Raw genomic sequence first — 71,426 nt, forward strand, 5'->3', positions numbered from 1 at the left:
AGGCTGCGGACACAGTCCCGCAAAACTGGTCCTCGCCCCGTGCCGGACGTCAGTTGTGACCCCTGGCTGTGCCCTGTGCTCCAGGTCTGCCTCTAGGTTGGGTCTCATGATCCACTCTCCCAGACCTACCCTGGTTTTGATGAATTTGGTAAAATGGCTGCAGAACTCAAGAGACGTTTTACTTCCTGGAGTCCAGGTTTATTGTAAAAGGATAAAACTCGGGGACAGACAGATGGGAGAGATGCCCAGAGCCTGGCCTCGGGAAGGACACAGAACTTCCATGCTCCTCCGGGGGCTGCCTCTCCGAACCTGCACCCCACTCCTTCACCCTTTGGGGGTTTGTGGTTTTCTTATTTTTCTGTTGCTTCTGTTTCTTGAAATAACACTCTACTCAAAGTAACTTGCAAAAACCCCTCCTCACCGTCATAAATAGACGTGTTTTAACACTTACCTTAATGCGTCACGGAATGTCAGATGCATCTCTTTGCATAAAAAAATACTGTTTACTTCCTACTAAGTGGGGGGTACTTTTCAAATATTGTTATTCCAAGTGTTTATAAACACTTTTCCAAATGCATTACAGATGATCTATCACATCCATTCCCCGAGAGAACACTCTTTGGAGTTTTCATGGAGGCTTCATTATGTAGATAGAACTGATCAAATCATTGGCCGGGATTAGGTCAACCTCCAGCCCCTCTCCCTTCCCCAGGGCTGAAAGTCCCAACCCTCCAGCCACAAGGCTGTCCCCCCACTGCCACCCCCTGCCACCAGTGCCCACCCTTCTGTGCTTCCTAAAAGTCACCATATTAACACAAACTCAGGGATGGTTGAAAGGGATTTGATATGGATAGCAAGACACCTTTACTGCTCTTACCATTTAGAAATTTCCAAGGGTTTTAGCAGCTCTCTGCCTGGAATGGGGGCAAGGACCAAACCTTGTCACAACCACAAAGGCTCTCTTCCTGGGGTGACTTGTGAAGTGGCTCTTCCAGAGATGGAACTTTGCCTCACCGGCTCTCTGGTAGGACCTTCTTTATCAGAAACCATGCTGCCCTCAGAGGTCTCACGCAATGGGCTCCTTACCACCGACCCACTTTCAGACCTGCGTCCCTTGGCCCCAGCTCTGGTCGTGTGAGTCTCCTTGGCCCGGACGCTCTTCCCACCTTCCAGCCCAGGTTGTAACGACCCCATGACGGTTCTTCCTGGGAGTCTCCAGCTCATGTGCTCACATCGGTCCTTCCCTCCTCTGGGCTCTTCACCCAGCGACTCAGCCCCTGCCGTGGCCCCCAGCAAGGTCACCGCTACTTACATTCGAAGGCTATCAAAGGTTTTCTGCAGCGTTTTAGCATGCAGCAAGCAGCTCCCTGACATCGCTGACTAGAGGCTTTTCAGTTTGTGCCTTTCTTTCACCACTGGGCACAGGCCATCCTGTCCAGGAAGAGAGGATTTCAGCAGTAGGCCTCCCAGCTTGCCTCTCTGCTACCGCTTCTGCATTTTGTTCCCGTGACCGTGTTTCTCAGACCCAGGTCCCTTTCTGAAGCGACTCCCACATGCTGGTGCAAAGGCGGTCCCTGTCAGCTCAGCAGAGCGGCTCTTGTTCCTTTTCTAAACCCACTCTTGGATCCAGACGCCACCGATCATCACAAAACTAGAACAAAAGGTCCTGGCTGAGCACCTGTCACTTCATCTCTTTCAAAAACTAATGAAGAGAAACCAAACCGTGTGGTGAGATGAGTCAGGTCTCCTTCTGAACAAAGTGGCAGTCGCTTAATAAATGATTTGGGCTTGAACGGGGAGTGTGAGAGAAATACACCAGGGTTGTCATTTTTCTCCTGTGGGGTAGAGTCTTGGTTCGCAACCAAATAATTTATGGTAACTTTATAATATATGTATTTTTTAAACAGCAAACTATCTTATTCTCCAAATGGCTTTTGAAACAGGAGCCCGTGCGACCAGGACCTGTACACGCAGACGGAGAGCCTCGAGAGCTGAAGGTAAAATTCGCCGCCCTGGCAGCTCCATTCAAGCACAGCCGTCTACTTCTTCTGAGGCCCCAGTAGCCCAAGGCATCCCCGTGCCCTTCTGTGGTTCCATCTCGGTCCGTCTCTCACTGGCCCATGGACACGTAAGGCTCAGTGATCTGTAAGGCTGGCTCAACTCTCTGGAAGAGGTAGACTCAAAACGAGTTTTTGAATAGGAAGAAAACCACTGTGTGCTTTCTCTTAGATTTCTAGCTGGCTCGGTGGACTCACATTTTCAGGGAATATTGCCCACTCAGCCGGGCCCCTACTCACTGGTTGAGCTGGTGAACTTGCGGAAGGTGGAGAGGACAGAGCTGAGGCTCCGGAGCCTGACTGCCAGGCCCAGTGTGGGCTCTTGGCCTCACACTCAGACTCCCGAACGCCACACCCGTGTGGAAAGTGAGGTGAGAATCCCTCCTACACTGAGGTCTATGGGGAGGGTTAAAGAGTGACCAGAAGCTGTGTCGCCTCCGCCAGCCCGAGCTCCTGCCTCCACAGGGACTCAGGTCACCCTTGCCAGCCCCCTTCAAGGGGAAACTCAGACTCTGGGCGTCAGGGAGGGATGGTGATAGCTCCACTGCCTTCCCGTTCTGAGGCTGTGGCTCCAAACGATGTGGTCTGGTCAGGGAGCACCTCGTTTCCTCTTTCCCTGGAGAGCAGGACGCCGGCCCTCACCAGCACTCTCTGTTCAACGAGGGTCTAAGGAACACAAACAAACAAACTAACTTTGAACTAAGGAACACAAACAATGCAGCTTTCAAGTAGAGGGACTTCGGGGACCCTGGCTGGCTCTGTCACGAGAGGATGGCCACTCTTGATGTTGGGGTCGTGGGTTGGAACCCCATGTTGAGGGTAGAGTTTACTTAAAAAAAAATGAAGTAAAACAGAGGAACTTAGATGGTAGTATTGTTCATGATCCCTAAAATAAAACAAAACCCAACATATGGTGTGACATACATAAGATAAATTTCACCAGCATGCCAAGGAAATTAAGCAGTGGCTTCCATGCAGGGATAGGGTTCACATGGACGACGCAGGAGCTGACAAGCCAGATGGTAAACTGAGGCCACCTAGAGATGAATCGGTGGTGTTGGCCAACTTCTGTTCATAAGGCTCAGTCAGGAGTGGGGCTCCCAGCTTCCAGGAAGCAGCGACTGTGACCCAGAGCTGGTGCCATGAGTGGACTTGTTCTCCAGGACCGAAGAGCAGACGACCAGGTTTCTCCTTTCCTTCTGCTTCCCAGTTTCCCAGCAGTATGTCCACTGGTAGAACCATTGAGAAACCAACCCTTGGTGCCTAGGAAATGTGGCCGGCAGGAGCTGGTCCCGCAATACAGGGAGGAGCAGTGAGAGTTGAGGGAGGATCTGGGGGCGGCCTGGTCGAGGAGGTAGAGTCTGTAGAGTAGTTGACAGATGGCCTATGAGTTCTAGGCAACAAGGGGATCCCACAGATGTTCTCCTGGGTTCATTTCCTTCTTATTTCCAAAGCTGAGATCATGCTTTCTTTATGGTTTCGTTCTTTCTTTTTAACATTCTGTCCTGATAATTTCTCCCATCCCTGAAACACGATGCGAGCACTCAGAGCCTTTAATACTCCGTTTTATTAGCGGGCCACACACTCCGTGATATGCTTCTATCTTGCACGGTAAGAGCGTTTCCAGTGTTTCACAAATGTAACTCTGTGAGGCACATCTTCATGCATTATTCAGAGTTCAGACTCCCCCTCTGCCACCTGTTTATGGAATTATTGGTCCAAGGATCCAAATGTTTCCAGGACTTCTGAAGTCCGCGCTCTAATTCCTTTCCAATAGTTGTGTTTTTCAGCCTCTTCCTTTTTACTTCAATGACCACCAGGGGTTTGTCAGCTGTGCTGCCTTGTGGGTGTCCCCTATCTTTCACTGCTCCTGGTGAAAGAAAAAAAAATTCTCTCTATAGTTCTAATGATATTTACCTTTTGGAGACTTCATATTTTTAATGTACATTTGCTCTTTTTATTGCAAATTTTGTGCTGTGTCCTTTTTTCTGCTCATTTATGTATTGGGATTATTATAATGTTTTGTGGATTGGAATGGACTCCCTATGTGTAATAATCTTGATTCCTTTCCTTCTTCTACTTTCAGAAAAGTCCTAGGTGTTTGTTGGTTTCTGTTCTGTTTTGAGAAAGCATCCCTTTGGCTGACGCAGCTTCCTGCTGGAGCTCCTGCTGCTAAATGACACATTCGCTCTCGGGCCGGTCCTGTCCCTTGTACCTTGGGGACTGTGATGACCACATTCTGGATCAGTGTTTCTCCAGGCCATTGGTTCTCTTTCCCTTCAGAGCCACAGCCCACTGCCCGGCACAGCCAGGCCCGGGCTGGGGCACCTACATGACCTATATGTGGAGCCAATTTCCCGAGGGCCACCTGTCCGCGGCCAGGGTCTCCGTGTTAAAACCCAGCCCATGGTGGTGCAGCCACGGGCAGGGGCACCATGACAGTTGTCCAAGGAGCGGATGCGCGCGCTGTCTTATAGCCCCCCTACGCTCCTCCCTCCCAGCCCCAGCACTCCCGAAAACGAGCCCCCCGTGCCCCCGTGATAACTGTTCACGTCACTCGCTGCTTGAGTTAAACTTGCTTGTCAACATTGTTCGCATATTATTTTGAAAAGATCAGAAACAGCTTGCGCCTCTATGGAATACGTGTCCCGGGGCCCTGGTGCCTTGTGACCTCCCATGGAGAGGAGCACCGGTGAGTCACTGGGGAAATGCAATTTTTCTGCCTTTGCCTCTGAAGCTGTGACTTCGGGGTGCGTGTACATGCTGGCTTCCCGGGCACACCTTGACAAGCAGTCCCGACTAGGCTGGCTGTGGGCATGGCTCTGGCTAACAGGCAGCTTCATTTGTGCACTGTTCCCTCCTGGCAAACCCCTTGGAAAAAGTGTGGTCGCAATTCTCCACCACTCTCCCCGCGTCTCAAATGGAACAACCAATACATTGATGTCTCCTGTGCGTTAGTCTGATTTACCTCCTAAGAGGTTTTAAAAAGTAATTTTCATGTGGCTTTATTTTCTTCTCACCCTTGAGTAATGAAGACTGGTTTTCCTCTCCCCTTCCAGCTCCGGTGAGGCTGCATTGCCCAGAGGTTAGCGAGGCGGTCCCCCGGGCTTGGGGTGGGGGGGTTGCATGGTGACGATAACAACGTGTGCCAGACACCAGAGTGGGGACATGCTTCTGGGAAGGCTCCGTGCTCAGAGTTAGAATCAGTGTGGAAAGTCAGCATGTGAGGACAGTGTCCAAGGAACCCGATGTGGTTGAAATGTTGGGACACTTAGCTATAGCCGTGGAATTACATGAGGAGAATCTTGCCTCAGCAAGCGGTCCAGACTGGCTTGGAGGAAGGGCAGAGCATGGAAAGAGCTTGGGCTACCTGGCTATCTGAGATGAAAAGACTCAAGTATTTAGATCTTCTCTGAAGACACATTGCTATGGAATGTCCTAGGGCTTGTGACATATCCCTCTACAGGTTTAGATGAGCAGGTGCTGTGGACTGAATGTTGCAGTTCATATGCAGAAGCCAATGGAAGTCAGTTATTAAGTCCTTGGGAGATGAACAACCAGCCTCTGGAACTTAACCAGCCCATCCCTCCAATTCAACACCCTTTTTCAAAAATCAGTGAATAGTGCCTCTGTACTAAAATGTAAAGTGTAATACTTGGTGGTCTTGTGAACATCGAGCTTTTCTTTTTCAGCATGGTGTCCACATGGCCGTGCTGCCAAGAGGAGGGATAGACACCTGCTGTGGGACAGGTTCGCTGAGTATTGAGAGCTCGATCCTCAGGGAACCTGTCCCAGAGCAGGTGCCTATTCCTCCTCTTGGCAGGTTATGTTCCTACTTAAAAACAACTCTGCCAACCCCCACAAATCCAGCGGTGAAGGGTACCACAGAAAAGGAGCATGAAACAAAAGTAAAACTCAGTGAGATGCATCTCATGATACCACAGCAGGGCTGAGGCTAATTTTCCAATTAACTAGTGAATGAATGCCACTGACCACGTGTGGGCTGGGCTCTCCTCATACTTTCTTGTCAGTGCATTTTAGGACAGTAACCTTGGAGTCACTTAAGACAAACTGAAGGAAATAACTTCCGTTATGACAACAACCCTTCCTTGTTCTAACTCCTTCCAAATTCCATGCAGAACCTCACGACGTGATCTAAGACAGACATGTCTTCAAGGATCCATCAGGGGACATTTGGTGGACACAATGGAATTGTGGGAGGGCATGATACCTGGTCCCTGGGCTCACAAACGTTTACGATTTCTGGGAAGTTCACTACATGACAATGAATCATACCTTCTTCTCCCTCACATGGGTTTCTTGATCACCCAGTAAACTCAGGATTAGATACGTGATAGATGCCAACATACTCTGCCTAGCTGCAAAACGGCGCCTTGGGGGAGGCTCCGGGAGAAGCCGAGATGTCCTCCTAGTCCGTCCCGAGAAACTGCATCAGATGGAGCCATCCCATGACAGGAAGAAAAAATATCTACTTAGTTCAGAAATTGGTTTCAATGTTTCCAGTGAAAATTATTTAAATCCTACACGGATTTCATCACAAGAAAATGGGCTGCATGTTCCAAGTTTAGAGAGCACCCCTCCCCCCAAGACATGGTATTTAAACTCAAAATGTAATGGACACAAATATTTCCAATGAACTTTAAGATTATTCGTGAACAAAGTGAACAAAGAAACAAAAATAAAATGTGCCCAAAGCTTTTAAACATCCTGAATTATTAATTCTCCACTAGAAGTCAGACCTTTTCTTTTTCTTGCCTTTTTTCTTGCTTTTGGCAATCCCTGGGCCCACAGGAACCCACTCCTGGCCCAGCACCGTCCACTCAGGACCCGGGTGTTGGCAGGTGGAGGATTCCACGGGGCCTCCTGGGTGGTCGGGTACTCAGATGTCTACCCGCAGGTGCACCTGTGCTCACAGAGTTCTCCCATGCAACATCCCCCCCACACCACTCACTTACTTATGTTTGTTTGCTTGTGAGGGTCTCAGAGGAGCCAGGAGTGTTGGGGGCCCTTCTGGTATTTTTGAATGATTTCTGGAATATTCAACAATCCTGCAAATAGTGGTAATCATGTGGTTATACCCGACCACAGGAAGCCATTTACAAAAATTATACTTTTTCTGTTTTTTGTTTTCAGTGGACTTCCCAGACTTTCAGAAGTCTGCTCAGAAAACTAGCTTCTCGTGAGAATGCATAAGCCTGAATTGGAAGTAAGCATGATTTCAGAAGGAAAGACATCTTAGTAGCAAGAAATAAAAGAGCCTGGATAAATGTCTAGTATAGAACAAGGTCACATTGAAAAGATTGGCTTCTTGTAGCTTGTGTTTCACAAGAGACAGTGGGTATCTCTAGGATGACACAACATGGTGAGCTGCCTAGAAACAAAGTCACAGGGTCATTAAAACACAGAAGAAAGTGTAAGACTACTATGTGCCAGGGAAGAAAATGAGATTTGATTTTGAAAACTAAAATTTATCAGGGGCAAATGTCATCACAGTATTTCTTGCCTTTTAATCCCTGAATCAGTCAAAAAATAAGGTGATGCATTTGCTATTATTGTATTTAAATGAAAAATCTTTTCTCCATGTGCAGGATTTATGCTCTAGGTGAAAACTTACACCTGCACCTTCCAAGCTTCCCTTCAATGCTGGCATTCTGTGCTTCTGATGCGGGTCTGGGAAAGGCCCCCCCAGTTCCACACGAAGGCCCAGAATATCGAGTGTGACTGCATACCCCACTGTGGTCATACCGTATGGCACAGAGAGCAGGGATATTATCTGGCAGTGCCTGATCCAATGACACACCCCCTTAAAGGCCGAGAACTTTCTGTGGCTGGTGGCAGAAGACAGAAGCAAAAGGAGAAGTCAGAGTCCACACACTGCAGTATTTGACCCACCGTCACTGGCTTCAAATGTGAAGGATGCCAGGTGGGAGGGAGTATGGGCTGCCTCCAGGGAGCAGAGTGTGACCCCTCCAGGTGACAACCAGCAAGAAAGTGTACCGGTGTCCTCAGGCCTGCGATCATGGGGAACAGGATTCTACCCATGATCCAAATAAGCCACATGAGACCCAGAGCCATTTGGCATTTATTGAGTTCCTAAGTTATTTAATGCCACTGGAGTCAACAATCAGCCCCAGAAAGGGGTTCCTACCCACCGCGTGTCGCTGCGTGTGTTCTCGCACATATAACTTACACATTCTGTGTTGTCACCTTCTTTTCCTCTGAACGCAAATGCATATACAGCTGTTTTTAAAGTGGTAAGACCAGGCTATCATGTTGACCGGGCTTTTTCCCTCTAACTTGTTCAGTCTGGGGGTCTATTATTTTCATCACTAGTGAAACCCAACAGACACAGGTAATGCACAACCCTCTGAGGTTGACTGGTTCTCTCTGGAGAGATGGGTACTGTTGTTTCTTGTATCAAGTGTGAGCGCATTCAAACCTGCCGAAATCAGATTTCACTTCGTGAAATTCACCTTCGTTTCATTGTGGACACTTGGGGTTGGGATGGCGTATCCAGTTCCCCATGCCCCCAGCTCACTGACTCTCTGTGTGTTCACACTGCACATGAGGGGAGTCCGTCGTGTACACATTGTTCTAAAGAAAATCAAACTTATTCTAAGGTTTAGATCCCTTTAAAAAAAGTAGTTTCCGCAGTGTTCATGCAAAGTTCCAGCTCAGGTTGGCGTTAAATGTTGACTCTCGGGACCATCAGAGGGCAAATCAGAGCCAGCCTCAGGTGCACCAGTCAGCAGACAACCTCTTCACTGCTGCAGGAGACACGGACGGAGGTATTTGATGTGAACACAAGTATGCGGTCTTGGGAGTGATCCACGGTATCGTGTCTGTCTGTTCCTTCCTTTTCCTCCCATTGGATGATCAATGTCCTCATTTTCCCCTTGATTTGGCTCTCCTAGAAACCTCCAGCAAAACTAATTCAAGCCAAGAGAGGGCAAAGTCAAGAAGCCAAGGACAGAGACAGGACATAAAAGTTATAAAAATGTGGGGCGTGGGGAACTAGGCAGATACAGTGGTTGAGAAATAATTCCCACCTGTACAGACAGTGTTCGTGGCCACAGCTCTCTAGCAGGTGGCATGGACACAGCTTCCAGGGCACATACATTATGCTGGGAGAGGCAGAGACCTATATACGAGCCATTGCTTCCTCCTTCAGGGACACACTCTGGTGACCTGTCCCCATGACAGCAGCGATGCCAGGCTACTGAGCTCAAATTCTACCTCCCCTATGAACACTGTCTTATCACTGCAGTGGCATCTGTTAAGACTTCTGGAGTAAGTCCTGGCTATTCTGCTTTTCTGTAAACAACATGATTTAGTTGTTTATGGCACAAATGATTTCTTAGCCCAGGGAAGATAAACTATATCTCCTATTCGACGTTTCTCCTATTTCTCTCTGTTACTGCTGAGGGCAAACATAAGAAGGGAATGGGTTTAGTTAAAGTAGAAAAGCATAGCTGGGTGAGTTCATGGAGACAAAACTGCGATTTAATGATTCTGGGACCTACGCGCATTCGGGGGGAATTCGAGGTGGGGGTGAGTAGGTCAGGCAGTACTGCGTCACTGGGATGCGTTCCTGATTGGTCACACACACACACACACACACACACACACACACAAGCTCTGCCTTTCTTCAGTGTCTTCTCCCTCATAATACTGATTTTCTGAAACAACCTCCTGACCTGTGCATGGTTTTTGGTTGAGTGGATTTACCATGCTCTATTCTCACCAAGTAACCTGGCTAAATTTCCCTCCCAAGCAACGCTTCCCACTTGACAATTATTTGGGAGACAATGGAACCAATTACTTCACTTCAAATCTGTTTAAAATAATCAGTAATTTTAGACAGCAAATTAGACATCATTTTCTCCAAGTAAGAATTCATGATTGAACTCTCAACTTTTCATTTCATCGGTAAAATCCATTATTTTAGTTTTTTTGTTCTTTTGAAAGTACACTGCGGATTTAAACATTCTAAAAATGAGAGACTCTCGAAAAGAAACCATTTGCTTCCCACATGGGGTCAGTCCAGGGCCCTGGATTTTGTGCTGGGATGGAAACACTGCCTTCATCCCATTTATAAAATCTGATGGATCGATTGTGGTTGCCTGGCACCTAGACTCCACTTGGAGGAGAAGAATGTGGTTATCAGTTAGTCATGTCTGCCAGGAATGGCAGGGGGTGGTGTGGAGTGCATAAGAACTTTGGACAGCGGGTCTTTATTACCAGGGCCTGAAAATGTGCCTGCAGTCTGTTTATTTTATGACCATCAGTGCTGACAGATTTAGTAGACTAGCCTAATACCTAGTGGAAAAAAAGAAGAGTTGACATGAATTAAAATCTCAGTTTTTTTTAATGGAGATGTCTTATATAATGACGTTTGGCTAAATGTAAAAACAACAGTCGCTGATACCAATTTAGTGACCAGGACATGCCAGGAATTGTTCTAAATTAGTTCCTGTGTCTTGCCATTAAGTTATATGTAATCAAAGGTATTGACAGTCTCAAGTATTTTTCCAAAACACGAGAGACAAAAAAGGTTCAAGGGAGGTTCTTGAAAAATAAAAAAGAGAGAAGTCATTTTATATCATTATACAAAGTATAGTTTTTATATTCAAAACAACTCACTGAGAATCTTTAAGGAAGTTAATAACTGTGATCATATATTTTTTAGAAAGTTTAAAGGAATTCCAATAAAAATGAGTCAGTAGATTAACACAAAGGAGGAACCCTCATTGCTGCAAATGTGCAGTTCTGATGGCTAAATTATGTAAGGGGAAAGTGGAGATGAATGGGTGTGCTCTTAAACAAAATCCACCACACCATGGGCAGGAGGGGGCAAATCAGAGAGTGAAGCCAAAGTCATGGGGCCGGTGCTCCCAGGCTGTTCACAGGTTCCCCCCCAGAGAGAGCAAGGACTGTGTGTTTTACAAGACTTGACATCAGGGGTGAAGGTTCACCCCTGAAACGAGGCAGAGGGGCTGTTTTCAATGACATCTGAGCCTCTGACTCATATGGAGCAAGAGACATGGGCAGCAGGATGCAAGGATCAGGCTCATGATGAGAGTTGAATGAAACCCATGCTGGTCTGCAGTCCCCAGCCTCGCGGAGCGGCAGGATCTCTGGACCACTGCCAATCCTGGTCCTGACTGAGGGGGCTGGGAGCCTGGGGGTAACAACCCCCCACAAAAACCCAGCATATGTATGCATATGTGCATACACACACACACACACACACACCATATCATCATAGCACACACACACATCTGTATCACACACACATACACACACACACACCATATAATCACTCACACACCGCACACATCGTAGCATACACACACACATTATACCACACACACACACCACAGACATCACATCACACACACATGCATACATACACACATGCATATGTCATATCATCACACATACACACAGTATATCACCACACACACATGCACATGCCCGCACACCACACATATCACACACACACACACACACACGCACCCTGTATCACCACTTCACACCACATAACACACACAGTTTACAGGTTGAAGATGCTTCTGCTCATGGGAGCCTACAAGTTAAATTTACCAAACTCATAAAGAAATCTGATGCTAAAAATAACAGCAAAATTGGTACCAGAGAATTACCTGAGGGTGTAGACATTGAATTTAGAGATGCTTTTGGCAAAGATTTTAACATTAGAATGTATAGGAGTCTCAAGAAGATAAATAAAACTAAACTATCCATTAAAATAAAAAAAATGCAACACACGAACTGGCAGATGTGACATGAGAAGAGGCTAACTTAGAAAGTGTCCATTAGGGAGAGGTCACCCTGCCAGAGAGACCGGAAGAAGGCAACCCTTTTACAAAGGGACTTTTTTAAAAATAGAAAGTCTGTTTGCTAGATAACAACTGGGTGTACGCCTTTAAACTTGTCCCCTTAGTCCGCTGACCAGGAGCCCACTGTGTGCCCAGTATTGACTGCTGTGGAGGACGAACTTCTCCAGGGCTCTGATTAAGTTTTAATATTTTCAGCTGTAAGAAAGAGAAAACCCAGTTAGAAATATCATTAAACTATGGGAAAATTGAGCCCACATAGCAAGAAGGCCAGAATAGGGCAGCTCCAGAGTTGATGCCTTCTGGGGCTCAGTGATGTCCTCAGGGATTGGATTGCTTCCGCCTTTCGTCTCTACCATCCTCAGCATGTCCTGCCCAGAGGAACATCCACTTTGGGGCCCTAGCATAGCCGCCATTGCTCCGGGCATTCACAGGTTTGTGTCAACAGGCATAAAGGACACCAGAAGGAGGCAAGGGACCATTTATTCTGGGTCTATTTCTTGAATAGACTATTTGTGGCTTACCCGGTGGAGCTAGGCATGGGACCCGGCCCCTCTGAAGACAGGGAAGGTGAGCATCAGGAAGTAAGACACAGCATCAACTATTAGCACAGGGATGCTGGCTAGTAATTCCTTCATCATCTCAGATGCCACAGGGCCTCATGGCAAGATCCTGGTAATGAAGGTATCGTGGACTGATGTCTCCTCATACCCTCACCACAGTGGCCAGAAGATATCAGGAAGCTGTAATATTCTGGCAAGAGCCTCAGATGTGCAGTTACTTCAGAGGCCCTCTAAAGGAACAGCTGGGGACACTCCACATCCTCAAATCTAGCAGCCCATCTCCTGGGTGATGGTTGCCTTTACGACATACTCCTCTGTATCTTGTGACTGGGTTTTATCCTGAATATAAAGTACTTTGTTTTATTTTTGTTATTATTTTATTTCTGTTGCTTTCTGTTTTCTATTTGTCTCCATTTCCCCTCCACTATTTTTTAAATTTTTTATTTCTTTTCAGTGTAACAGTATTCATTGTTTTTTTTGCACCACACCCAGTGCTCCGTGCAAACTGTGCCCTCTATAATACCCACCACCTGGTTCCCCCAACCTCCCACCCCCCCGGCCACTTCAAACCCCTCAGATTGTTTTTCAGAATCCATAGTCTCTCATGCTTCACCTCCCCTTCCAATTTCCCTCAACTCCCTTCTCCTCTCCATCTCCCCTTGTCCTCCATGCTATTTGTTATGCTCCACAAATAGGTGGAACTATATGATAATTGACTTTCTCTGCTTGACTTATTTCACTCAGCATCATCTCTTCCAGTCCCGTCCATGTTGATACAAAAGTTGGGTATTCATCCTTTCTGATGGAGGCATCATCCTCCATAGTGTATATGGACCACATCTTCCTTATCCATTCGTCTGTTGAAGGGCATCTTGGTTCTTTCCACAGTTTGGCGACCGTGGCCATTGCTGCTATAAACATTGGGGTACAGAAGGCCCTTCTTTTCACTACATCTGTATCTTTGGGGTAAATACCCAGTAGTGCCATGGCAGGGTCATAGGGAAGTTCTATTTTTAATTTCTTGAGCGATCTCCACACTGTTCTCCAAAGAGGCTGCACCAACTTACATTCCCACCAACAGTGGAAGAGGGTTCCCCTTTCTCCACATCCTCTCCAACACATGCTGTTTCCTGTCTTGCTAATTTTGGCCATTCTAACAGGTGTAAGGTGGTATCTCAATGAGGTTTTAATCTGAATCTCCCTGATGGCTAGTGATGATGAGCATTTTTCATGTGTCTGATAGCCATTTGTATGTCTTCATTGGAGAAGTGTCTGTCCATATCTTCTGCCCATTTTTTTAAAAAATATGATTGTCTGTTTTGTGTGTGTTGAGTTTCAGGAGTTCTTTATAGATCCTGCATATCAACCTTTTGTCTGTACTGTCATTTGCAAATATCTTCTCCTATTCCATGGGTTGCTTCTTTGTTTTGTTGACTGTTTCCTTTTCTGTGCAGAAAGTTTTGATCTTGATGAAGTCCCAAAAGTTCATTTTCGCTTTTGTTTCCTTTGCCTTTGGAGACATATCTTGAAAGAAGTTGCTGTGGCTGATATCAAAGAGATTACTGCCTATGTTCTCCTCTAAGCATCTGATGGATTCCTGTCTCACGTTGAGGTCTTTTATCCATTTTGAGTTTATTTTTGTGTACGGTGTAAGAGAATGGTCGAGTTTCATTCTTCTACATATAGCTGCCCAGTTTTCCCAGCACCATTTATTGAAGAGACTGTCTTTTTTCCACTGTATCTTTTCTCCTGTTTTGTCAAAGATTATTTGCCCATAGGGTTGAGGGTCCATATTTGGGCTCTCTACTCTGTTCCACTGGTCTATGTGTCTGTTTTTATGCCAGTACCATGCTCTCTTGGTGATCACAGCTTTGTAGTAAGGCTTGAAATCAGGTAACATGATGCTGCCAGTTTTATTTTTGTTTTTCAACAGTTCCTTAGCGATTCAGGGTCTCTTCTGATTCCATACAAATTTTAGGATTATTTGCTCCAGCTCTTTGAAAAATACTGGTGGAATTTTGATCAGAATGGCATTAAAAGTATAGATTGCTCAGGCACTATAGACATTTTAACAATGTTTGTTCTTCTGATCCAAGAGCATGCAATGGTCTTCCATCTTTTTGTGTCTTCTTCAATTTCTTTCATAAATGTTCTGTAGTTCCTCAGGTACAGTTCCTTTATCTCTTTGGTTAGGCTTATTCCCAGGTAGCTTATGGTTCTTGGTGCTATAGTAAATGGAATCTATTCTCTAATTTCCCTTTCTGTATTTTCATTGTTAGTGTATAAGAAAGCCACTGATTTCTGTACATTGACTTTGTATTCTGCTACGTTGCTGAATTGCTGTATGAGTTCTAGTAGTTTGGGGGTGGAGTCTTTTGGGTTTTCCATATAAAGAATCATGTCATCTGCGAAGAGAGAGAGTTTGACTTCTTCATTGCCAATTTGGATACATTTTATTTCTCTTTGTTGTCTAATTGCTGTTGCTAGGACTTCAAATACTATGTTGAACAAGAGTGGTGAGAGTGGGCATCCTTGTCGTGTTCCTGATCTCAATGGGAAGGCTGCAAGCTTTTTACCACTGAGGATGATATTTGCTGTGGGTCTTTCATAGATAGATTTGATGAAGTTCAGGAATGCTCCCTTTATCCCTATACTTTGAAGGGTTTTAATCAGGAATGGATGCTGGATTTTGTCAAATGCTTTTTCTGCATCGATTGAGAGGACCATGTGGTTCTTCTCTCTTCTCATATTAATTTTTTCTATCACATTGATTGATTTGCGAATGTTGAACCATCCTTGTAGCCCAGGGATGAATCCCACCTGGTTATGGTGGATAAAATTTTTAAGGGGCTGTTGGATCCTGTTTGCTAGGATCGTGTTGAGAATCTTAGCATCCATATTCATCAGTGATATTGGCCTGGAATTCTCCTTTTTGGTAGGGTCTTTGCCTGGTTTGGGGATCAGGGTAATGCTGGCTTCGTAGAAAGAGTCTGGAAGTTTTCCTTCTGCTTCAATTTTTTGAAAAAGCTTCAGGAGAATAGGTGTTATTTCTTCTTTGAAAGTTTGGTAGAATTCCCCAGGGAATCCGTCGGGTCCTGGGCTCTTGTTTTTTGGGAGGTTTTTGATCACTGCTTCAATCGTTACTAGATATTGGTCTATTCAGGTTGTCAGTTTCTTCCTGGTTCAATTTTGGGAGTTTATAGTTTTCCAGGAATGCATCCATTTCATCTAGTTTGTTTACCATATTGGCATATAACTGTTGATAATAACTTCTGATGATTGTTTCTACTTCCTTGGTGTTAGTTGTGATCTCTCCCTTTTCATTCATAATTTTATTAATTTGGGCTTTCTCTCTTTTCTTTTGGATTAGTGTGGCCAATGGTTTATCGATCTTATTGATTCTTTCAAAAAACTAGCTTCTAGTTTCATTGATACGTTCTACTGTGTCTCTGGTTTCTACCTCATTGATCTCTGCTCTAATCTTGATTATTTCCCTTCTTGTGTGTGGAGTTGGTTTGATTTGTTTTTGATTCTCCATTTCTTTAAGGTGTAGAGACAGCTGGTGTATTCTGAATTTTTCAATTTTTTTTTGAGGGAGGCTTGGATGGCTATGTATTTCCCCCTTAGGACCACCTTTGCTGTATCCCATAGGTTTTGGACCAAAGTGTCTTCATTCTCATTGGTTTCCATGAATTGTTTCAGTTCTTCTTCGATCTCCTGGTTGATCCAAGCATTCTTAAGCAAGGTGGTCTTTAGCTTCCAGGTGTTTGAGTTCCTTCGGAACTTTTCCTTGTGATTGAGCTCCAGTTTCAAAGCATTGTGATCTGAGAATATGCAGGGAATAATCTCATTCTTTTGGTATTGGTTGAGTCCTGATTTCTGACCCGGTATGTGGTCTACTCTTGAGAAGGTTCCATGTGCACTTGAGAAGAATGAGTATTCTGTTGTTTTAGGGTGGAATGTTCTGTATATATCTATGAGGTCCATCCGGTCCAATGTGTCATTCAATGCTCTTGTTTCTTTATTGACTTTCTGCTTCAATGATCTGTCTATTTCTGAGAGAGGCATGTTAAGATCTCCTACTATTAATGCATTCATATCAATATGATTCTTTATCTTGATTAATAGTTTTCTTATGTAATTGGCTGCTCCCATATTGGGGACATAGATATTTACAATTGTTAGATCATCCTGGTGGATTGTCCCTTTAAGAATGAGGTAGTGTCCTTCTGTATCTCTGATTACAGTCTTTAGTTTAAAATCTAATTTATCTGATATGAGAATTGCTACTCCGGCCTTCTTTTGAGGCCCATTGGCATGAAAGATGCTTCTCCATCCCTTCACTTTCAGTCTGGGTGTATCTTTAGGTTCAAAATGGGTCTCTTCAAACTATAAGTGACTCTTAATCTTACAAAACAAACTGAGGGTTGCTGGGGGGAGGGGGGTTGGGAGAGGGGGCTGGTGTTATGGACATTGGGGAGGGTATGTGCTTTGGTGAGTGCTGATTCACAGACCTGTACCCCTGGGGATAAAAATACATGTTTATAAAAAATATAAAATTAAAAAAAAAACAAAAAAAAACACCAAAACAAAATGGGTCTCTTGTAGATAAAATATTGATGGGTCCTGTTATTTTATCCAATCTGCAACCCTGTGTCATTTTATGGGCACATTTAGGCCATTCACATTGAGAGTGATTATTGAGAGATACGTTTTTATTGACATCGTGATACCTTTGAAATATTTCTTTCTGTGGATTGTCTCTATATTTCTGTTCAATGTTATTCTTAGGATTTTTCCTCTTTTATAGAACCCCCCTTAATATTTCTGGCAGTATCGGCTTGGTGGTTGCATAGTCTTCTAAGCCTTGCCGGTCTTGGAAACTCTTTATCTCTCCATCCATTTTGAATGTCAGTCTTGCTGGATAAAGTATTCTTGGCTGCATGTTCTTCTCATTCAGTGTCCTGAATATATCTTGCCAGCCCTTTCTGGCTTGCCAGGTCTCTGGACAGGTCTGACGTTATTCTGATGGGCTTTCCTCTGTAAGTAAGGAGCCTCTTTGTCCTAGTAGCTTTCAAGACATTGTATCTACAATTATGATTCCTCAATTTGACTATCAGCTGCCTTGATGTTTTTTTGGAATCTATAATCTTGGATGGAGACCGTTTGGCCTCTAGTAAATGAATACTAGTTCCATTCACAAGATTGGGAAAATTTTCATGAAGAACTTGTTCCACTATATCTTCTAGACTTATTTCTTTCTCCTACCCTTCAGGGATTCCAATAATTCTGAGGTTGGAATGTTTCATGGCATCATTTATTTCCCTGATTCTCTTTTTGTGGCTTCTAAGCTGTTTGTTCCAGGCTTCTTCCTGATCCTTTTTCTGTTTGTCCTCCAGATCACTAATTCTATCTTCTGTCTCAGTTACCCTAGCTTTTCGAGAATTTAGATTAGATTAGAACTCATTGAGAGCATTGCAAACCTCATCCCTGGTGGCCTTCAGTTCTGCCCTAACATTGTGAACATCATCCCTGGTCACTTTCAGTTCTGTCCTAATCAATTCTGTTTGGTCATCCATGGTTTTCTCCAACCTAGCTATTGCCTGGACAATTGTTAGCCTGAATTCTCTTTCTGACATATTGTCTATATTGATAGCCGTTAGCTCTGTTGCAGAAGGTCCATCCTCTGTATTTTTCTTCTGTTGGGCATTCCTCCTCCTAGTCATTTTGGTGAGAGATAGCTGAACAGATGTAGCTGGATGTATCAACCATGGCGCAGTCAAAGTGCACCCTGGAACGCTTCTGAGCAATCAGGATTCCCCACCCAAATGAGAGAAAAAAGAAAAGAAAAAGAAAAAAAAGAGAGAGAGAGAGAGAGAGACAGGAGAAAAAGGGAAGATAAAAGAGAAGGTTCAGCCCAAATGGGCCCCAAGGTAAGATTTATGGAATATACAAACAAAAACGGACAAACAAAATGACTGATAAAAGTATATGACAAGAGAAAAAAAATAAGCAAATAAAGGAAGAACCTCGTCAAAAAGAACCCCAAGTATAAGATTTATATACTATCAGGACAAACACAAAAACACAGAAACACTGGCAGAAGAAAAAGATGGGAGAGTGGTTATAAATTCTCAGTGTGGGTGAGGAAGGTTGTTTTGATTCTTCCTGGATGTATCTTGGTATCTTTGATAAAGGACTCAACTTTCCTAAGATAAAGGGGGATTAAAAATTGGTTTACCTGTGTGGAGATTCCTCAAGAAATTAAAAATAGAACTTCCCTATGACCCTGCAATTGCACTCCTGGGTATTCACCCCAAAGATACAGATGTCGTGAAAAGAAGGGCCTTCTGTACCCCAATGTCTATAGCAGCAATGGCCACGGTCGCCAAACTGTGGAAAGAACCAAGATGCCCTTCAATGGATGAATGGATAAGGAAGATGTGGTCTATATACACTATGGAGTATTATGCCTCCATCAGAAAGGATGAATACCCAACATTTGTAGCAACATGGACGGGACTGGAAGAGATTATGCTGAGTGAAATAAGTCAAGCATGGAGGAGATGGGGAGTTAGAGGTCTGGGTACCAGGTGGTGGATATTATACAGGGCACGGACTGCATGGAACACTGGGTGTGGTGAAAAAATAATGAATACTGTTATGCTGAAAATAAATTAATTAATTAAAAAAAACAGAAAAAAAATTTTTAGAAAACCTGATTATACCGGATTGCTCAGGTGGGTCCAGTGTAATCACAAGGGTCATTACAAGTGAAAAGGAGAGGAATGATCAGAGAGATAATACAGAGTCAGAGTCAGAGAGATACTACACTGTGTCTTTGGAGATGGAAAAAGGGGCCACAAGATAAGAAATTCCAATACATCTATGAGTTGTAAAAGGCAAAGAAATAGATTTCCCCCTAGAGCCTCCAGAAGGAACATGGCCCTGCTAACATCGTATCTGTAGTCTAGGAAGAACTGTGTGGACCACTGACTAAAGAGAACGAAACTGTGAATCGTTTTAATCCATTGTCTGTGATGACTTGTTACGGCAGCAGGTAGGAAACACACAAGCGAAGGAAGTGAGAAGAAAGGGTCACTTTTCAGCCGGAGCAACAGAGATTTTACTGAAGGAAGAAGCATTTGTGGATCTTGGATGGGATTGTGACCTTCAAGGGAGGTAGTGCCATGAACCTAACAGGCAGAGCAGTGGCTGGGAGGCATGTGTTGAGGTTCTTGTGAATGGTTGCATTGGCCAACCTGGGTATGTGGGGAGAGGAGCTTGGTGGCAGGACTGGGCACGGACAGCAGGACCTGGAATTGGGAACCTGGGCTCGGGGTGGAGCTACCTTGGAAGAGCCCAAGCTCAAGAGTGACCTAGTGTATTCTGGGAAACGCATCTGCGTACTGTCGAGTGGAGAGGGGAAGAGGGAGAGCATTTAAGAGGAGGAAGAGACATGGTCACGGGCACTGACAAGTGGGGTGGATGAAAAACCGGAGGTCTATAATGTGCAATTGTTCATTGACTCATTACAGAGAAATCTGCAGTGAAGACACAGAAATGGCTAACAGACACATGAAAAAATGTTCATCATCACTAGCCCTCAGGGAGATTCAAATTAAAACCACATTGAGAAATCTGTCTCAAGTGTTTTCCGATAGCATCTCTGACTCTGATACCTGGCCATCCCTCCTCCCCTTTTCACTTATGATGACCCTTGTTTAGATTCAGATCTGGGCACCTGTCGGAAGCTGACACATTACAGCATGGGGAAAGGGAGACATACCAGCTAAATATGCCCACACATCCAGGTAAAGGCACCATAATAAGAGATGCCAGAAAGGGGGGGGGTGTCCTCGTGTGGCACATTATAATGGTGACAAGGTGAGCTCACCCTACCTGAGATCTTAAATCATTGGCGAGTGATTGAAAAAAAAAGCTATAGATCAAGGCCCAAATGATGCCACCTTGAGAATTTGGATTTGTCCTTATTAAAATGTCCTTGGGGAGCTTCAAATGCTCGCATCCCCTCTTTCCAGGGACCAGGAGCCATATTGCAGAGCTGTGGCTGTCTGCCTGGTGACCCACTCTGAGAGCTGGGGTGAGGCTGAGGGTCTTCCTGCCTTGGGACCCAGGTGGGGGGCATGAAGCCCTGCTTTCTTCATTCGAACTTTCCTTAATGAAGCATCTAAGGAATGCTCCTTCCGAAAGGCTAGGAAACAACTAGAAGTAAACCACATGGGCCCTGATCCTGCCTGTCCTACCTTAAAGCCCGTACCTTGAGTTCCCTCCTCCAGGGCAGACAGGTAAGTGCAATTGACTAATAGCCCTCGGGTAAAGAAGATGTGTAAATGTCAAGGAGACAGTAAGAAGCACATCCTGTAAGGATGTTTCCGTGATTTTCAGGAATTCACTCTTCAAGTCATTGTCTGTTACGCTCTTATTTTCTACTGTTCTGTTCTATCCAGATCCTTCCCTTCAAATTTAAGATAAAGAAAGCCCTTATCTCAGTTGACATTTTTTTTTTGTGGTTTTTCATCTCTAAGATAATTACTTCTAACTTTTTTCTATGTATACTTCACGCTGTTAAGGAGGACGGAGCATGCAGGGTTTTATGACACAGTGTACTTCTGCTTTTAGGCACATTTTCTTCTTTGTATGAGAAGACCCGGCTCTCGGCCTCACTAGACTCACTGTGTGCATGTCCTGTTCTGGCCGCACATGAGTTGTCAGAGGGATGACTGTCTTCTGGAAAGAATCAGCTTGGAAAAAGTTCTTTTGGAGATGGCCTCCGCAGCTGAAAACAAGTAGGGAAATCTGCTTTTCAGTGTAAACGAAGAGTTCAGAATGGAGACAAGTGCCTCAACTCCAGGGAACAGGGTATTTTGTGGGAACCCCCCAGAAAAGGGGTCTTCCCATTTCAGTGTGAACGGACAAGACTTCTGGGGTTACGGGATTTGCCAGAGCTCTCAAACTTAAAAGCATTGAGCCCTCACACAGAATGAGGATGACGTCGTGTGTCAGCAAAGACGCTTATGGAACAGCAGCAAAAAAGCTTCCTAAAAGCCACATTTGACAGAAAACAAAGTTGCATCTGGAAATCTAGGCTCTTGGGATGAGGTTGGTGATGCTTGGGCACACTGGCTCTCACAGACACAGAGCCCTGTCATGGGTTTGGGGCTTTCAGAGAAGCCCGGGCACATATCAGCAGTGTGGTTCATCTGTTCCCGGGGCTTCAGGTACCTGAAGGTTGTCAGATGACCTTTGGCTAAAGTCGCCTCCAGCCATGCTCCTTCTCTCCTCCTGCATCTCCCTCTACCTTCTGCTGGATTAGAGGACTCTGTACCCCGTGTCCCCCCGGCAGCCACCCCAGCTGCAGAGACGGACTCACGGGAGCATGGGTGCGTGAAAGAGTTAAACGCCACTCTTTGTGAGCCCGGTCTTCTCTGCTCTGGACCAGTGTCTCTGAGCAACGTTTGTTTGTTTGTTTTTTAAGATTTAATTTATTTATTTTACAGACAGAGATCACAAGTAGGCGGAAAGGCAGGTGTGGTGGGGAAGGGGAAGCAGGCTCCCTGCTGAGGAGAGAGCCTGATGCAGAACTTGATCCCAGGACCCTGGGACCATGACCTGAGCCGAAGGCAGAGGCTTTAACCTACTGAGCCACCCAGGCACCCTGAGGGTTTCTATGCAGACCATCACAAGGGAATCTTTGCAGTTTAGAACTTGTCAGTATTTTAATCCTCTGATCACAGTGATTTTGGACCTAGAAAGCCCCTATAAACAAGTGTGAAAGAAACAGTTTGAAATCTTTAAAAAAAAATTTGCTTAGTTATTGCACAGGGATCTAAAGACATGGGACATTGTTTCTCTTGGTGGCTGGCTCACATGATTATTCAGATGAAGAATTGGTGACATGAGGCTACTGGATAATTCTGGGTGACCTCGTGGAATCACTGGTTCTCAGTGTATGCCTTTGGGCCCCTTTCAGAGCTCCTCATCACCCTGGAAAGCTACCAAAGGGAATTAAACATAGTTCAAGGTTACAACTCAGGTCCTCCATTCTACATAGAAATAATAATAATAATAATAATAATAATAATAATAATAATAATAATAATAAAGGTTTTTGGGATCCTTCTTGTTCTTTTTGAAATAAGGCCTAGTGCAGTGTTGAGAAAAAAAAGTGTCAAGTTCCTTTTTGGGGATTTCATGGGTTGAGTTTTCCCAAGGACCTAATTAACAGAAGGGGCTCTCATGGCCATAAGCCCCCCTTGAAATGCACAACACGAGGATGGATAGTCACGAGGACCCACGTGTGCCCTCCCCGTCATCACCGCATTGAAACCTCCTGCCCCGGAAACACCTACGAGAAGTTAACAGTTTGAGAACCAAGATCCCTTTGCAACATATCTTTATGTTTACTGGGGGAAGCTCGTGCCCAGGGATATGAGATTCCAAACCAATTTCTTGTTTCCAGCAGGAAAATCTTTCAGAGCAACTTAGGTTGACAAACAAATCTTGTTTTAGGGCAATAGCTTGCTCGTTCCCCAAACTGCTTGCTTATCAGAAAAGGGTTTCTTTGGGCACCTGGGTGGCTCAGTGTGTTAAAGCCTCTGCCTTTGGCTCAGGTCAGGATCCCAGGGTTCTGGGGTCAAGCCCCGCATCGGGCTCTCTGCTCAGCAGGGAGCTGCTTCCTCCTCTCTCTCTGCCTACTTGTGATCTCTGTCTGTCAAATAAATAAATACAATCTTAACAAAAAAGAAGAAGAAAAGGGTTTCTTTAGGAAAACTCGCTCCAAAATCTTCACCTCACTATTTCCACCAAGCCTACAACTCCAAGAGTACATGGTCTTGACAAAGCTCCCATGAGCCCCTCGGCTGGGGACGTGAAGCCCATAAAGTCCTTCTGAGGTGTTATTAAGATGTCAATGTGCTGTGCTTCCCCAAGGCCGCTGACCTTCTCGATGCCCGGGTTTTTCTTCAGTGTCCCTTGAAGGGCAATGGTGGGCAAACCACACAGCATCACAAAATGTTGTGGTGACGCTTTTGTTACAGAAGCCATGCTCAGGAGGCTGCTTTTGGCAAACTCCACAAACGCAAACCCACCCTGGACAAACCTCTGACATCCTCCCCAGGGGCTCTGTGGCAATCATGAGAGCAGGAGCCACTTTCAGGTCCCTACCAGCTCAGAGGAACAAAGATGAAGTCATTGCATCTGAAGACACAGTAGGTGGGAGCGGGAAGACAGAGAGGAGCAGACAAGAAGGGGAAGGCGCGAGCAGGTCGTGTCCGGGCTCACTTCCCCCAAACGAGAGGCTGCTCCTTCCTTCTCCCTTCCTCTCCCTTCCAAGTTCCAGCCCCATCGGTGGAGGAGAGACACGCGGCGGCCAGTGTTCACGCGGAGGGCCGAGGAGTGGGGATATTTGAACAGGGAGCCTGGGTAGAGCTGGAAAAGCAGAAGTCTGCAGTGTAGCGAGTGATGTGAAAGTCCAGCAGCCCACCACAGACAAAAACGGGACCACTGGGGAGTGTGTCCCCGAATCAGACCCTAACCCTAGTGGTTGGCGGCAGTTCGTCCCTGTTTTCTTTCCACGGTTTTGTCTTGGTCGCTCTCCCACATTTGTCCCCTGTCCTCGTGTCATCCGTCAGCCCTGTCACGAAGAGGACCTCCCCGGTTGTCGGCACCCCTTCCTGTCATGAGAATCACCTCATCTTTCTTCTTCATGTGTCCTTTCGTGCTGGAGAAACTTGCATCCTGGTGCAGCCACTGTCGCCGCCCGCAGAAGGGAGACAGTAGTCGTGCTGAAGTACACCTAATTCACACACCGAGAGAAGTTACTCTTCCCTCCCGATAATTAAAAACGAGAGTCTATTAACACTGATTATTTCTGTAACTCCAATTTATTACTTTTTTTGAAAAATCAAATAAAAACTCATCATATGAAATAACAATTTCTTTTTTTGTAACAAAGATTCATTTTACTTACTAATTAGTGTCTTCATTCTCTCCAGGCTGCAAGGAACATATTTGAGCATCTTTTTTAAAATCTTGCCTGTGAAGATTGTACTATAGAAAGCACATGTCTATGTAAGAAGTGGGTAAACAAAACTCATTTTAAAGTCGAAGCCAGCAGTAGCTGGAGTCTTTACATGAGGGCTGTCAGTCTGTACTCCACAGGACTTTTCATTTCTTGATGTCTTTTTTTTTTTTATTTTTAAAGACTTTATTTATTTATTTGACAGAGGGAGAGAGAGTGCACAAGCAGGGAAAGCAGCAGGCAGAGGCAGAGGCAGAGGCAGGCTCAGCAGGCAGGGAGCCCAGGGTGAGACTCGATCCCAGGACCCTGGGGTCATTACCTGAGCCAAAGGCAGATGCCTAATGACTGAGCCACCCAGGGGTCCCTTCATTTCTTGAGGTCCCTTTTTCTCCAGTTCCTTTAAATGCTGCAAACCAGCTTCAGATTCTTTATGTTTTACTAGTCTGCCACAAAATATAAAATGCCATACCCAATGTGTTTGGGTATATTTCTGTAATTTTTTACATAAATATTTATGACAGCATTATTTGTAATTGTGAAAAACTGGGAAAAAAACAAATGTCTTTCAATGGGTAAGTGGACAAACGTTGGTATACCCACACAAAGGAATACTACATAGCCATGAAAAGGAACAGACTGGATTCACATTGAGTCTTGAAAGCATTTACTAAGAAAAGAAGCCACACTCAAAAGACTATGTATTATAGAAATTCAATCATAGACATTTTGGAAAAGTGGACAGTTGGGAACTTAGTGGTTGATGAGGGTGGGGGTGGGGAGAGGAGATTACTGTGAAGGGTGACTGGTGGCAATTTGGGGTCAAATTTTTGATGAAACTGTTGTCTATGATAATCCTGATGGTGGACATACTACTTGATGTACTTGTCCAGAGGCTTAGAACTCAGCACCACAAAGACTAAATTGTGTTTTCTGCGCCTTCATGCTCCTTTCCTGAACTCGTTGCCTTCCATCTTTGCTGTCAGATGGATGGCAACATTCTTGGGCAGTGACATTCATCAACAAGGCAACAGGATTCTTTGGAAGGAAAGGTCTTGCAATACCTCCAAGGTGTTGAACATCCTGTTTGTTGCAATAAAAAGAAGCTATTTTTTTTGAGAAAGATATATAAGCATATTGTTTGTTGAGAAAAGTAATTTTTCTGGAGTAGGTACTTAGAAATGGGATCGTTGTGGAGTAAGATATGCACATTTTCTGTGTCAGTAGGCATCGGTCATTTGACTCCAAAGGGGTCAGTGTATGACAGTTTCTGTTTCTCTATGATCCAAGCAAACCTGATATTACCAGACTTTAAAAATCATGCTCACTTTCTGAGTAAAGCATGATAATACATGGTTTTAGTTTGGATTTTCCCGATTGTTGGTAATATAGAATGTATTTGTCATATAGGCATTAAGATAATTTTCTTTAAAAAATTTTTTTTTTATTTTTTCAGTGTAACTATTCATTATTTTTGCACCTCACCCAGTGCTCCATGCAATCCGTGCCCTCTCCAATACCCACTACCTGGATCCCCCAATCTCCCACCCCCTGCCCCTTCAAAACGCTCAGATTGTTTTTCAGAGTCCATAGTCTCTCATGCTTCACCTCCCCTTCCAATTTCCCTCAATTCCCTTCTCCTCTCCATCTCCCCATGTCCTCCATGCTATTTGTTATGCTCCACAAATAAGTGAAACCATATGATATTTGACTCTCTCTGCTTGACTTATTTCATTCAGCATCATCTCTTCCAGTCCCGTCCATGTTGCTACAAAAGTTGGGGATTCATCCTTTCTGATGGAGGCATAATACTCCATAGTGTATATGGACCACATCTTCCTTATCCATTCGTCCATTGAAGGGCATCTTGGTTCTTTCCACAGTTTGGTGACCGTGGCCATTGTTGCTATAAACATAGGAGTACAGATGGCTCTTCTTTTCACGACATCTGTATCTTTGGGGAAAATACCCAGTAGTGCAATTGCAGGGTCATAGGGAAGCTCTATTTTTAATTTCTTGAGGAATCTCCACACTGTTCTCCAAAGAGGCTGCACCAACTTGCATTCCCACCAACAGTGTAAGAGGGTTCCCCTTTCTCCACATCCTCTTCAACACATGTTTTTTCCTGTCTTGCTAATTTTGGCCATTCTAACAGGTGTAAGGTGGTATCTCAATGTGGTTTTAATTTGAATCTCCCTGATGGCTAGTGATGATGAACATTTTTTCATATGTCTGACAGCCATTTGTATGTCTTCATTGGAGAAGTGTCTGTTCATATCTTCTGCCCATTTTTTTTTTTAATATGATTGTCTGTTTTGTGTGTGTTGAGTTTCAGGAGTTCTTTATAGATCCTGGATATCAACCTTTTGTCTGTACTGTCATTTGCAAATATCTTCTCCCATTCCGTGGGTTGCCTCTTTGTTTTGTTGACTGTTTCCTTTTCTGTGCAGAAGGTTTTGATCTTGATGAAGTCCCAAAAGTTCATTTTCGCTTTTGTTTCCTTTGCCTTTGGAGACATATCTTCAAAGAAGTTGCTGTGGCTGATATCGAAGAGATTACTGCCTATGTTCTCCTCTAGGATTCTGATGGATTCCTGTCTCACCTTGAGGTCTTTTATCCATTTTGAGTTTTTGAGATAATTTTCTGTTTTACCTATTGCTGTTTGATTCCCCACCCAGCCACCACCATCACTTACAGTTTTACATATATTCTGGATATTGTTCCCAGTTTAGCAGATGAAGAAAATAAAGCTAAGTGTGGTTTTAATTATCATGCCCAAAGTTACATGACTGATGATTTCCAAGGCACTGTTTGCAGCCAAATGTTTCTGCACATAAGGATTTACTGTAACAGAGCTCTTCTCCTTGAGTAGCACTATTAAAACCTGTGTCAGTTTCCTTCATTTTATATACTATCAGTAGGATGACATTATAGCATGATGATCTTACTTTCTCCCTTTCAAGCTTTTTCATGGCAATCGTGCATTTTTATGTTACACTAATGCCAACAAACCATGTGTTATCTGATTGAGTATATTCCACTGTGAAAACACTTCAAAGTCTGCCCAGAATTTGAATACAAAGTTTCAGTCAGCGAGTATTTTGCCAGTGCTACATTATTCATATGCTCATAAAGGAAAAAAGAAGTGTTACACTAACAAAAATAAAAGGAAAAAGGAAGTGTTACACTAACAAAAATAATAGGAACATGGTAATCCCTGTAACCAATGGCACACTCTAGAAAACAGAATCTTCTTGCAAAACTATCAGGAGACACTGTTCAAGTTTCTGGTAGCAGTTTCTGTCTTGAGACATTGTTCACACACTGCCCTGCATTATGACATGTGCTGACAGCTAAGGATCCTGCTTCACCAATAACTGGACCCATGATAGAACACCTGTCTCCTGACTTCAGGTCTCCTGATGCTTCAGAGGCTCGTGAGAGCTATTTTGCCTGCTAGCTCTGACTGGTTTTCACTAAAGGACATGTATTTGTTTGCAAAGGGCTGCTGCAACAGAGTAGCCTAGAGATTCAGTGTCTCCCAGTTCTGGAGCCTGGAAATCTGAGGTCAGGGTGTCTGACCACGGGGTTGGCTCCTTGAGAATCTGTGCCAGCCTCTGTCCCCCACTTCCTGGGGGTTTGCTGGGGTCTTCAGCATCCTTGCCTTCTGGATGCTTCACTCTGATCTTTACTTTCAGTTTCACGTGGTGGTCGCCCAGTTGTGTGTCCTTCTCTAGTCCAAACGTCCTCTTTTTACAAGGGCAGTCATATGGGACTAGGGGTCACCTTAATGACCTCCCTTGACTTGATCATCTGCAAAGGTCCAAATGAGGTCACATTCATGGGCCCTAAGTTCAGGCTTTAACATCTTTGTGGGGGGGGGGAGAGCCACAGTCCCAGGGTTCAATTTCGTCCAGTATTATAAAGTCCTTCCTTGCTAATTGTTCCAGTTACTATATCCGTTGCCTTTGTTAATCCAAATCTGTTTTCTGGAGTGCCTGGGGTCTCAGTCAATGAAGCATCTGCCTCTGGCTCAGGTCAGGATCTCAGGGTCCTGGGATCAAGCCCCCTGTTGTGGAGCTTGCTTCTCCCCCTGCTCTGTTCCTCCTCCAGCCTGTGCACTCTCTCTCTCTCTCTCAAATAAATAAAGAAAATCTGGAAAAAAAATCTTCACCCTTCACCCTTCTGAGGCGTCCCCTCTTCAGCGAGCACATTGTGCATGCCGTCTGTTCCAGTTTGAATCCAGGCCTCCTTTCTCCGTGAACCCGGAAAGGCAACAGGTGCCAGTCTCCTAGGACATGCTGGGCTTTCAGACATGGGCTGCTATCAGCTTTTCTAGAACTTTTGAGTCTAATCTCGAACTTTAATCGATACCAGTGGAGTGAGGGAGGCTTGGGATGAACGTTTTTATTATATTCCTCAGTTCAAGTACATCCATGATAATATTTCCATTTTAGAACAATTTTATCTTTGTCAATTATAAAAATGCCTCTAGGATTCACTCACTTGATTTATTGATGTAATTTCCCCCGACTCTGTAAGAAAATGAAATCACTATTCTTTGAGGCACCATCCACCACCAGCACGAATACTGTCCCCAGGGGAGGGTCTTTCCACAAAGACGTCCATTTGGCAGAAGTGTACCCTTTGTGCAGACGCGAAGTAAGCTGGACTGCGGCATGCGTCATTCTTCTGCTGTTATTTAAGACTGGTGGCTTTGGGTGACCCTGAATCGTTCAGCTCTCTGCTTGGGGCAGCCGAAAAGAAATCTCAAAAAACCCCAGTTCCCCTCAACTTACTTAAAGGATTCTCCAAACAGTGAACACAAGATGGATCACTTTGGTGACTCTGACATTTTACTATGGACCCCATGGTCTATTGTGCATCTGGTTCACTTCAAGAAAATTAAAAGAGTTTATGTTTAGATGCTCAGAAGAGAATGCTCTAATAAGAAATATAGAGGACAGAGCAGGTGCACAGTGGGGCTCAGTCCATGGCTAAATCCCAGCTGGCTCCTGGGCACACCGGCTGTGCCCTGTTTACCCAGTGGCTTCTGGAGGCCTGCCCCAGGGCAGCCCCTGGCCGGGTCCTCAGGGAAACAAGAACAAGAAGGGGGACGTGAGCGGTCTCTCACAAAACCAAGCCTGTTCAGTTAGAAGGCTGTCCCTCATGCTGAGATTATGCCCTTCTTAGACTCTGCATTAAAATTCACCTTCTTGGGGCGCCTGGGTGGCTCAGTGGGTTAAAGCCTCTGCTTTCGGCTCAGGTCATGATCCCAGGGTCCTGGGATCAAGCTCTGCATCGGGCTCTCTGTTCAGCAGGGAGCCTGCTTCCTCCTCTCTCTCTGCCTGCCTCTCTGCCTACTTGTGATCTCTGTCTGCCAAATGAATAAATAAAATAAAAAGAAATTCATCTTCTTTCAAGAGATCAAAGTCATAAAGACAGATTCATATTTTATACTGTGCCTTTGTTTTAAATATGTTTATGTCTTTCTTTGGCCAAAACAAGCAAACCAACCACAACAAACAAACAAACAAAAAATATAAAAAAAGAAAAGAAAGAAGTCACAGCTTACTTTGGGAGACATTGGTGGACTGGGTCCTCATGGTTCCCAGGGACAGAGGCGTGGATGGCGGGGTCTGCTTCAGCTGACCACCAGCATCCGCTGACTGGCCCAGGCCCCTCTCATGGACTTTCAGCTGACATTGTGTGGTTATAACTGAAGTTTATATTCCTCGCTAGGAATGGACAAGGGGCCTGTGGTTCCTGCCATGGAACGGCTGGCTGAAGAGGCCACTATCACAAACAAGGGGAGGGGGACAAGGAGGGATGGCTGGGTCCCTGATGGCCAGGCCACTAGGGTTCCCGCAGGAGCACTTCCTCTGTGATGCTGCTGGTGACATCAGTGACCAGAGAAGACCAGGAAAGGCTGAAATTGCCAGAAGACTCAGAAACACTAATCAACAAACGTTCTGGCAGCCGCCAGCTTTGGTCTTGGTGTCTGCGGTGCGCTGAGGAACCCACCAGGGCCATGGGCCACAGGTCCTGAGGCATACCCGGTACTCAGCATTTCCTTCTGCTCATCATGCCACAGTGTATGTAAGTACGGGGAAGCAGTACACACGTGGGAAGGGCCTTTCATTCCTGATAAGGGGAGCAATCCATCCCAGTTCTGGAGCTCCGTTCTGCAAAGCAAGGCCTGCAGATGTGCTGACTCCTGTGGTTCTGGGAGAGCCCGTCCCTGCCTATGCAGCACCCAGCCAGCCCCTGCAAGCACCCCAAAGGCAGGACCTTTTCCGTGGACCTTGACAGTGGGCACAAAGCCTTCTCCACACATTGAGGCTGGAGGCACTCCCGAGCCCACCACAGATGCGGACCACATTCTGAAGTCCACTGGGGCGTGACCTCAGGCAGGGGCGCTCAAGGCTTTTTCACTGGAACTCACCTGGGGGATCTCGCTGTCATCACTGGTGACAGTAATTCACTGAGTGCAAGCCCTGGGCAGACGTAAGGGTTAAGGAACAGCTTAAGACGTTGTCTTGTCCATGGTAGCCGGATCAAGTGAATTACCGTGCCCATGGCTAACAGACACATGAAAAAATGTTCATCATCACTGGCCATCAGGCAAGTTCAAATTAAAACCACACTGAGATACCACCTTACATCTGTTAGAGTGGCCAAAATCAACAAGACAGTAAACAGCATGTGTTGGAGAGGATGTGGAGAAAGGGGAACCCTCTTCCACTGTTGGTGGGAATGCAAGTTGGTGCAGCCACTTTGGAAAACAGTGTGGAGATTCCTCAAGAAATTAAAAATAGAGCTTGGGGCACCTGGGTGGCTCAGTGGGTTGAGCCGCTGCCTTCGGCTCGGGTCATGATCTCAGGGTCCTGGGATCGAGCCCCACATCGGGATCTCTGCTCAGCAGGGAGCCTGCTTCCCTCTCTCTCTCTGTCTGCCTCTCTGCCTACTTGTGATCTCTCTCTGTCAAATAAATAAATAAAAAATCTTAAAAAAAAAATAGAGCTTCCCTATGACCCTGCCTTTGTACTACTGGGTATTTACCCCAAAGATGCAATGGCCACGGTTGCCAAACTGTGGAAAGAACCAAGATGCCCTTCAATGGACGAATGGATAAGGAAGATGTGGCCCATATACACTGTGGAGTATGATGCCTCCATCAGAAAGGACGAATACCCAACATTTGTAGCAACATGGACGGGACTGGAAGAGATGATGATGAGTGAAGTAAGTCAGGCAGAGAGAGTCAATTATCATGGTTTCATTTATTTGTGGAGCATAAGGAATAACACGGAGGACTTTAGGAGAACAAAAGGAGAAGTGAGTTGGGGGAAATCGAAGGGGGAGATGAACCATGAGACTGTGGACTCTGAGAAACAAACTGAGGGTTTTGGAGGGGGGGTGAGGGGGTGGGAGAGCCTGGTGGTGGGTATTAAGGAGGCACGGATTGCATGGAGCCCTGGGTGTTATATGGAAACAGTGAGTCATGGAACACTACAACAAAAACTAATGACGCACTATACGGTGACTAACATAACCTAAGAAAAACAACAACACAAAAGAAATACCGTGTCCACAGGCCACAGGTGTAGAACCTGTCAGAGGAGTTGGGTGGGTGCCCTGCCCTGAGTCACTCAGCTACAGAGCTCCAGAACTCAAACCCGTATGGCCCTAAGCTCCAGACCCTCTTTTGATTCACAGACCCTGCCGTCACGGGCCCAGCTGCCCCCTGGTGCACACGAACAGCCTCCCAGCTGACTCTTCAAGTGCCCAATGCAGTCCAGCCTACTCCGTCCTACACAGCCGAGCCCACGTGTCCCTGCGGCCCCCACTGACCTGTGATGTCACCCACTGACAGGTGGCATCTTGGCCTTTCTGCAGGAGCAGATGCCCGCTTGGGAGGTCAGACTTGTTGCCATTCTCGTGTCCACCCAGACAATGCTGACTTCTCTGTGGAGTGCCCAGACCCCATTTCTAGGGGGGAGTGCTGAAGCTTTGAAGCTGGAAGAGGTGTGATTTTCCTTCTGCAAAACAAGCAATCTCCATTGTCATTGTCAAAGGTACTGACGTGCATGGAGAAACAGGAGATTGCATTTCAAGAGCCAGGATACCAAGAGTCTCTTTGACCACCTAATCATTGATGCCATCGGTGAGAGGTCCCCATGTGCACACTGAAGCGGGGAATGACTTCCAGGGGTCCTAGGGAGAGCCATGAACATAGCACCCACCAGTGCCCACTCTGTGCATGTGCTCTGGGGGCTTGCACAGCAGGGAGTTTGCAGAGAGGGGACCCCTGTATCTCTGCACCCCGCATCGCATTGCGTCGTCAAACTCTGTACTCAGTGAGGAGTCTCTGTCTCTCTCCCTCTGCTTCTCCCCCTGCAGGTGCACTCGCTTGCTCTCTCTCAAACAGATAAACATAAAATCTTTACAAATAAAAGGGTAAGCAGCTCCCTTGTTTTTACTTTGTAAGCCATCCCAAACCACCAAGTCCCTGAGCTTCATAAATGTTTTGAATCTGAAAACTCCCAGCGGACATGTGAATGGTTCTTGTAAGCACGATGAACTCTTACTAAACGCTAGTAGATCTGCCTTTAATTTTTACTGTTTCTGGATTTCTGACTTATAATTTTGTGAAGAATATTTTGCAAAAGCACATAGTCAGTTGGAGCCAAGGGTTGAAATCCTTTGACATCTACAGGGAAGTTATAAAAAGGGATCAAAATGTTTGCAGTCTTCATATCTGCATCTCTCATTTTCATTTCATTCATGATTTTTTGGTAATGTCGACAAGAGAAAGATACCAGAATTTATACTTTGTTCATACTCATGGCTACTATCACAGCTCAGTGACTTAATAAATAGCACTAATTTAATTCTATTAAATACACACAGGTTTAGTAACTGTAATTGTGATTTTAACGATACTGCTCTTCATAGGTGTTTTCTACTGTTGTTGAAAATGTCTTTAATTAGATGAGTTTTGCATTTTTTCCATTCAAGTGAGTTCCTGAATGATGGCGTAAACTTCACTGTCATTGTTAGTAATTCCACGAAAATTGTCCTCACCTTCCTTCATAGTAGAAGTGACCGAGGAAGAAGTGACCGAGGAAGAAATCCAAGATGTTAGGTATAGAGACACGGTGCGTGTTTTCAGATTGTTAAATTAAAAAAACAACATAGGCCCCAATTGGGGTCACTTAAACCAAGTTTGTAAACTCATGCTTAATACATAATCCAACTCCAATTTCAACCTCCCCCAGAAACTTTGTCTTAACTGGTCGTTCAAGAACTTTCCAGTGAGTCCACCACGCTGCCCCTCTCCATGCCCCAAAGAAACATGATGTCATCTCATGATAACACCCACTGCTTTTTCCCTAGAAAGCAGCCTCGCCCAGAACTTTTTTTTTTAGTTTTGCTAGTAACTTTCTTGCCCCTGTCCTCCGTCTATAAAAACCCTTCCTTGTCTACAGTTCCTTGGAGGGCCTCTCGACTTGTGGATGGGGTTCTGCTGGTTCACAAATCATTTACTACAGCCCATTAGACCTTCGGATTTTCTCGGTTGAATTTTGCTATTTAATGGGGTGCTTATAATGAGTAATCATAGAAGTTAAGCTGTACATACAGCTTGGTTGCTAAAAACACAGGAAAAACCTGCAGAACAGAATTCCATTCACATGGAAGGCATGTACTGAATACGGTGAAGCAGTTGGCCTGATTTTTAATTCATTTTTATTTATAACTAACTTTCTGTCTATTTAACTTGCTTGTTTTAGAGAGGGAGGAAGCATGAGCAAGTTCGTGGTGGGGAGAGGCAGGGGCGGGAGAAACTTCGGCAGACACCATGCTGGGGAGAGAGCCCAGCACAGGGCTCTCGATCTCACGACCCCGAGATCATGACCCGAGTGGAAATCAAGAGTCAGGCCCTGAACCCACAGAGCAGCCAGGCGCCCCGGCCGGATTTTAAGGTCTCTGTCTAGTGCGTCCCCTTCACAGCTGCCCTCACTGCCCACCGCCTCCTTGTACACGGTCCCTTTGCTCTGAAGGTCGGCATATGTTGTGCTATGACTTCGAAATTCACTTCTCAGAGAATTCCTCTTCCGGGGCAGGATAGGAAACATGTTTCATGGAGCACCGGTTGTGGATTTGACTGTAGTCTGTTGTGCAGATGTGTGAGGCCTCTGAGACTCAATCGAGGTGAAGTTCTGTGATCTGCTCCTGGGCCTGAGGGCTCTGTTCTCTCTGAGTCCTCGTGGAGCACAGAGCCCACCACGGGGCCCAATCCCAGACACACGGGAGGCACTGAGTCTGGTCCAGTGAGACCATCAGGCCAGCATCCATCCACAGAGGACACACAGGGACAGATGTCACTGATGGTGACCCAGGAGCCGAGGACAGAGTCTGGGAGGATACTGAGGACATAGTGGAAAAAGCAATGCTTGTCACAGACCCACACTCCTCTGAAAGAGTTAACAAGAGTCCTTGCCGGGGAATCTTTGAAGCTGCTGAGCTTCTGTGAAAAGGAGTCGGGAACTGAAGTGTGGTGTGGCGTGGCATCCGTGAGCAGGATAAGGAAAGGTTCTGCTGACCAACACAGGTTGCAGGAATGCATCAAAAACCCCGAAGCGCTTCCGAGGAAAAGCCCAGAGCCCAGCACAGCTGCAGTGCGAGCAGCGAGGGAAGGAGGTGAGCCCGAGGACTCGAGGCCCGGGGCCAGCCCATCCCGGGCTCCCGGCGGGAGCAGGAGCTTGGGACTTAACTACAATCAGACGGGACAGGACTGGACAATTTGGGGGAGGGGTGGCCCCATCAGGCGTACATGTGGGGGGTCATTGGCAGCTCTGAGAGCAGGCCAGGGGTAAGGGAGTGGACACAGGGCGATGCATTAGGAGGTTTTGTGGCAGCTGGAGAAGGAGACTGCTGCAGAGGGTCTGGGTGGACGCTGTCCCCCCACTTCCGTTCTTGACATTGATCTGGATATTCCAGCTTCGGATGCGGGACCCTGGGCGATTCCTGCCTTCTCACCCACAGACTGCAGTTCGCTCCAGAACCACGCCGGCTGCACTTCCTGGGGGGGACGGACGGACCAGACTCGCGTCTCAGGACGGACGGACCAGACTCGCGTCTCAGGACGGACGGATCAGACTCACGGACAGACCAGACTCACGTCTCAGGGCCGGTGGTCTGACAGCAGTTTTGTCTGACACAGTGTCAAGGTCCGTGCTTACGCTGCAGCTTTTGACTGTGACACATGTGTTTTGTGTCTGCTTTTTACCCTGGATTATACACATCACAAAAGCAGAAAATTATGTTTTAAATCACGACTGCATCCCTGGTTTTAACAGCGCCTGACACATGGTGGTTCCTCCAGAGGTGGTGTGTTCCTGTCTTACCCAGAGAAGGGGAACACCGCAAAGAGAACGAGATCGGACATGCCTTCCGTCAGCAGGAACTCGGTCGGTGTTCTTTCCTACTTTAGACTTCGAGTGCCCTAATTTCTCCTCTTTGTCTCCGTGATCCTTTCCTCACAGCCATGAAGAATGAGAAGACTTTTCTAGGAAAAATTTAAATGTCTCACCATCAATTGTAATTCATGAATGTGATATGGAATTCATAATTTATTATTAGAGCTAGTAAATGTTTTTCCTATGCTTTCTTTATTTTGAAAATGTGTCAGCATTTATTCCTTATGAAAAACAGGTGCTAGATAAAATTCATTTTCTGAAACCTGGAGACTATGAATTATAAGGGCCAGAAGCCACATGTTTATGGTTCTATTTCTCAAGCATCCAGCCTAATGGTGTGGTGATGGGATCATGGTGACCATGGGGACTCAGCTCCTTACTGACCTGTTTGACTTATTCCATAGAAAGTGACAATTTTTCTGAAGAAATTTTAGTGTTTGAAATGCCTGGGTCACTCAGTGGTTAAGCCGCTGCCTTCGGCTCAGGTCATGATCTCAGGGTCCTGGGATCAAGTCCCGCATCGGGCTCTCTGCTCAGCGGGGAGCCTGCTTCCTCCTCTCTCTCTCTCTCTGCCTGCCTCTCTGCCTACTTGTGACCTCTCTCTGTCAAATAAATAAACAAAATCTGTTTAGAAAAAGGAATTTTAGTGTTTTAAAATCACAGTTTATTAAAATAGTCAATTGCTTTCCTACGTACTAGTAATGAGTCAGTAGAATGTGAAAATAAAAAGTTAATGCTATTTTTTTTAGCATGAAAACAAGTGAAATAGATAGGTATAAATCTAACAAAATACGTGTAAGATCTCTAGGAGGTAAACTTCCAACCTGTCATGAATGAAATAAAAAAGAATTTAACTGGGACACCTGGTGGCTCAGTTGGTAAAGGGTCTGCCTTTGGTTCAGATCATGATCCTGGGATCTGGAGATCAAGTCCTTGTTCAGTGGGGGGTCTGTTCTCCCTTGGCCGCCTGCTTCCCCTGCTTGTGCTCTCTCTCTCTGACATGTCATAAATAAAATATTTTTTTAAAGAAAAATTAAATAAATGGGGACATAGGCCATGTTTTTGGATAAGAAAACTCAATCTTGTCAAGATGTCAGTTCTTTTCAACTTGATGTATTGATTCAACACAACCACAATACAAGTCCCAAGTTATTTTGTAGATACTGACAAGCTGGTTCTGAAGTTTATATGAACAGGGAAAGACCCAGAATAGTCAACACAAGACTGGAGGAGAAGAACAAAGTTGGAGGACTGACACTGCCTCACTTCAAGTTTACTACAAAGCCACAGTAATCAAGAGAGTCTGGTGTTGGTAAAAGAAGATGCAGATAGATGAATGGGACAGGACGGAGAGTCCAGAAATAGACAGACATACACCCTGTGCACTGATATTTGGCAGAGGAGCAGAGGCGACGCGATGGAACAAAGACCATCTTTTCAGCAAATGATGCTAGAACGACCGGATGTCCAAGATGCAAAATGAAACAAATCAAATCAAAACAAAACACACCTCAAGATGGATCACAGACCAAAATATAGAACTATAAAACTCCTAAAAGAAACTAGGGAAAAACCCCAATGTCCTTGGGTATGGTAATGACTTTTAGATACGGCACCAAAGGCACAACCCACAAAAGATACAATCAGTAAGCCAGAAATCATAAAAATTAAGAGCTTTTTATCTAAAAAAAAAAAAAAAAGGTCAAGGGAACGAGAAGACAAGACACAGACTGTTAACAAGGTCTGCAAGGGGCACATCTTGCTGGACTGTCACCCAGAAGACACAGAGACCCAAGGTAGCTAGCTGATTCAAAATGGGCAGAAGATCTGGACACAGCAGCAAAGAAGTTCACGGTGGCAAGCTATGAGGACACCCTCACAGTCACATGTCAGTAGAAAACTGTGTATTAAAACAACCGTGGGGGGCACCTGGGTGGCTCAGTGGGTTAAGCCGCTGCCTTCGGCTCAGGTCATGATCTCAGGGTCCTGGGATCGAGTCCCGTATCGGGCTCTCTGCTCAGCAGGGACCCTGCTTCCCTCTCTCTCTCTCTCTGCCTGCCTCTCCATCTACTTGTGATTTCTCTCTGTCGGGTAAATAAATGAAATCTTTAAAAAAAAAAAAAAAAAAACAACCATGGGACACCACTACACACCAGGAGAATGGCCCAAATCCAGAACTCTGACAACCCCGACTGCTGATGAGGCTGTGGAGCAACTGTGGGGCAGTGTGGCCGTGGAGAACACGAGTGCCTGACTCAGGCTCTCCTGCTTCCCACAGCGAAGGACGCCAGGTGGGAGCGGGCCAGGCTGAGGGAGGGCTCCCCGGCACACCTGAGGCATGGAGACGTGCCTCTGTGTGGGAAAAGCAGCGACGCACATGGCCGGGGGCTCGATTCCGAAGACCAATCCTGCTCCTTGGAAGGATTATGAATCTGACCCACTTCACAGAGGCAGCAGCAGCTGGGAAATCCTCTGGATCCGGAGGTTCCCCGTGGTGGGAGCACCACAGAAAGTGGAACCTTGTGTATTTGCGGACACTTCCAGAAGTTTCTGGTGATAAAGTAAAAGTGTATGAAACAGAATAATGTAGTGACCAATCAAGGGAAATGCTCTTAAGGGTGAACACTGGAGACTGAGTGCATTTTTTTCCTCCTGCCTTTTGGGGAAAGATCTTTACCCCATGGAGTAATAAAAAGTTATCACCTAATTGCCACCTTCATGTTTTGTCCTCAAACATCTGACTTATTGAAGTCACTGTGAGACCTGTTTTAAATATAAATTGTTTTCAAAACCAAGCTTGTAACATGTCCTGGAGATCATGGAGAGGGGCTGTTGGATTAAAATCACTTCATTTTCAGGAAAATGGGGATCTGTGTTATTTTCTTCATTATGTTTAGTTTTTGATTTCCGTTTCTGTTTGGTCTATAAATGGTGAAACGTTCATAAGATTTACAGGAGGTGAATCTTGTTAAAGATAAAACACAGGGAGCCATAAAATGTGGAAATATTCACAGTATTTTTCTAATAGATTGAACCCCCTTAACCGTTTCTTCTAGGGTGAAGGTACAAAATTATGTGGTAGAAATTGTACCCACAAATCACCGGAGGCTACCTTTGACAGGTGTGCGTGCCGTGACCGTCGGGAATTTGCTTTCACGTGCATTACTAGTTCATTGAAATTTTGCACAGTTTACTGAACTATGAATTGTTAGTGAAGGAAACACATTCCCATGTCACAGGGATAAACTGTTATGGATGTTTTTCTGTATTTGCAGACTTTGTGGCCAAAGACTGAATAATGATTCCTCCATTAAATCTGATTAAGAGACAACTAGAAAAGGATGTACTGCTCTTTGTAAGGCATTTCCTGGACAAAAGTCTTCCTAATTGGTCCCACTTTGTTTTGATCAGTAACCTGTTTTGTGTAAGTTGCACTAAAAAAAAAAAAAAATACTATCCAGTATTATAAGACATCCCGGACCGTATTCCATCATTTTGTGGTTCAGTGACATAAGGGAGTAAGGCAGAAAAATAGTTACAGATTTGTAACTTATGGAGGAAAGATGGGTATTTCTTGTTGAAATACACAGGCCAAAGAGCGTTCATGTTAGCTCTGCTTCTCCCGATGAAGACAGACTCTGTCATCCCAATGGATAATCTGAGACACTTAACCAGGGACACATGCTTGGCAGCTGTCATTAAACTAGATTTTAACAAGGCAAGAAAAGTAAGTTGCTTACGAGCAACAAGAAATATGCACATACTCTCATTAAAATGCTCCCTTTGGGAAGTGTTAATTCTATAATGGAAGGATTTTGATGATCAACACTATATCACTGAACTTTGATTATTAATGGACGCTTTCTTCCATTTACATATGAAGATGTCCCTTCTAGTAATTAGGTCATGTGCATGTCTTGTGGACTAAATGATATATTTTGTAAGTTTTCTAACTATTTGAAAAAAAAGTGTCCTTTTTAAGCTCCATAATGAATACAAAATGGAGCTTGATTGCCTGAGTCTTGCAAACTGTGCATTTTGAAAGAATTATTTAGAAAGTGAATCCTTCCAAGTCCTACATCAGTTTAAGCTAGTCTGAGTATTAGCACTTTGTCACATCTGGAATTATGTACGGTACCATTCAAGGGCATTACCACATTTTAAGAAAAAAATTTTAAAAGTCTTATTTTTACCAGAGGATAAAATAGAAATATTTCTAGATACCTGACTCATTTGTAAAAACCTTCACATCACCGTGAGCCTGCTTGGTTTAAATATAAGACAAAACTCACAAACCTGACATAGCTCTTTTGTGCAAGATAACATCCCAGCCCCTCTGGGAGGTGAGAGTCTAGAGTTTTGCTTATTTCATCCCTCCGGCTCACTTGCCCTGAGCCTCCACCATGTTTCCAAGGAAGGCAGTCAGCCGTCTTGAATTCAGATCTCTTCTCCAGTGAAATGAAAAAGGGGACATGGACATCCTTTGGCTAGACGTTAGTAAAACGGGACAGAGAAGATGTTTTCTCTCATTGGAGGTTGGCGGCATTTTGCTTGTGCTTTTGTTTCTCTAAACCCTAGTCCCAGCTCCAGCTAGTGAAAGCTGCGGGAGGAGAGTCTGTGGGTCTGCAGATGGAAACTGGATTCCTTCCTTTGGGGGGCAGGGACCCAACGCAGGGATAAGCCTTCCCAAGCGCTTCCAAGACGGGAGCCCCGTGTGGGGAGATGCTGACAACGTCCCAGAATCCCGGGCTCTCAGGCGGGCACAGTCATCGAGTGCCCCCTGTGCTGGGGTTGGCCGAACGGTTTCAGCTCTGCTGTGAAGCTTCTGTCGCTGCATGGCTGCCCGGCTCCTAAAGAGTGGCCAGGGGAGGGGGTCTCTGGGGGTCTCTGGGGAGGACCTCTCACGGAGGAGGCTCTCTGTGGCATTTCTCAGGGTTTGTCTCTGGGGGTGGGGTCCCCAGATGTGACATCTGTCCGTGTGGGTCTGTGGTAGGCTTTATGTGAGTCTCTGGCAGAGATCTCTGTGTAGGGTCTTGCTGAGGGGTCTCTGTGGAGTCTCTGTGTTGGTCTCCGTCAGAGGTCTCTGTGTGGGGTCTCTGTGTGCATCTCTGTCAGTGATCTCTATGCACCATCACTGTGTGGGTCTCCATCAGGGTCTCTGCATGTGGTCTCTGTCAGAGGTCTCGGTGTGGGGTCTCTGTGTGGGTCTCTATCAGAGCAATGTGTGGGGGGCCCCAGAGGATGATGTTGGGCTGGTAGCGGGATACGCAGCAGGGGGTCTCCTAGACTGCACCCTCCTTCTGGACATATCCCTTCCAGCCGGGGGTGGGACAAGCCCCCTCTGAGGGTCTCCTGCCCTCCGGGCTCTGGGGTAACCAAAACCAGGAGCCAGGCCAGTCCCTTGGTCTCTGAGTCCGTACCAGTCCCCTGGGAGCTGTCCTTGGGCCACACGAGTATGTAAAGGTCACAGACCACAAGTCTGTCCTGGGGCCCCCAGTCCTACAAGCTTATGAAATTGTGGAGAAATTAACTTCTCTGCCTAAAGGCCTTGCTGTCTCTGGGCACCTGGCCGTCCATGCGGAAGCTCAGGTGGCTTCTGTACAACCCCACCCTGACCCTTGCCGCACTCCCCCAGCCCTGGACTTGGCAGCTGAAATGGCGCGGAGACCCTGCAGGGACAGCCCCAGGGCCTCTAGCTCCTCCCCTCTGGGCGCTTGGGTGGCAGTGGGACACCAAGGGTCTTCAGTCCTCACACCAGACATGGGCACACCCTGTCCTTTGGCCTCCTTCCTGGCCGTCCGCCCGAAGTGCAGGGTCCCCCCGCCCACAGCCGCACCCACTCCATCCCCCAGAAGATGCTGGTGAGCAGGCCCCTTCAGTGCCCTGGGGCTGGACAGGCTGGTCTCTGGGGGTCTCTGTGGCACCCACCTCACACCCCCAGTGCTGGGAGCGAGCCCGTCCCTGCTGCTCCGAGTGTGAAAAGAGGGGCTGATGGAGCTAAGACGGGATTCCTTGGGGTTTGAAGGCTCCTGGGGTGGCCGCGCTCTACTCCCCGCAGGAGACTGTGTGGGGGGCAGGATTTCTCACTCTCCCTCAGGGCCGGCCTTGTGTCTCCCAACTTGGGCTCCCACTCTGACCTAGGACTCCGTCTTCCCGGAGGCGGAGTGGGATTTCTGCCGCGGCAAACCCTCCCTACAGCCACACAAGTTCCAGGTGGCGGGAAAGCAGGAGAGGGTGGGCAGAGCGAGGCCCCGGGCTGGGCCTTGTTCCACCTTGTGGAAACCGAAGGAGATGAGGAAGGAGGCGGGGTGGACCCCACGGTCACATCCTCCAAGGCCCCATTCGTTCTGGAAGCCAAAGCAGGCCCTCGGGGAGAGGGGACCCTGGTCCTTCCCATCCCCCGCAGCAGGGCACATCCAGAGGCCAGCACCACTCACGAGAAAAAGAACATGTATTTTGGGGAAGCAAAGAAATTGTGGCACGGAGAAGCCATTAGCCCATAGGGGATGTGCTAATGTGAGAAAAAAAAGTTTTTCTCTGCACCGTTTGCGTTTCTTCTTGGAGGAAAGTTGTCCTCCCTGGAAAGGCGTGAGCAGCACACAGTGGCTGGCCGGGTGCGGTGTATCTTTGAAGGAGGCAGTGCCTGGGGCAGTGGGGCTGCAGGGTGCGGCCTGAAGGGCCCGGCACCAGGGACCCGCACTGGCAGGGTCTGCCTGGGCCCCCCGGCACCCTGGCAGGGAAGGGCCACGCCATCCACTCTGTCTTGTTGGCATAGCTGTGGCCCCTGGGGGTGCCCTGTGGGCTGGCTGTCTCCCTCATCACCCTCCTCTGCTCTTGGTAGGAGAGGACCCTGTGGTAGCAGACACTGGGGTGTGCTGAAGCCTGGAGATCCTTTTGGCACCAGCTGAACTCTGGGGCCCTGTGTCCCTGGTGAGGCACCATTTTCTCCTCTAGGATCTGCCCCACAGCAGTCACGACCACCTGAGCCTTGGCAGAAGTGCTGTCCATGGCCGACCTGCCTGTGACTTGTCCACGGCCCTGGGATGACGAAGACTTGCCCTTTTGAAGGGAATCTTCCAGTCCTTTGCCTTTACTGGGAAGGAACCACTGGAGCAGGTGTTTCATCCTTCTCCTGAAGTAGTTTTCCGGAGGCGCCGCCTCCTTCTTCAGCGAGATCTCACAGGCCTTGCTTCCCGAAGCTTCTGCTGACTCCTGGCTCTGGACGGGTCGTCTCACCTCACTGATCTGGAGGAGCTTCAGTTCCGATGACTCTCTGGCAGGCTCTCTTGAGGGGGACCTCCTGGAGCTCTCTCCCCCCTCGGGGGGGACACATAACCTGCTCAGGCTCTTCCACTGATGCTGCAGGCCCAGGGGTCCCGGCTGCCTGTGGGGGCTCTGGCCACGGGATCTTTGGCCACGTGGCACCGGGGAAGTAGATGTGTCTTCACTGGAACCGCTCTGGAAGCCAGACAGAGATCCCTGAGAAGCCAAGACTTCAGCAGCGAGGAACACATTGGACTGACTGTCTTGAAGGAGATGCTCAGTGGCACAGTCTTGAAGGAGGACCCCTGTCTCACAGTCTTGAAGGAGCACAGTGGGGGTGGCATCCCGAGGCCAGTTCTCTGTCTCCATCAACTTCTGGGGCTCTGATCCCCTATGCTGTGCCTTAAGGCATAGCTCTTTGGGGTCTTGGGCTACCAACTTTGTAGGTGGTGGGGGGCTATCGCTTTTCCCTGAAGACCCTGATCTTCTCAGCTTGCCACAGGAGCCTTGGTTGTTGACCAGCACACGGGGTTCTAAGGAGACTCCCCAGGCAGGGACCTCCTCAATCTCCTCCGCCTCCCTGGGCTCTTTGGCACTCAAATCCTGGGGCTCTAAGTTGAGCTCTAGCACGGTCATGTCCCGTGAGGCCCAACCCCCATTCGCCCTCCTTGGCTCTTTCGTGGCTGTTGCTGGACTTGGACTTGACTCCAAGGTGCTGTTCATAAGAGTCCTTGAGGCAGTCTCACTGTGCCAGATTCTGCCCACAAAGCTGTATGTGAAGGTCCGAGAAGCTGGCCTGGCCTCCTGTCCAGCCGGAGGGCCACCCCCAGGTGATGTCCCTTCTAGAGCCTGCTGGATTTCCTCACACATAGGCCGGGGAGCACCAAGGGGACCCTCCCAGGTGGGGTAAGACTCTTTCATCACCTCCCCTTGATAGGGCTGAGGAGAACTTCCCACGAACTTGGTCCCCGAGCTGGCCTTGGATACGCAGGAGGCGGAGAGGGGACAGGAGGACCGAGAGAGGAGGAAGCCCTTCTTCAACTTGAAGAGGTTTATAGGCTTGAGAACCTTGAGTGGGAGGCCCCACTGGTGCTTCACCCTAAACCTTATGATATGTGCTTCTAGCATCCGCTGAGTGTACGGACTGAGGATGGAAAAATTGTGGGAGGTGGTCATGCAGGGTTCCCAACACTTGGAAAGTGCTGGCTTTCCAGGTTTCCCATGAGGGCTTGGCTTTCCAGGAAGGTCCGAGGCGTGGTGGGCAGTGAGCCTGGAAGGATGAACATCCAAAGGGACCTGACCCTCTCTGGACTTCCCTAACTTCCTGAAATGGGCTCTCAGGTCCTTTTCTGGATGCATCTCATCTGCACTGCTTGTGGAGGGCCTCAAGTCTGTGTCTGACTCCTCACGATTTCTTCCTGGAGCCTTCCCTGGAGAGCTTGTTGTGCCCCTGTGTAGATCTTTCCGGGTCCTCCCTGCACTGGACCTTGAATCCTTGCCCCGGCTTTTTCCTGGCACAGGCCTTCGTGTGCAGCTTCCATCCACAGACTCAGACTCGGACATCGGACTGTGCCAGCTGCGAGCCTGGGGCACCTTCTGGAACTTTTGGTGAGGCTGTACCTTCAGGGATAGCTGGATCCTGTAGGGTGGGCGTCTTTCTTGCTTCACGAGTCTCTTCCAAAGGTGCCACTCCAGTTGCTCCCGGAGTTCAGAGTCGATCAAGTTCCCAGGAAGGACAGAGCCTGACCCATGGCCCTCGGGGGCCTGGCCACCCTGCGGAAGGTCGGGAGGACCTTGGCTAAAGACTTCCTGAGATCTTTTCACCACAGGGGGTACCTCACCGCTTTCTAGTTGCTTCTTCAGAAAGTGACATTCCAGGTTTTGAACGACAGTTGACATGTAAGATGGTGTCTTCTGGGCTACAGGGAAAGACACCTCGCAGCTCCCCATATCCGGTGGCAGAGAAGGAAGTCCAACTGGGACAGAGGGTGGAAGGCATGCCTGGGTCTGGGGCTGAGCTAGAGGTGGGAGCTGGGGCTGGTCCAGAGGGAGGGGCTGGGGCTGAGTCAGAGGGAGGGGCTGGAGCTGGGGCAAGGGCTGGTCCAGGGGGAGGGGCTGGGGCTGAGTCAGAGGCTGGGGCAGGGACTGGGACAAGTTCAGGGTCAAGGGTTGGGGCGGGGCCGAAGGGTTGCCTAAGTCCTGGGTCAGGGAGAGGCATGGAACCACGCTGGCCTGAATCCTGAGTGGCAAGGCATGAGAGAGCTCATTGAATATGATGGGTGGGAACTCCAGTGGGGGGTCGGTCACCCTGACAGTGGCCACCAGGGACTCGCTGTGTAGAAAGGGAAGACCCCAGAAGAGCTGGCTGCATTTCTGCTCCAAATTGTCCCCTGGAATCTTGGGATGTGGGGGCTTCTCAGGACCAAGCAGATGTTTCACTTTGCCTCTCATGCTCAATAAGGACGGGCAGCCCATGGTGTCCTGCCCATCACCTGGGGACTTGAACATTCTCCTGAAAGAGGTCAGCTGGTATTTTGACCTTTCCTTCTTTTCCTTCTCCTTCCAAAACTTTAGTTCTGTTCTCTTGGCGATTAGTATCTCCAGAAGCTTCTGTATGTCCGGGTTATTGAGATGGGGGACCCTAGTCTCTCCCTGTCTGTGTGTGGGGTCTCCCCAGAACAAGGCCTCTGGTCGGCCATGGGACAGAGGCACTTGATGGGACTCCAAGCGTGTTGAAGTGGACAGGTTCCAGGCATTGGCAGCCGCCTGCCACCAGGACAGGGCCGAAATGGGGCTGCGTGAACGGCCTAGGCCCGAGATGGCTGGGCCAGGAGCTGTCCTGTCAGCTGACCAAGGCATGTGCGGAGCCAAGCTGTGTGGGATGGGGCACGGCGGGGTTGCCCTTGAGTCAAACTGAGGGAGAGTCAAAGGAGAGTCTGGCCACTCTGGGGCCAAGGAGGCTGTCAGAGGCCCAGGGGAGGCCTCCGAAGGAGGGAGACATGGCGGGGAAGGGGGAAAAGCAAGGGGCTGGGGTGAAAAGCCATCTGGGGAGAGGAAAGGCTCTGATGGCCAGGAAGTACTCAGGGGCGAGTGTGAACTGACAGAAATTGAGGAGGTCATTGGTCCTGCTGGCAGGGTGGAGGCCAGAGGCTGCAGGGGCCCCGTCAGTGGAGTTTGGGCAGGTGCTGGCGCCATGGCGGGAGCAGCGTCTTCCACAGACCCCCTGCATGGCTGACCGGCTCCAGATGGCGCCCCTTGGCGTACCTGCCTGGGGGCTGCTTGACGTAAGAAGTGGTGAAAGCCCCTCTGGTCGGAGAGCCTCGCCAGATGGCTGCGGGAGACAGGAGGCGTGAGCTGCCGCTGCAGCAGCCAGGACCAGGAGTGGTCCCCACAGCCCTCCACGCCCCACACCCATGTCACAATGCCCCTGCTGTCCCTCAGCCCAGGGCTTTGGTCACAGTCTGTCCCCACGGCTCCTCCCAGGCCCTCCCCCGCCAAATAGCCCCAGGGGCGTTTCCCTGCAGCCCCGGGGGTTCACACTAGAGACTCGGGGAGGCCCACCCAGGGGAGAAGGGGGCAGATTCTTTACCTTTGCAGAAGGGAGAACAGGTCCTGAACCTCTTCCAGATCCTGTAGGCAATCTCTGAAAACTGGAAACAGGAGACCAGGTCACAGAGGAAGGCGAGGCCCAGGGGTCTTACAGGAGGCTGGGTACTCTCTCTTTAGGGGAGACCTTTGGGGGATTGGGCTCAGGAGCCCCAAACAGCACTGTCCAAGGCCACGTGCCCGCACAGTGATTACAGGGTTCATAATGGGGGTTGCTTTTCTTTTCCAAAGTGTTTCCTCGTTCATGACCTTGTTCGGGGAGGAAGGACTGTGTGGCCTCACAGAGGAATCTGAGCCGAGTTGAACAGCTTGTCCACAGTGGGAGCAGGAGGTCCCGCCCCCCAGTCCAGGCCCTGCGGCCCCTGCTGGGCGACACCTATTTCCAGCCCCTCAGGGCTTTGTTCTGGTGCAGAATCTGGAAAGCCTTCAGGTTCCCCTCTTCCTCTCAGGGGGCCCCCACCTCAGGGCTCTGTTTCCTGAGAGATGGGCTCAGGCCCTGGTGTCCTGGAGACGGTGGGGCTGGGCCCTCAGAGCAGGGGGCACAGTGTAACTGGGGCATGCAGGGGTGAGAGGCAGATGCTCACCTTTCAGAGTCTGGTTTTTCTTCCTTCTGTTGCTCCCCCGTGGCTCTGCTTGGCACTGAGATAAGAGAACATGGAGAGACTGGGACCCCTGCCCCAGCAGCAGGTGACCCAGTGCTCAGGGGCCTGACCTCTGCTAGAGAGGCAACTCAACCTCTGGTCCTCAGCCACCAGTCACTGTGTTTGGGACGCTGTCCTGCACCCCTCTACCACACCTGGACTCTGGTCCGAGATCTTCCTGGTGAAATCCTTGTGTCCCTCTAACCCCTGCCTGGTCTGGCTTGTCCTGGATGGATGGTGGTCTACTCTCTCCTGACAATTCTATTCTTTCCCATCTCAGGAGTCTCTCCAATGACTCAGAAAAGTGGAAAGATTAATAAAAAAGAAGATAGAATCACACTCTGCTGGGTCTGGACCAAGGGTTCCTTACCTTCCTGCTCTTCCTGTGTTTCTTGCCTGGTGGTAAGGACGGATCAGGCTGGAAATAGGAGAGTAAGAGGAAGAAGAGCCCCAGCCCCCATATGAATGCGAGGGCAGCATTAACTGCCCAGGTAGTGGGACTGGAGCTCAGCCAACCATCAGTAAGGAATTCCCAAGGGAAGAGATATTTCTCCATCTCTTTCCTCGAAAAACAGTCCCATCGCACTGATGTCCTCAGGCAACTGAGCCCTGAGAGTTAGTGACCGATCGCACTGCTGCCTTCAGGCAACTGAGCCCTGGGTGTGGAGGTGCAGACACAAGCCCCACGCCCACATCACAGAGCTGTGGTCTGGTCACAAAGGGCCCTTGAGGGCAGGTAAGGGACACAGGTAGCTGGACCACATCCGCTCTCCAGCACCAGCCCTGTAGCTCCGTCACCCCTCCACCCTCCCAGGCCAACACTCCTACCCGCTCACCCTGCTAGAGACAGACCTTTGTCAATTTGTCTTTCATCCTGCGTGGAGTTCAGAGAATACCTGTTCCCCATGGGATCTCCAGTTGCGCTCCATCAGTTTCATAGCTTTTAAAAATTTGGAGTTGTCCTTGGAATTTTGGTTAATTCCCAGGAACTTCTGTCCTCTGTCCGCAGCTCCAGTCTCCCCACATAATATGTTTGTGCCTTGCATCACCCTAGTACAAATGAAACTCAAATTTCTTTTGTGCTTCTTTAGCCATGTGCATTTTGAAAACATCTTAAGATGTTTTATTTCAATTAATCTTCACTAACCTCAGCTAGAGGGACTTAGAAAATTAATGATTATTCCAAATTTACAAAGCTAAGTAAGTACAAAACAAAGTGAAATAGTTCAACCTCCCAGGTATGTTTCTCAGTCATTTCTAGTGTTTTTCCTTCTGAGATGAGCAGAGAGTAAACTGCAGAAACACTTTCACAACATTCCGTATAGGCACACTTCCACATGCTCACGCACATTTCTTAACAAAGCCAGCATGTTCAAATCCTGGAATCAAGTTTTTAGTTTTGTTCTGTTTTGTTTTCAGTTTAAAGATTTCCTTTAGGAATCCTTGTAAGTTTGTGTATCTGGGAATATCTTTATTTTGCCTTCATTTTTGAAAGTCAGATTTGTTAGGTATGAAATTCTGGGTTTGCAGTTTTTTAAAAGTTTTATTTATCTATTTATTTATTTGAGAGAGAGAGAGAGAGCGAGAGCGCCTGTGTGCACGAGCAGGGGGAGGAGCAGAGGGAGTGGGAAGGAGATCCCTCAATGAGCACTGCGCCTGACATGGGGCTTGATCCCAGGACCCTGAGATCATGACCTGAACTGAAATGAAGAGTCAGATGCCCAACAGAATGAGCCACCCAGGCACCCGGACAAGTTTTTCTCTTTCAGCTTTTTGACTAGTGTCATTTCAGGGCCTTTTCCCCCTGGTTCTGGTTGGAAGTCAGTGGTTAATCTAATGCGGTCCTCTGTATATGAAGGGATGTTTTTCTCTTGCAATTTCAAAATTTCTCCTTTGTTTTTCCATGGTGTGACTGTGAGGTATCAAAGAGCAGATCTGCTTGTTTTTATTTTACTGCAGGTAAATATTGACTCTATAATTAAGGGTTTCCATCAAATTTGGTAAGATTTCAGCCATTATTTCTACAAATATTCGGTCTTCCTCCCCATTTCTCCTTTCTTTCTGAGAACACTCATTTAAGTAGATAAGAACTTCCAAATGAGTCCACATTTCTCCCAGGCTTGCAGTGAACTGCTACCCAAGAGCCCAAGTTTCTCAACATTCATGTCGGTGTCTAAAAAGTAGCTTCAGTTTTGAGAATGTCTTGGGTATGGAGTGTTTTGCTGACATCATGGAAAGCTGCCTGTGTGATGATGGTTCTGACTGTGGTGGGGCTGTGAGTTAGAGCCATCGCTTTGGAAAATGCTTCATCATGACGTGGTCCAGGCTGAAGAAAGCAGGCCTTTTGAAAGAGTGATTCTGCTGCTACAGCTAGAGAAAACCCGAAATGGGGACAAACCCAGTCCCGTTGAGTGAAAGGTATGTGCTCTGCAGTATCGTGCTCAAGTTACAATGAACTACAGCGAAACATCGTAAGTGTAAATTACTTAGACACGCTACTGAGGAAGAGATAAAAGCGACTTGCAGAAAATTTGTGCAGGATAGTTGCATTTGTTCTAGTTTCAAAACTACGCAAAATCAAATATGATTTAGCGATGCATTTACTTTGGTAAAAATATAAAGAAAACACAGAGAATAGCGAACAGGACTGATGGACAGGAGGAGGAATGTACAGACAACTCTAAAGATGTGGATGATACCGCATTTCTTAGAAAGGTTGGGATGTCTACCATGGGTCACCCCCAGCTTTCCCATGATGCTAAGTGATGACTGTCCCTTCAGGAGGTACATAATATCAGAAATGGAAAATAGTATTTAAACTCTTCAAAGATCATTGCTTTAATAAAAATGTACAATTTACTTAATAATTCTGAGCTCTGGCCCTCTCCCTAAACAGAGCCAGGAAGGTAAGCTGTAGTCCATGGCTTGGCCCCTGAGCCATGTCCATAAGTAGACAGCACCCCACAGACACCATCATGGTCACAGACAAATTGACATCCAGCCATGTTGCCCAGAAATCCTGAAGCACCAGACATTGCCTTAGCAATGCATTCTCTGATGCCGGGTTCATTGCTCCTGCTTGTTTTCATGTTCATGCTCTATGTAAAGGCATTCATTCCATACCTGTGCCATAAATATTCAGAAGAAACTCAATGAGAGAGTAAGAGAAGATGTCCTTGGAAATACTTTCCAAGGGAACATTTTTCAAAGGCGACAGATATTTTTTCCCTCAGAGTTTTTCATGTTTTGGAGGATGGGTTGTTCTCCACTTTCTTCATTATCATTTTGAAATCTGAGATGCCATGGCTCACCGGCCTTTCACTTTGTTTAACTCTGCAGCCTTTCTTCTTATTTATTTATTTATAAATTTCTTTTCAGTTTAACAGTATTTATTGTTTTTTGCACCACACCCAGTGCTCCATGCAATCCGTGCCCTCTCTAATACCCACCACCTGGTACCCCGACCTCCCACCCCCCCACCCCTTCAAAACCCTCAGATTGTTTTTCAGAGACCATAGTCTCTCATGGTTCACCTCTCCTTCCAATTTCCCTCAACTCCCTTCTTATTCTTTTCAAAAAAAATTTATGTATTTATTTGGGAGAGAGTAATAGAAAGCACAACAGAGGGGAGGAGCAGAGAGAGAGAGAATCTCCAGCTGACTCCCTGCTAAGTGCTTGTTAGCCAAGCTAACCCTGAGATCCTGACCTGAGCTGAAATCAGAAGTCAGGCCCTTAACCCACTCAGCCATCCAGGTTGATTATCAGCCAGCCACGGGTGTCCACGTTTATTTCTTTGGTACGCATCTCCAACCTGCTCAATCTGACCCACTTCTTACGCTGATAAGGGAGCTAGTCAGATCTCCCAATCTGTCCTGGGAACAGCTGACCCCAGAGCCATGTACCCTGGACCCGGTGTGAATTCCAATGTGAGTCGCCTGGCTTCTGAGCTTCCTAACCAGGCTCTTCTTTATGCCCAGGCTTATGCTGAGTGTGTGACAGATGGTCTCTCAGCAATTCCCTGAAGGAAAGAAAATCACGACTGAGATCTTCAGCAGGTAGCTCTCTGCTGGAGGATCAAACCCAGACTGGCTTGCTCAGAGTTTGGGGATACCCAGCATCCTGGCTCCATTGCCTCCAGGAGAAGCAAATTCCATGCTCATGTTTTGTTGATATCTGGTTATATGTCCCTTCTTAGTTACAGTTGTGTATGTTTCTTATTTGATTAATTTTATTCTTATGATCACTTTGCCTACCACTTCAGGCAGTTACTGGATTTTCATTTTGCTTTTTGTTTTTTCTGGGTTTTGGTATATAGCCTAGTCCTTTTCTGTACTTTCCTTGAAGGTGCTTTTTGAGAGTTTACTAGAGACTTTTGTTAGAATCTTTATAATTAATAACCAAGGTACATGCCTATAATTTCTGAGTAAATATGATGCCCATCTTCCATTATTTATTCATTTTCTTAATTAATTACAAATGTTAAGTACTTTCTGTAGTAGGATTCTAGAATGTGTGTGTGTGTTTACTGAGAGAGAAAAAGAGAGATAGAGATAGACACAGACACAGAAAGAGGGAGATTTATTTTAAAGAATTTGCTGACTGTGAAAGCTGGCATGTTTGAATTCTGCAGATTGGTGGCAGACCAACCTGATGTGGCAATTTGAGTCTGAATCCTGCCTGGAGGCAGAACTCCTTCACACTTGGGGAACCTCAATCTTTTCTTTTAAGGCCTTCAACTGATTAGATCAGGCCCACCCACATTATGGAGCATAATCTGTTTTTTTTTTTTTTTTCCCAATATTTAAGTGAACCATGCACCCTTGGACAGCTCCTTTGTGTAACTTGCATGCCCAGGACTGCCTGGGTCCAGCCATGTATATAGCAGTCCCACTGCATGATGGAATGCTGCTTGAAATATTCTATTTTGTGGCATGGTGGGTCAGGTGACACCTGCCTGATGGCTGAGTGTCATGGTACGTCATGTTCAGGTCACCTGTTAAGTAGGTAGCCCAAAGTTAAGTAACTCTCCTAAGGCCCTCTAATAGGTCTTGAGCTGTTTTTCAAAAGGAACAATTATCCAAAGAGGATGGTGGGGCTTGGTCCCTAACCCCTAAGGTCCTGCACTGCAGATCACCTACAAGAGCTGGCCAAAGCTCCAGCTAGCAATCCTATCTGCCCTCGGAGCTGCAGGGTCACAGGGACCGAGTGGCCGAGCAGCTCGCACAGCAGCCTGGACCTGATGCAAAGCTTTCTGTTGTTCTGGGTCTCACTCAAAACGAGCAGCTTTTTGGGTCACTCAATAAATGAACTGGAGTCCCACATCTAAATGAGGACTGTTTTGCCTCCAAAAGTCAGAGGAGCTCATGGGCATCACGCCTCACTCGTGGCTGTTGGAGGGTCGGATACAGCATGTGCCAAGTTAGAAGTGACATCTCATCGTGCTCCACAGGCCGGGACCCTAGAAATTTCACCAAGATCGAAGGCCTCTGAGTTTGTCTGATGTGAGAGAGAGAGACAACATGAAAAGGGGGAGGTCAGGGGGAGAAGCAGACTCCCCGCTGAGCAGGGAGCCCAACTCAGGGCTCGATTCCGGGACTCCAGGATCATGACCTGAGCAGAAGGCAGACGCTTAACCAATGAGCCACCCCAGTGCCCTTCTTAATACATTTTAATGGCTATCCATTAAATTGCTCCTGGGCTAAGAAGAAAGACCCTTAATGAAACCTCAGTAAGTTTTCAGGGTGAGATACCGAACTCCTCTTCTGGCAACATTCCCTAACAGGTACAAGTGTGTGCACGTCTCTCTCTACACACACCCACCACAAACCCAGAATTAGAATACACATGATACAAGATGTATAATACACATGATATAGATGTATAATTATCTACATCATGTAAGCTTACATACACTCACATGGGTAATACATGATTACATAAATATACAACATTATTGAAATTTTATGATTATATGTATAATATACGTTTAATCCAGAAATATATTTAATATATCATGCATAATAACCACATATACCTGTACCACAAAGAAATATTAAACATTGTTAATTATTAACATAGTAATGCATGTCTAAGGCATTATTAAAATCCATTATTTGCTTCCTGGCCAAACTACAGATTATAAAGACTTGAGATATACTCTGGTTCTTCTGCTCCAAACGATCAGTCTGAGAGGAGTGCTTCCCTCAGCTCTTGGGACTGAGACCAATTATTTAGTAAACTGGGGTTTATGACGAGGCTGTGTCCCTTCAGAGAGAGGTTATCTGCTCTCTTCCGTGGTAACCGTGAAGATCACACTTTCATTGAAGAAGAGTTCAGATAGTATATAATTTACTATTTTAAAGTCTACAATTTACTGGGATTTAGTCCAGTCACAGTCTTGTGCAACAGTTACCTTTGTGTGGAACCAAACTAATTTTGCTGCCTCCAAAGGAGATCCCAAACCGTCAGGCGGTTACTCCCTTTCCCTTGCCCCCATCTCACCCTGGCAAGCACGGACCTGCTTTCTGTCTCTGTGGATTCACCAGTTTTAACTATTTCCTATCAATAGAGACACATAATGTGTGATCCTTTGCATCCTCTTCTTGTGCTGACCACGACATGTTTGGCAGCCATCCCACTGGAGCACATATTTTACTGTTTTTTTTGTTTTTTTTTTTTTTTTACAGTCAAATAGTAGCCCGTTGTGTGCATAGACCACATTTTTGTTTATCCGTGTCCTGAACATAGTAACTGTGGGAGCTCTTATTTTTACCTCATTTCGCATACACACCAGTCTCTCCTGGGCCATAGGGCATGTCCAAATTATTGCTTCCTAATTAAAAAAAAAAAAATCTGTTCCTTGGAGTAAGTTAGTCACCTTCATCTGTACAGAGTGTAATAGAACCAGGGGTCCGCAAACACTGTCCTCACAGTATTCCCCACCCTTATCACCATGTTTCTGTTCCCTTCTTCACAAAACACTCCTCTTAGTATGTTTGTGTGTGTCCCCAAAGACGCTGCAGCTGGGTACAACGTGGGGCATGTGAGCATGTGCTTTTCCACCATGCGAACAGTTCTGCACCAGAAATCTCATTCTCTGCCTTCTCCTCTCCCTGTGCGCTCTGGGGCTACTTTTGTTGCTGTTGGTCTTTCTTCCCAGCTGGGGCTCTTCCCCTGCTGCAGGTTCTGTAGCAAGCACTGACTGCATCTGTCTCATCAGTTCACCAACAATAGAAAGTACGTGGTGTCTAATTCCCTGCCACAACACACCAAGCCTGCGTCTGTATCTCCCTATGGATGAATTTAAGGGTGTCTCTCAGAGGCCCAGGAATGGGATAACTGGCCACAGGACACACACTTTGTGTCACTGAATGCTCCCCAGACTCCTTTCTAGAACGTTCTGTGATTTACACTCCCACAGAAGGGCTCAAAAGTCTCTTTCCTCCCACCTTGGTCGACACATGTTATTATGACCCCCTATTAGTCACTTTGATGGATGTGAAGTGTATCTCATTATTTCAAGCTATGTTTCCTGGCTTCCTCGTGGATGGAGCATCTTTTCACTGAGTGGATTTTTAGTGTTCTTTTCTGGAAATTGCCCATCCGTGTCTTTTGTGGATTTTTAAAAATTGGGACCCCTTAGCTTTGTTGTTACTGTCATCCTCATAGCTCATTTGTAAGAAATTTTGGATATACGATGCCTGGGGGGCTCAGTCAGTGAAGGGCCTGCCTTTGGCTCAGGTCACAGTCCCAGAGTCCTGGGATCAAGCCCCGCATTAGGGTCCCTGGTCAGCAGGGAGCCTGCTTCTCCCTTTTCTTCTGATCTGCCCCCTGCTTGTGCTCAAGCTCTCTCTTTCTCTCTGTCAGATAAATAAATAAAATCTTAAAAAAAAAAGAATTTTAGGCTATGGTAGACTTTGATTTATTGTATTTTATCTATGTCTCAAAAATATAGAGTCTGTTTTATGTATGTGGTGCCCTGTGTATTGAAGTCTCTCTTAACACTCTGTGGGTGTTTATTGTTGATTAGAAATGCTTAATAGTCTTGAATGTTTTTGCTGTGTCTCTGATGTCTTTCTTATCCATGGGTTAGTTTTATATTCTCTCCTTTCTTCTTTTGATCTTTAATTTACTTGCAGTCCAACTCTCTATCCAACAGGTGAATTAGTAAATAAACATGGAAGAAGGAGAAAATCACCCTTACAGAAAAATTCCAATTAATGAATGCGGACCAAATGAGGGGCATAGAAAATCACCGTTAGCACACCACAGCGATATTGCTGCTGGCAATATCCATGGATGAATGCCAAATATTGATTAATTACTATGTTGGTTTTAACATCTGTCCACAAATTATTTGATATTCCTCTTTCCAGGAGGTGAAGCTTGATTTCCCTTCTGCTGAGTGTGGGCTAGAATTAACGACTCATTTCTAATAAATAGTAAACAGAAAGGGAAAAATAGTAACTCTAGTGGAGAAACAGGCGGCCGCCAAAGTGTTGAAGGTTCATGTCACCAGTTATAAGTCATGTGACCGAGCTAATGGAAGGACTCAGGCTCATCACCCCTGTGGCATCCTTCCAAAAATCTATGCCTCCCCAGATCTTCCCAGAAACCCAATCTGATCATGGGAGGACTCTGGACACACCCAAACCCCAGGGCACTTGATGAAAAATTTGACCTGGGCTCTTCAAAACATCGGGACCAGCAAGGACAGATTGAGCTGTCTCTTTGGAGAAAACCTGAAGAAACACAGTGACTACATACTGTGTGGAATCGTGGGACACCAGGGGAAAAAGCAGTGAAATTCCAGGCAAGTTTTCAGCTTGGATGATAATAATGTGTCAATGTTAATTTCTTAGAATTGGTAAATGTACAATGATTATATTAGGTAACGTTACAGGGAAACCGGGTGAAGTCTCTTTGGGAACTCCGTGCTCTTCGCAACTTTTCTGCCAAACCAAATAAAAGGTAAAATCCATTTCAAAATAAAAATAAAAAAAAAACCCACAAACACTTTACAGATGATATAATAAACCAGAGGGAATAATTTTTCATAGCAATGTGGTGTGGAATGTATTTTTATGACTGACAAATTTGACTACATAACAATCTTTCAATAAAAAAAGCAGGGCAAAAAACCATACTCTAATTAAAACTAACAGTTAAAGAACAAAGCAGGGGTCCTACAAGACCACACGTAGAGGGGATCTTGGATGCAGAACACCCTGGACACGATGCAAACCCACAGGTAAAGAGGTACTTCCAGTGACCTTGAAACAATTTTACTTCAAAGTCGCTGTAACCGTATATCTGCTTTACGCTGTCCCTGGGCGCTGCTTGGGGTGTCCCTGGGCACTGTGTGGGGTGCAGATCTCCGATGTGTGAGGACGTTCTTTGGATGCAACCAGTCACAACACCTGTGTGCTGCTTCCTCACTAACCCATTCCTTAAAAATCTGAGTGAAATCCATCCCTTCAGCACTCGGGCAGCCTCTGCCCACAGTCTCTGATTCAATGCCTCCTGGGGGAACTTATTCACTCATGTCCTTATTGTGAGTCTCTTCAGTCCGTCCAAAGCATGGCTTGACAAGTAAACAAACAACCTTTTGCCCCACAACACGGCTTGATCAACTTCTGCCTTGGTCCAAGCCTTGGAGTGCTCCCTGCTGAGGACAAGGCCACTTCAATGCTGGTCTGCGGGGTCCAGCCTGGTCTACAAGGTCACCTAAGGGACCCACAGTGTGGAGGAAAGGGGCCCACACATCTCAGACTTGTATGCAGTTGTTAAATACTCTCGCTCTCTGCTTTTTAATTCCTAAACAAAGGTTCAAAAGGATTTTCTGAGACCAGGTCCAAAGGAATTTAAGACTCCCCTGGCTGAGTCCACTCATGACTCCCATTAAAACTGGTCTGTTAAGTTGGACTTCAGACAGTTACAAGTGTGGGTGCCTGAGGGCAAGTGAGGGCCCCAGCAGAAGCCCGCGAGCTGCGGCAAGAATGTGAGCTTGAGGAACAGACGAGCACAGGAGGGCGTCCTAGGAACCCAGTGTCCGCGGATGTATGAAGCCAGAACAGCTAGCCAAGACCTGGAACATGGAAGTGCTTCTACATGACGCGCAATATCGTAGACCTTCCTGGTGCGCTGGGAGTGTTAGACAAGGAGAGTCACCAAAATAGGGGCAGGGCAAGAAGTGCAGTGAAATGCAGGGAATCATGTGACCCCGTTTGCTAGGAGTGACACAGCTGCTTATGCATATCAACCGCGTGACCACGCACAGAACGGTCCCTCCGCCTTCCTCCATCCCCTCTTGCGTCTCCACATTTCCCCTCAGTCAGTGACTTTCAGATTGACTCCCACAGACACTGGGGGTCCCTGTGGTTTTCCTCAGGAGGGGCTGGCATGGAGGTGATGGATGAAGGCTCGAGCGGAACCCCGACATTTCACGAGTGATTCCGACAGAAATGCCCCGTTCATCTCCTTCTGTCTTGAGCTCTGTGAAGGGCTGCTGCCCCAAAGCAGCGACGGCATCTCCTGCCCAGGCTGGCCCCATTTCCGTTCTCTCGTTACACAGATGAGCGCTGGACCCGAGGGTGGAAACGGCGTATCCCGAGGTAGAGAAAGCCTCCCGATTCTTCCCTGGAACGGACTTCGTTTAGGAATGGGACAAAGGTGCAAACCTGGAAGCAGGAGGTGAATGGAATGATTCTAGGGCGTCTTCCCCAAATTTTTGAGCGGGCAGCTTCGTGCTGGCTCGTGCTGAGGTGCTTTCCTCCCTGCCCTGCACAAGTGGACTTTGTGGAGGGTTGGAATTCTCCAAAATGGAGGGTAAGGACCTTATTCTCCCAAGGAGCCGGAGCGATTGTGTTATTCACTTATGGCAGAGCTAAGGTCCTTGGCTAAAGCTGGTGGTTTAACACACCTCCTGGCTGATTTCCCTCGTTAACGGGTGTCCATGAAGAGTGAGCTTTAGATAACGGCACCTGTTATGGTGTGCGCTCCATGGGTTTTGACCAAGGTGCACAGTCACATACCCTCGAGCAAAGCCATTTCTTTCGTCGCAAAACTCCCATCGTGCTTTGCTTCTGTCACAGAACCCTCCAGGCACTGGCAAGCCCTGACGGTGATGGATCTGTGCTCCATCCCTTCTGCTTCCCCTTTCCAGGATGTTACAGATGGCCTCAGAGACTGGAGAGCATTTGGGGCTGGGCTTCTTCACAGTGAAATGCATTGCCGAGTCGTCCACCTTTTTTCCTGGGTCAGGTGTTCCTTCTGTTAATGGGAAATGTTCCGTTGTATGGATGTCGTGCAGTTTGTGAACTCACTCCCCTGCTGAAGGACTTCTGGACAGCGTTCACTGTTTCGGGACTAGGACAGAAGCTGGATTTACAACCCTGGATGCTGGTAAACTTTATTAACTCACAAAATGAGACCAGTAAAGGAGTTTACATATCCTCGTGCACCCTACTTTCCCAACTGGCCTTCCTGGTTACCAGCAGTCTTCGAAGGAAGGAAGATACAGGGAAATGTGACTTGACCCTACTTGCTTTCTGATCCCTGAGGGAAAGACCAAATAGTCCTTGAAAGCCTGAGGGAAAGAGAGAAAGGGGGAGAGAGAGAGAGAGAGAGAGAGAGGGAAGAGGTGGCAAAACTACTCCCTGCTTGTGCAGTGGGAGCCGTAGCAAAATGTGAAGGTTGAATTCTCCTTCATGGAGGGAAGAAAAGTGCTCAGAGCGTAGACACAGAAGATTCAGACCTCGAGGTCATCGAGTCAGTTGGGCTCTGCCATGCTTCTCCCTTCTGGAACCCTTGCCTTAAAAAAAAAAAAATGTTCCTCGACTCCTCGGGTTGTCACAAGCTGTCCCACAAGTTAGCTCTGGTTAGATTTAGATACAGGGTAATGAGATATGCAATGTTGAAGAAGTGACATAGGTAAAAAAGCAGTAACGTAAGACAACAGAGGATGATTGCATGTAGTACCTTGAACTGGGAAAACGATCTAAGTTCTCAACTCATTTATTCTGGTGTAATTTAATGAAGGCATGAGAAGTCTTAAGAAAGTTCTAATGAGCTGAGATACTGCAAATTAAATACAAAGTGGAAATGCTAGCACATTTCTCCACAGGACACTCTACATTAAATGAGTAAATCTTAAGGCTGGATGTTTGATTTTGAAAATTAAACTGTTTCCTGCCTAAACTAGACACTGGGTCTGGTTCCACATCCTGCGGGTGGCATCCACTCTCTGGAATCTGTGACCCAAATGACATCTCTTCCTCCTCCAGCACTCCTGGCTGAGGCTGCTGGCCCAGTCTCCTGGTTCCCGGCATTTGATCCCCAGGCCGCCTTTGCCCTCTCTCCTCTGGTGGTCCTGTCTTTTGTCTCTTATGCACATCCCACCGCACCTTGGTCCTTACAACACTGTGCCAGGAGATGTGTGAGCCACGGTTCTGCCATGTCTCCTTTCAGTCTGAAAGCCTCACCTGGCTCCCTATTACCTAGACAATGAAGCTGAGCGTCTCTTGGCCCTTGGCCATAGAGTCAACACAGTTATGGGCTCACTGAAATTGTTCTGTAATACCGGATTGCTTCCTGGTAATCTCAAGCAAGAGCACATCCTGCATTCCAGGCTTGGCTGCCTTGTCCTCGCCTGTCCCCTCGGTGGCCGGATCTCCTCTCCCTGCCTGTCTCATTCTCCATGAGGACCCCTTAGCACTCTCGGCACACGTGCCTCATCGCCACCTGGATGGGAGGGCTCATAAGACATGGAGGAGCACAAGACGATCAACGTGTCTGAAATAAAGCATGGACTGAGCGGTGTTCAGAGACCAGGTGTCCCAGCAGGTTGTGGGCTGCCGTCCTCCCCTCCCCCATCCTGATCAGACGACGGGGCCACTGCGGATGGGCTGCCCGGCTGCCACACTCCATCTGGAATGCAACCACCCCAGGCGACCCCTTCCCAGCTGTCAGAGCATCTTCCCCAAGCTGTTTTCACTAACAACGCCTTGGACACCAAAGGTCATGGGCGTTTTGTACACCAGAGGCCCAGGCTCTGACACCAGCTGGGTGTGGAATAATTCAGATCCATTCTGATGTGAACTAAGCCCGAGCTGGGGCAGAACCCCCAGTCCCACAAGACCGTCCCCCACTTCAGAAACCAGGTGCAAGTCCTGGGCCCCTCACACTTCTGCAGGACCAGCTCTAGCCTGGGCATTCCATGACCTGCTCCTCGGGTTTGAGAGTTTGCTAGAACGGCATACAGAACTCAGGAAAGGGCTATGCTCACTACTGTCAGTTTATTATAAAGGCTCCAACTCCAGGACAGCCAAGTGGACGAGAGGCATGGGGCGAGCCATGTGGAGAGGGACAGGGCACTGCCATGCTTTCTTGGGGGGCACCAACTTCCATCACCTCCATGCCCTCACCAACCCAGAAGGCCTTTTTTCATTACACAGGCACAGTTGATTTATTCGTTGGTCATGGGTGACTGCCTCAACCTCTAGCCCCGCTCCTCTGCCAGGAAGTCATGAACGGGGACAGAAAATTCCAGCCCTCGAACCACATGGGTGGTCTCCTGGCCATCAGCCCCCATCCTGGGGCCACCAGCCATGTCACTGGAAAGCAGAAGCTACTCTCATTACTCTGATGATTCCGAGGGTCTTCGGAGCTCTGTGCCAGGACACGGTGACAAAGGTCTAATACATGTTCCCCCTGTTCTCATGCTTCCTCGGTTCAAACTCTCCCATGGTGCCCCATCCACTTGGAATAAAGGCCAGAGTTGCCCAGTGGCCTGCCAGGTCCAGCATGACCCAGCCCCGCTCATATCTCACTGTCTTCCCCAGTCTCACTCTTCAGCCACCACCAGCTGCGGCTCCTCACCACAGCTGATGCGCCCTGCCTTTGGGCCTTTGCACATGCTCTCCCTTTGCCTGGAGCAGACATCCCAGATGTGTGAGTGCCTGCCTCCCTCACCACCCAGGACCTTGGCTTGAGCATACCCTTGTCGAGGGGGCTTCCTTGGCAGGAGCCAGCAGCCTTCTCCCTGGCACTCTCTCCCCCCTCTTCTATGTTTCTCTCCGCTGCTCACCGCTTCTGACACCGAGTCCCCTTGCTATCCATTGCCTGCTTTGCCTCTGCTCCCAGCACTGGAAGTCCGGAGAAGCCCCCTTTGCTGGGCTCTGGGTCTCCCATGCTCTTGCATGGAGTGGTTCTTTCCACTTCTGTTGGCCAGAGAGGGCACCCCCCCGCCCCTGCATTGGCTGGGTGGGTGTCTGTGGGTGTCTGTGCTGCAAAGAAGGCGGGAGGGAAGGAGCAAGGCTGCCTGGGCTCAGCCACCATGACCAAGTGTAAGTCGGCTGATACCCAGAGATGTGGGGTGGGCCTGGGAGAGGAACCCCAGGTCTTCTGACTCCCAGACCCATTCAGTGGACTCCACCTTGGCCAAGGTACCAGCGTTGGGCACCTGCAGGACTGAAGCTTGAACCCCCTCTTTGGATTCCAGATCTCACCTGGTAGGTTTTCCCAAGTCAACATTCGTGTCCTGGCCTGAGTACATCTTACTTGTCGGTGGGGAGAGCTTGCCAGGGGTAGGACCGCCCCGTCACCCGCCCCATGCAGGGGCCAGGCCCGCAAGTGGTCCTGGTCCAGGAGCAGCGGATGGTGGGGGTGCTGGTATCACATGGAGAGCACGGAGGGTAAGGGAACTAGTCCATACTGACCGCTCCGTGAGGGACACAGCCCGCCTCCTGCACGCTTGCCACGGCAGAGACTCCACTCAGCTCCCTCGTGCCCTGCAGCTGGCACACTCATTCCAGCTGTGACCATTCCCCAGCGTGCAGGCAGCATCACACCTGCCGCAGGTTCAAGTGAGCACGCGAGAGACTTCGTGCACCCCTTTGCTCAAGGTTTATGGTCTTTCTTGCAGTAAATACAAAGACTCCTAATTTTTTTTTATACTTCAAAGCATAAGAATATGTCATTATGGAATAGACAGCAAAATATTGGTATTATTGATTCCAATTTCTGTTATTTATGATGCTTGCTGTCCAGTGGAGCAGTGGTTTACCAACTGATGTCTATGATACATGAAGCACGTGAACTATTTTTGGCCGTATCATTCTTGTTCTCAGACTAATAGAGATGGTCAGAGTGGTGAGCATCTCATATTTTGCTGTTAACACCCTGCTGTCTCCCCCTCAAATAATCTGATTTTTAGTTGTCCAGCACTTTATAAAGAGAATGTCTGTCATCTTTCAAATCCATCTGCAAGTGACTATTAATCACTTTCTCCACCAAATAGGATTCTGAACAGCCCCTGGTCAGTGGTCCTTGGAGAGCTTACTCCAAGAGTGATCAATATTGACATATTGGTGGACAAATCAATCAATAAATGAATTCAAAAGGGGATGGGTTCACCCAAAATTGACTTCTGACTTATGCACCATGTATTATTTTCTTTTTACTTCAGTGTGTGTGTGTGTGTGACTTGCGATCTGTTCTTTATTTAATCTGCCCATAAGATTCTAACTCATTAATCAAATATTAAATTTTCTAAGCCATTATATGCCATGCACTGAATACATATTCCCTGTAAATTAAGAATGCAAATGTAACAAGCCAGATGAATTAAGGAGATATCACTCACATAAAATAATTTGTCTCTTTTGCTATGAAAGAAAGCAATCCTGCTTTGGGGTCGTGATCTCAGGGTGGTGAGATCGAGCCCCGCGCTGGGCTCTGTGCTCAGTGTGGTGTCTCCTTGACATTCGCCCTTTCCCTCTTCTTCTGTCCCTCCCCCACTTGCTCTCTTTCTCTCTATCTCAAACAAATAAATAAGATTTAAAAAAAGCAATTTTTCTTTCTTCACACCTCATCAGAAGATACTAATAACTTCATAACTTGTAACCAGTAGCATCTCAAACCAAAAAGCTGAGGGGAAGCCAACGTGGGCGGACTGGTGAAGTGATGTTTCTGCGCCTGGGATGGAGGTTCTGTTGTTTGAGAAAAAATATCAAAGGTCAAGAAGGTGGAACAAAAGAGAAAGTCACGTGGGCATTTAAAATTAAAAAAAAAAAAGGAAGTATTTAGGGGTAATTTGTGCTTTTGAAGAATTGGTTGCTACAAACTGTGGAGAAATATGTATCCCTTACTTACCTCTTTATTTTAGTAAGAGCACAGGCTCAGGGTTTCGTCCCAGAAGCAAATCCCCAGAGAGTGGTCCGGAGGGAACCTTCTGCTGCCCCCATCCCTGTAGGCATGGAGCTATCCCCCTTACAACAAAGGCATGGACCACAGAGGGAAAGACACTGGAGGGTTGTGGGAGCCACAGGGGCCAGCTGAAATGCCATTCCTAACAGGGGATGGCCATTCCAGGCACCCCAAGAGCTGGCTGTCTTCCCCCTCCCGGGCATGTCTGCCAGCTCTGGGCACTGGCTGAGGAACAGGGGTTGGCCAAGGCCAACAACTTCCTCTGGAGACAAGAGAAACCAGCAGAGCTCTCACATTCATCCAGAGTCAGACCACGGGAGCCTTCCAGAACGTGAGACACAGGATGGTTTTCCTTAGAAGACAATGCTGAGTGTTGTGAGGAAGGAGCTGGCAATGCCAAAGCTTCTGAAAAGCAGAGTAAGACCTCCAGTAGCCTCAGGGTCTTCAGGAAAGAAATACCTGTGGCAGTACATGCCTGAAATGAGACTTCTACAGGGAGGATCGAGTAGACACTGAGGGTCTACACTTGCCCTTGGCCTGAGGGTTTCTGCTGCATTTGGTGGGAGACCTCTGCTAGGGGTGTTTGCACGAGATCAGAGTAACACGTTTAGAGACGTGGGGAGGAGGTGCCTGAAGTGTCTTCACTGAAGACATTTGTGAGATTTTGAAGTTGTTTGAAGCTGTTGTCTGCTTGGCTCAAAGGAAGCTGAAAAAAGGAAGTGGATCTTCTCAACCCAACCAGATCCACCATGGATTCTCAACTGGAAGGACTAGAGGGGAACTGAAGGTACACTGAGTCTCACTAAAATTTACCCAAACTGCCACCCGGTTCTGATCAAATGTAACTCTGATTGGTGTAAGGCTAAATACCCATCTGAAGACAAAAAAAAAAAAAAAAAAAAAAAAAAAAGGCTAGATGTCCCCTGGTGCATAAGGGAAGGAGAACTCTGTCCTCCTAATGTCTCTGTATCATTTTGTTTAGGAAATTTGAAGTTGTAAGTGCTCTGTCTGCCTCTACGAGATGTGCAGAAGCTAAACTAGACTCCAGGCATCCCGAGAATGTCCTTCTTGAAGATCTTGGAGGTATTTCTTCAAAATACCTCCAAGGAGGTATGACACCCCATCTTTCTGTTTCAGGGGGTTCAAATTTCGACCCTTAGCTCCAAGTGGTAACTTCCTGTTTATGAAAAAGACACCACAAGTTCTAATTTTCTTTTTGATAATTAAGACAATGTACAAGGATGCAATGGACTGAGTGTCCCTGGCTGTGGGAAAGGATGGGATTCTACTCTGCCTTTGCAGCATCTTTAATGGGTTGTCTAATGGTTGTGCAATATTAATTTAATGCTTATTCAATAACAAAACTATTTTCTTGCTTTTTTTAAAAAAATTATGTAAATGTTTTCTGGGTTGGAAGCAGGCTTTATTTTTGCGCTTTCCCAAAACTCGATGTGGGGAATCAGCCCCCACACATCCTCTGACACAGAAGAACCCCTCCAATAGTGGGGAACATCCCTGGGTCCTCTAAGGACATACCTGGCACACTCTCAGGGTGCAGCCATGCAAAAAGGAAAGATGACAGAGCTGGTAACCAAGGGAGACGAAGGGTGATAGAAACAGAATCACAGATGACCTAGCTATTAGCAGTGGCAGATAAGAGCTTTTAAATAGCTAATCGATGTAGTCCAGAGACAGATGGAGAAGATGGAAAATGGAGTGTTTTATCAGAGGATTGGAATGTATGAAAATCAAATAAGCATTCTAGGACTGAAACAACAAAATATCTTAATTGTGATATCAGTGGGTGAATGTAAGAGCAGATTGGACAGGATTGTTGCACCTGAAGACAAATCAATAGAAAATATCCAAAATAAGTAGGAAAGAAAATAAACATATGGGAAAATAAAATCATAAGAGACAGGTAGAACATGCTCAAAATTTCTACAGGATGTGTAATTGGAATCTCAACAGGAGAGAAGAAACAGAATAAAGCAGAAGCAAAACTCACAGCATTTAAAGAAATACTGGCCAAGGACTTTCCAGAACTGATGAAAAAATATTAACTCAGAGGTATTTGGGTGAGTCAAAACCAAAATAACAAAACAAGACAAAACACCAGACCTTGGTCTTTTTTATTAAAACTGTTAAAAATCAGTGACAAAGTGAGGCGCCCCGCTGGCTCAGTCGGAAGACCATGCAACTCTTGATTTCAGGGTTGTGAGTTCAAGCCCTACACTGGATATAGAGTTTACTCAACAAATAAACTTAAAAAAAAAAAAAGTGGAAAAAAGAGAAATCTTTAAGGCAGCTAAAGAAGAGCCAGAACACTGAAATATTCCTTTCCTTCCTAACTACCTCATCAAACCATTCGAAATATAAACACAAATGGAATGACCACACTGAATAACTCTTACTACTGTATCGGTGGTTACAAATACACACTTGTAGAAGACTGCTCCTGATGAGTGAAGTTTGTTATTAAATTTGTGAGTGTATTTTACTCCTATGAACATGGTTCTGAAAGCAGGACCTTTGGATGAGAAGGCAAAATCATAAATCAAAGAGGCTGTCAGCTGGAAAGTGATAGACATCAAACTCCAAGGGGAAAAGCTCAGAAGAGAAATAATTCTGGGGCAGAGGAGATGCAGAAGAAGAAGCTGGGACTCCAGACACACGAGAGCGCTGGAACTAAGAATGGTTATGTTCGTAAACACACTGACAAGGGAACGTGTTTAGCAAGAAGGGTGCGGCGTGTTGGCCCGTCATCTGGATTTATGCAAGTACAAGTATCCTGAAGTTCATTGACTAGTCTCTCTCCTATGTTACCCAGATTAAACAACACCACACAACACCACAGCATTTCACCACCTTTTTAATCCTTTTGTAATTCAGCATCAATATAAAAAAAAAAAAAAAGCAAAACTCCACTACCTTAAAATTGTTTCAGAAAAAAAGGGATTTGCTATGAACCAACTAAAATCACTTTTTTGGTCATATTTATCCTCACCAAATCAGTTTGCTATACATTTTTAAAAATCAATAGTCTACCAATTTAACTAAAACAATGTGAGAATTCCAGTCTTTGTGGTTACCTTCTGACCTTCCTGATAAACACCGACCAAAAGGAATGAATACCCCAAGCTATTTCTCTTCTATCACAGGAGATGGGGAACCTTGTAACTTTCTCACATCTTGCCTACTTTCCCTGAAAACTTTGTAATTTCTTTCTGTAAGAAGCTCATTTTGGTACACTTATCATGATGGGTATAAAAGCTAATTTTTTCCCCCCTGATGCTGGCCAATGGGAGAGCTGGCTATGTGGGAATCAGCAAGAATAACACAGCATGCAAACTGAGTGAAAGATTTGGATTCTGCCCAGTGAGCCTGCAGTTTGTACATTGTGAAAGAGAAACACTGATTTTAAAAGCAACACATAGAATCAAAGAGATCTCTAACAGATGCAAATAGTATATCTTATTAAAGGTGATCTTTGAACAGTAATCATAATAATCATTCCATTTGACCATGAAGATGTTACTGTTATGTTCATGGTAACCTGGTATGGTGGGAAGAAAATAGAATCAAATGGGGATTCAAAATCCAGTCCAGTTCTTCCTGGTCCGTCGTCTTTGGGAAGATGTTCAAGTCATTCATTTCTTGGTAAGTAAAATTAAATGAGTAACAGTTCCATCAGACAGATGCTCTGAGAATTGAGAGAGAAAAAACAAGAAAGCATTGAGTGCAGCACCTGACACAAATGTCAGTCCCTGGTTCCCCCATCCCCCCTCAATCATACAGAGAGATACACATAGAAAGGGTACTGAGTCACCAACTGGAGAAAGGGAACATTAAGTAAATGGCCATATTTATGCTGCTAATTGATTAAGGGATCTGAGCAGTGTGGAGGTAAAACTCCCCCTCAGCATGTGTTTTAGTCCTAAATCTTGTCATCTTGTCAGAAGACCTACTTGGATTTTGCGCACAGGAAAAAAGAAAAATAACTAGAAAAAAATCAAATGTAGGGTTGGGCTCTCACATTCAGATTTAGGCTTTTCTCATTCAAAAAAACAAAGTGAAGTCATGAATGGCTACCGTGTACTGACTATTAAGTATGTCCCAGTAACTGTGAGTTTAACTCTGTACTCATCAGCCTACTCCGTTTCCATGCAATTCTGAGAAAGAGGTTTTGCTCACTTTACTTTACAAGTGAAGAAACTGAAGCTGTGTGCAAGTAGATAAGTGTGTCAAAGTCAGGTACCCAGGTGGCACATTTGGCTCTATTGGTTAAGTGTCTGGTCCTTGACTTGTGCTCAGGTCATGATCTCAGGGTCATGGGATCGAGCACATTGGGGTCTGTGCTCATCAGGGAGCCCGGCTGAGATGCTCCCCTCTGCCTCTGCCTCTGCCCCTCCTCCCACTATCATCCACTTGTAGGTGCACGCTCTCTCTCAAAATAAACAAATGAAACCTTAAAAAAAAAAAAGTCAGGAACCTACTCAATGATAGAACTAGCATTTAACCGCAACCTTTTGAATTACAAAGCTTCTATCCTTTATTTGTTATAATGCCTCTCTCACGGTCTACACAAATATATCAATATTTGTTCATTGGTTTCATAGTGAGAATGTATGGTCAAGGGGACACTTAAGGAAAGAAAGAAGGGAAGGAAGAAAGAAAGAGGGAGGAAAGTTGGTTGGTGTGCTCTCTAGGGCTTAGAATTTGTTTCGCTTCTGATTTAATCATCTCTGACTTATAGACATTTCTTAGAGTCTCAAAAATATATCCCAAGTACTTCTACTAAATCCAAGACAAAAATCAATATTATACTTACTTAAGTGAACAATCAGTTCCACAAGGCAGGTCAAACAAAGCTGCAGTCTTGTCATCCTGCCAAGTAAGTGACACCTGCTCCACTCCCAGGGGAGGAGGCCCCTTATGGCAGATTCTACCCACAAGAGCTGTGGTCCAGGATGTCAGTCCCTGCTGGGTTTGCACGAATGGGGGCTGCCCAAGAAGACACGACACACACAGGCACTGGATGGAGCAATACTTTCCTCCCGTAAGAAGGGATGGGGCAAGATCGGCTTCAGTAGCGAGCACGCCTCACCCCTTAGCCCTGCACCGCCACGGTCTTCGTGCACCCCTCTCAGTTGCAGGGGGAGCACCCCATTTCCTCCCAGGTGGGAAGAACATAGAGCAGTGGCCTTGGTCAGGTGCCACATGACACCTACACACTCTGAAGCAGAACAAAGAATTGCATGTGAAGCCGGGAACAAAAGATAGTCCCAAACAAGGAGAAAGGCGGCACAGGCTGGGAGGGCTCCTGTTTCCTGCAAGGAGATGGTTCACGTCCGAGGCCGCTGTCTTGATCCAGAGTTGGCAGACAGCATGACCGTCGTTCCCAACAGTGACTATGGCATGAAATTAGAGTTCTATTTTGCTGTTTTTAGGTCTATAAAGCTTGTGTTTTTTTTTTCTCATAAGAAAATATATATGGGAACTTTTATCAAGGCAAATAACTATTTATGAACAATCGGGAATATTTGTCATAAAAACACAATGCTGGTCACACCAAAACTAACCAATCCATGGTAATTTGTGCCAGTAGAAGAATTCAAGAGAAACTGGAATTGATACTGTTATTTGGTTATAATAAATATATTATCAGTTCACATAGTTTGATAATATTTTATTCTTTTATTTTTTTAAGAGTATTTATATATTTATTTATTTGAGAGAGAGCAAGAGAGAGAGAGCACAGAGTGGGAGGGAGAAGCACATTCCCCACTGAGCAGGGAGCCCAATGTGGGGCTGGATCCCAGGACCCTGAGATCATGACCTGGGTTGAAGTGGACATTAAACCATCTGAGCTGCCCAGTTTGATGATAGATTTTTTGGATAATATTTTAAATGGCAATAATAAATATGGAAATTTTGATAATTGATAGAAATAATTGACCTGAAATAGTACTGACAAGAGATTAAACTACACATAGTAGAAGAGTTTGCTGGGCAAAAATGGACAAATTTGAACCTTCAGGACTTTGGATAATTGTTAACCAATTGAGAGGAATGACTTCATGTCAAACAAGGCACCATGACAAAAACTAGACTCAGGAACATAGTATATGATATTGTAAAGGGCAGGATTGATAAATGTGTAATTTCTATAAAATTAAGACAGAAAAGAACTGAAATTAGTGGGCTACAAATAATGATATGAACATTTCAAAGTATTTTCCCTGCACTACAAAGCCTTTGATCAATGAATTAGGGTCTATAGACAGGAGTTTTAATGGAAAAGAACTGATCGAGATCATGACAGTTGCATGTTTTATGTACAGTGTCTTCAGGGTGCAAATGAGAAGGTCAAAGCCTGAATCACTTGAAACTGGCAGGACAAGTCAGAAGACTAGACATTTCTTAACAGCAGGTTTCCTCCCCTTGGCCTTACATTTTAGAGGCTTTCATCATTCACGGATAAAGTAAACATGCTTCAAAGGGATCAGAGCCCTTGACTTTTCTGTGAGGATGTGGAGATCGCCTTTTTTCCTGCCAAACCCAGCACACTTTACAATTTCTTCTCTCTTTAGATGAGTTTCCAGTTCTGGCATCCTCTTAAGGACTTTTTTTCCCCCCATGTTCTACTTGCGGATATGAATTTTGGCTTCCATTCCCAACTCCTATTTTGCAAAAATGTTTGCAGAAACCTAGACATATAATGTTGCATTTTTTTAATGGCATTGGTAAGTCAGACTTGGCTGAGTATCTGGCTACACGACTTACTTACTTACTTACTATGCAACTTTAAGAAACTACTTACATTTCTCAAACCTCCATTTCTAAATCTCTAATAAGGAGATAACAGCCCTCAATTTGTGTGTACACAGTGAGGGTTAATAAGACCGGCCTTACAAAGGGCTTTCTGTGACTCATATTCCATAAAGGGAGCATTTGTCTGCCTTCCCAGCAGGCGGACTGTGAACCAGATCTAGTTTATTCTTTCTTCACACACACCTTCATTGTCTCTGCACTCAAAGGGGTTTACTCTACACATTCAGGTTTCTCTCTTTCAACTCATGCATCCCATTGTCAGATTCACGGACTTGTGTATGTACATAACCGCTGGGATTGTGAAAACTCTCATTATTTCAATGCGTGTTTGGGGTGGAGACATGTATGTGTCTTCACAGTGAGGCCAACAGATCAGAAGATGACTTCCGTTGTGAAGAGAGTTTATTATACTCCGAGGTCCCCACAGGAGGGGGTCTGCACCACTGAGTGCCACATGGGAGTGAGGAGACTGAGGTGGAGAGGCAGAGGGGATAAAGGGAAAATGTGGACCAGGACATATCTTGGGGTTTCCGTGGGATGGAACAGGCGAGGCAGGTTGGGCAGGCTTAGGATTGGCTAGTTTGAACCATGTCAGTAGGCTGTAGGGCAGAGGGGCTATTCTGAGCTGCCTGGCCCCTGGCCTGGGGCTAGAGCCTGAGAACCCAGCACCCAAGGGGAATAGCTGGGTGTGGAACTAACCAGCTGCTCAAGGAGAGTCACTGATGGGCCTCCAGTTGGAATGACAAAACTGGGTCAAGACAAGCTAGGAAAAGCTGTACCTGACATGAGGGTGAGGAAGTACAGACTCTCCTGCCATGGGGAGTGCAGCTCATGCCCTTGGAGGCTGGTTCTTGA

At 46.5% G+C, this 71,426-nt stretch overlaps 2 protein-coding genes across 2 annotated transcripts; both read right to left on the reverse strand.

Moving 5' to 3' along the window:
- Positions 1–32,400: 32,400 nt before the first annotated feature.
- On the reverse strand, positions 32,401–48,158 carry LOC116571158 (spermatogenesis-associated protein 31E1-like). Its single transcript, XM_032308953.1, has 4 exons — positions 47,902–48,158; positions 47,475–47,529; positions 46,874–46,934; positions 32,401–32,580 (listed from the first exon to the last, which is right to left on the reverse strand). Exons 1-4 carry the CDS (start codon positions 48,085–48,087, stop codon positions 32,460–32,462), a joined length of 423 nt encoding a protein of 140 aa, XP_032164844.1. The 5' UTR covers positions 48,088–48,158; the 3' UTR covers positions 32,401–32,459.
- On the reverse strand, positions 42,464–45,376 carry LOC116570559 (spermatogenesis-associated protein 31E1-like). The gene has a single exon (XM_032307798.1). The coding sequence runs from the start codon at positions 45,232–45,234 to the stop codon at positions 42,514–42,516; it is 2,721 nt and encodes a 906-aa protein (XP_032163689.1). The 5' UTR covers positions 45,235–45,376; the 3' UTR covers positions 42,464–42,513.
- Positions 48,159–71,426: the final 23,268 nt, after the last annotated feature.

Source organism: Mustela erminea, chromosome 12 (genome assembly GCF_009829155.1).
Source record: "Mustela erminea isolate mMusErm1 chromosome 12, mMusErm1.Pri, whole genome shotgun sequence".
NCBI classification, from domain to species: domain Eukaryota; kingdom Metazoa; phylum Chordata; class Mammalia; order Carnivora; family Mustelidae; genus Mustela; species Mustela erminea.

What these genes read in the sequence shown, in the direction of transcription:
- LOC116571158 (XM_032308953.1), bottom strand. Translation starts at nt 48,087, where the DNA reads ATGGAGAAATATCTCTTCCCTTGGGAATTCCTTACTGATGGTTGGCTG. An exon ending in AACACAGGAAGAGCAGGAAG is followed by an intron (nt 47,530 to 47,901) that starts GTAAGGAACCCT and finishes CTCTTATCTCAG; the next exon opens with TGCCAAGCAGAGCCACGGGG. An exon ending in CTGTTCTCCCTTCTGCAAAG is followed by an intron (nt 32,581 to 46,873) that starts GTAAAGAATCTG and finishes CTTGTTTTGCAG; the next exon opens with AAGGAAAATCACACCTCTTC.
- LOC116570559 (XM_032307798.1), bottom strand. Translation starts at nt 45,234, where the DNA reads ATGGGGAGCTGCGAGGTGTCTTTCCCTGTAGCCCAGAAGACACCATCT.